At 36.3% G+C, this 54297-nt stretch overlaps 2 protein-coding genes and 2 pseudogenes across 3 annotated transcripts; 3 read left to right on the top strand and 1 right to left on the bottom strand.

The window, feature by feature from the left end:
- Positions 1-4756: 4756 nt before the first annotated feature.
- Positions 4757-28047, bottom strand: LOC138937348 (putative leucine-rich repeat-containing protein DDB_G0290503; annotated as a pseudogene).
- On the top strand, positions 10161-13033 carry LOC138938291 (uncharacterized). Of its 2 annotated transcripts, none has more exons than XM_070305163.1 (3): positions 10161-10209; positions 10711-10766; positions 10861-13033. In XM_070305163.1, exons 2-3 carry the CDS (start codon positions 10747-10749, stop codon positions 12986-12988), a joined length of 2148 nt encoding a protein of 715 aa, XP_070161264.1. In that variant the 5' UTR covers positions 10161-10209; positions 10711-10746; the 3' UTR covers positions 12989-13033. The 2 variants fall into 2 exon arrangements, with proteins under 2 accessions (XP_070161264.1, XP_070161256.1); XM_070305155.1 differs by having other exon boundaries at positions 10189-10209; positions 10675-10766.
- On the top strand, positions 12997-17129 carry LOC138938304 (uncharacterized). Its single transcript, XM_070305176.1, has 9 exons — positions 12997-13252; positions 13386-13634; positions 13711-13842; positions 14383-14466; positions 14674-14787; positions 15442-15564; positions 15766-16019; positions 16513-16672; positions 16936-17129. The coding sequence occupies exons 1-9, from the start codon at positions 13048-13050 to the stop codon at positions 17049-17051; spliced, it is 1437 nt and encodes a 478-aa protein (XP_070161277.1). The 5' UTR covers positions 12997-13047; the 3' UTR covers positions 17052-17129.
- Positions 28048-28773: 726 nt separating the features above from the next.
- Positions 28774-31613, top strand: LOC138938281 (uncharacterized; annotated as a pseudogene).
- The last annotated feature ends 22684 nt before the right edge of the window (positions 31614-54297 follow it).

Below are 54297 nucleotides of genomic sequence, written 5' to 3'. Positions count from 1 at the left end.
AAGTAAAGTTTCTCGGATACCTCGTGTCACAAGAAGGTACTAGGCCACTTCCTGAAAAAGTAGAAGCCATAAGAAACTTTCCAAAACCTAGCAGCATTAAACAAATGCGCCAGTTCTTGGGGATAATAAACTTTTATAGACGTTTTATCCCCGGGGCTGCTAAAGAACAGGCAACCCTCAACGACGTGCTGAAAGGTCCAAAGAAGAAAGGAAAAACACCTATCACATGGACGACAGAACTAGAAGAAGCATTCACCAGCTGTAAAAACAGCTTAGCTCGAGCAACACTACTAGCACATCCAGATCCAGCAGCAGAATTAGCGGTAACAACAGACGCCTCAGACACCGCAATCGGAGCTGTAGTCCAACAACGAGTAGACGGACAATGGCAGCCACTCGCGTTTCTAAGTAAAAAACTTAACAACGCACAAAAGCAGTATAGCCCGTATGATCGAGAGCTACTAGCGATCTACGTTGCTGTAAAACATTATAGACACTTGCTGGAAGGACGAACATTCACAGTATACACGGACCATAAACCGATTACGTTCGCCTTCAGACAAGATCCACTGCGCAGCTCACCACGACAAGCCAGACACCTCGAATTGATCGGACAATTTACAACCGACATTCGACACGTCTCCGGAAAAGAAAACGTCGTGGCAGATTCTCTTTCTCGCGTAGAAGCTGTAGAAAAGGCAGTAAACTACGAAGCACTCGCTCGAGCACAAGAGGAAGACCCAGAGTTACAAAAGATCCTGAAAGCAAAGAAAGGATTAAAACTAACAAAGATACCTCTTCCCGGAACAATAACCGGATTGTATTGTGACACGGAAACGCCAATCACACGACCATACGTACCAGAAGCACTACGGCGACAAATCTTCCTGTCACTACATAACCTGGCACACCCAGGAAGAAAGGCAACAGTAAAACTCATCACACAACGATACGTATGGCCACAAGCACAAAAAGACTGCACAAGATGGGCACAAGCATGCATACCATGCCAAAAAGCAAAAATCTCAAGGCATAATCAAACACCGTTGGGAAACTTCCTAAATCCCACACAGAGATTCCAACATATACATATGGACATTGTAGGACCTCTACCAATTTCGAAGGGATACCGATATTGCCTAACCATCATAGACCGATTTTCGAGATGGCCAGAAGCCATCCCAATACGAGACATAACCGCAGAAACAGTTGCACAACACTTATACACAGAATGGATCACACGCTACGGCACACCAGCAAAAATTACAACGGATCAGGGCCGACAATTTGAAGCAGATTTATTCAAACAACTAACACAGCTAACCGGTACGACGCACATAAGGACAACAGCATACCACCCGGCAGCCAACGGAATGGTCGAGCGCTTACACAGACAATTGAAGGGCGCAATCAAATGCTATCAAACCACCTCATGGACGGAGGTACTACCAACAATACTACTAGGCATTAGAGCCGCATGGAAGGAAGACCTGCAGGCAACCCCCGCCGAAATGGTTTACGGAGAAACAATCCGGCTCCCTGGACAATTCCTATGGGAACAACAGGGACAGGAGAGAGAGCAACAATCAGACACAGTAGTTGAGAAACTACGCAAAACTATGCAACAGTTAAGACCCGTAATAAAAAGGCACGGACAGAAAGCAGTATTCATATTCAAGGACATGGCAACGACACCACAAGTCTTCGTACGCCATGACGCCCCAACCGGAGCGCTACAACAGCCATACGACGGACCGTACGAAGTACTGCAAAGAAATGAGAAGACATACAAGATCAAGGTCAACGGAAAACCAGTCAACATATCAATAGACAGACTGAAACCAGCATACGTCCTAGAAGAAGAACCAACGCCAACATCGCCAACAACGCTAACATCGCCAACAACGCTAACATCGCCAACAACGCTAACATCGCCAACAACGCCAACATCGCCAGCAACGCCAACAACGCAAGAACAGAAACAGCCAATAAAAAAGGGATACACCCGATCCGGAAGACCAATACGACCACCGGTCAGATTCAACATTGACCAGTAAAGGGACTTCACCACAACCAAGGGGGTCCTGTGGCGGATAATCCACCACCAGGTAGAAACGCATGCCATATAAGGCGCGCGAAATACTCGCGGGAAATAAAGGTCCACGCGCTAATCACGTGCCACGCGCACAACAAGAACCGCGCGCTAAGCACGTGCCGCGCGCAGGACGAAGACCACGCGCTGAGCACGTGCCGCGCACAGGACGAAGAGCACGGGATAAGCACGTGCATAACAGAGCAGGTAGTCAAATACCTAACCGCGAGGCGGCGAATTGGGCAAACCAAAATCTCGCTATCAGAATACCATCAACAACAGTATATAAGGTAGCGAAGCGACAAGGCAAGACAGTCTGCTCACGCTTTCGAGAGCGCAAGCAACAGATACGTGAGCACGACTCTTTTGATATACGCTTAGAGCGTCAAAAAAGCTGTTAAACAGCGCCCTAACAGGTTCGCCTTCACGACCGCTGCCGCCCCGTTCACCAGGGGCCGACCTACGGCAGAGAGCGGACCAGGAGGGCACACAGCGAAATAGCGAACCACCAGCCAAGCGAGTACAGTGGTCATTACTACCCTGGAAGCTGGAGCCGCTGGAGATACCGGCCGTCAACTTCACACGTCCTCCAAGAAGCCTGCTCGCTACCTGGGACATCCGACTGAGGAGGTATACATCACCCTCCTATCCAGCAACGGTGCCAGCACTCCTGACACCACCGCCGCTGACACCTCCCAGGAGCGACGCAAAAAGAGGCGACAAGCAGGAGCGGGCCACCCAGACGGATCGTTGCAGCCTGGTACATCGCGGCACGCAACACCGACAACCGCACAAACAGGAGCGGGCCACGCAGTCCTCCGACTCCGACTGGGAGGCCACCACCAGGACGACGGCCACGCAAACAGAGGCAGCGTATCACAGGGCCTCCACAAGTATCCGGCGAGCGGTTTCCACACCGGCGAAGCCCAGGGGCACATCCGGGCAAGGACCCTTGAAGTGGACTCGAACCACACCACACATCTCGTGGCGAGAAAACCTCGCCACGCGTAGGAGTCGCTAAACGCGACGCAATCGGCCCTTTTCAGGGCCACACAAAATTTAACACTTGTACATATATAATCAGGAGAATATATTTATTGTCGATACATAGACCACGCATTCTACCTTTCGATCGACATCCTATCTTCGAACACATTCACACGCGACTGCCACACATTAAATGTTACTCCCATGTTACATAGCAGTTATATTCTGGTGTTATATTGCATAAATAAGAGACAGTTATATAATCCTAATATAAATTAGGCATAACAATTGTTACATTACATGTTATTCCCATGTTATATAGAAGTTATATTCTGTGTTTGTTGGGCATATTTCTTATACCTTCCTTTCAACTCTCCCTTAAACTCTCCTTTATTCCATTAATTTCCCCTTTTAACTATTTTTTTTTTATTTTCTTAACTCTAACTCTATATTATCTTCCTCTTTTTTCTCCCTAAACATAACCCTCCTTTTTGTATTACCTCTGGTAATGATTTCCCATTCCTATTCATTCCCTTCTTACCGACACTCTCCATGTTGCCCGTTTTCTTCGCCATCCTAACCACCAAACTTCGTCGTTACTCTTCACCTTTAGAGATCTTTCTTTCTATTGTACTGCTACAATTCCCTTCATTTGCTACCCTTCCTTTCTTTCCACTCTCTTATCCTACTTAACTTATACACTCCTACTTACTCCCTTTACACTTAAAATCTACTAAAATTATCTCACATACTTAGCACCCATTCACTCACTCATACGCCCTCCCAGCAAACACAGAATATAATTGCTATATAACATAGGAATAACATGTAATGTAAAATTTGTTATACCTAATTTATATTGGGATTATATAATTGTCCTTTATTTATGCAATATAACACTGGAATATAACTGCTATTTAACATGGAAGTAATATGTAATGTAACAGCCCAAGTAACAGAGTAACATCAAAAGACGACATAATAATGTCTATTTTTAGTTTATAATGTCGGCGACTAATAATTGACAATTAAAAGACCTCATTTCTTAAATTAGCCAAAGAGGTAATTTTGAAGACATCCTATGATCGTCCAAATAAAGTCCTTTTGTAACTAATATTGGGATTACAGTTCGTTTGCTCACCGCTATGCGGCGTGCTATTCACTATCTATACCCGTATTTAAATTTTTGTTATGAGCATATATAAAGCCTGCAAATTGCAGCTAATAACATTGTAATTATTTTTATCAGTTCAATCTCCGTGATACGATTTCCGTACCAGGAAATTCAGATATTGAACTGATTTTTGAAAAATCGGATAGATAATATTCGATTTTAATTTATTCGGACAATTTCTATCCGAATAAGTGAAAATTGTTTGTTACTATCTACTTAAAATATAAAACAGAAATGAACTTCCATATAAACAAAATCTTTAATTTTATAAATTAAATTATTTAAATTTCTCTATAATATATTGTATATTACATTCATATGCAATTATTATTACTGTAATTAGTCTTAGTTTTGCCATCAAACAAACGTTAGAAAATGACGTCCCGTGTAACATATCACTTCATTTTCAGGTTTTATGAGACCTAACTTTTAGGATGTCTAATTGGTCATTTCGTGACCAAAATTTATTCATTGTGACGTCAGTTTGCTACTTGAATGGACTATTACATGACTGTAACAATCATATAACATTTTAGTAACATATTATATTCATGTTATATAACTGGAATTTTGTATGAGTGGGAAATTACAACTAACGTGAATGTTATATGTAACAAATACGTTATATTACTTGTTACATTCCGTTTCATTATGGCAATGTTACAGTTATGTATCTGTGTTTGCTGGGCTCTAACCAAGTCCCTTCGTGTTCGGTTACTCGCGTGGAGCGGTAACTCGCAAGCGAGCCCGGAAGCCCGTCGCTATTAAGCTCTTACTTCTCGCGCCGCCGGTCTTTATTAGCCGGTCGGCGACACATCATCGTTATACTGTAAGTCAAAACATTGTACAATAAAATAGCGTAAATGTCGGCACAACCAAAAAGAGTTACGTTCTACCGACCGCGATTTTTGAGCGTACCAGCGCGACTAGCGAATAGATTCGGTTTTGTGACACCCGTACAAGTAATCGAGGAGGCGGCCCGCGACATTCGCGATAATGTACGGAAAAATTTAAATAAAGATTATTCAGGCGCGAATTCACCCGAATTAAGATCTCGCGAATTAGAAATAAATCAAGTAGTGGAAAACACATTCCCTCCTAATAATAATAATAACATAGTAGAAGTAGACGGACTTGACATAAATCGTACATCCGTCGAACGAGTTGCCATTGAGAGAAATTATTCTCCCATATCATAGGACAGTAGCATCTTCGAAGCAAATAACGAAGAAAACATGCAATTGTAATTCATTACCGTCAACTGTTCTCCCCGAAGATTAATAGGGAAATAGAACGCTTATGAGCACAACCCTGCCGAAAATGGTCGATTAAAACGGATTAAAAAAAAAGTAATCCGTATCGATCGGGATTTCTGCATCGAAAATACGGTATTAAAACCGATTGAAAATAGTCAAATCGAATTTAATACGCTTCAGGCGGATTAATGTTGGGTGATATACATCCACCTAAATCCGAAATTATACGATTTCATAAGTTACAATTAAATCGGTTTTAAGACGATGTGAATCTGTCGGAGGACGACAAAAGTAATCCGTTGCTATTCAAAATTTCACCATTTTCCACGATTTCAAAACATTGATTTCACAATCAAGCTATTTAAAATAAAATCTTAATTTCTTTCTCAACTGCATAACACTTACAAAAAAATACTCCTAATTTGGATGTATTGTTTGGTTTTTAATCGACAAAAATAAAAATCTTATAACAAACTCATATAAACAAAACGTAATTAAACTTATGATAAATGTAAAACCTTATAATAAACTCATATAAACAAAAAGTAATTAAATTTATAATAAATGATTAACAGTTAAAAGAACAAACTTTTCTGACCACTACGATGAATGAATTTCGGGCGAGTAATCGTAAAAACGACTATCTTCGTCATTCTCAACAACATTTACGTCTTCCTCGTTTCGTTCGTCAGTCTTTTCGCTGCTTTTACTTTTCTTGCTTTTGTTTTTATCGCTGTTTTGTCGTCGCTTTTTCGCATTTTTGTCGGTGACATTTTCACGCAAACTTTTCTTGAAATCAGCAAGTTTTTTTTCCCACGTAATAATAAAATTTCAATAATTCTCTCGTAGTATTGTCTTTGTAAGGAGCGTTAGCAAATTTCTTTTTGTACGTGTTATTTATCCAATGCTTGTATATATCTGAACAAAAATAAAAATGACCATATACTGTAGTTAAACGTTACATTCTTACATATATTTGTATTGATATTATACGTTGTACAATTAAACACGTTTTACCTTCACAAGCCCCCAGTTTCTTTTCGTCCAGTTTATTGCATGGTCTTTTTTCACCGTGTCGTGCATTAGTGTATCCTGTAACGGTGCTAGTCATGAGCAATTTATCGTCGAAAACAGGGAAAATAATGTTACTTGCAAATTGGCGAGGAGTTTTTGACGAGTTGCACACTCTGTTATAGTGAATTTCATTAATCCACTCGTTTCGCCCAATGTGGATCATATGTAGTGCATACATTAATTTTTATTACCATGACGAACAATTTTTATAAATAATATAATACATAGAAAAGCCTGTACTCATTACCATCCCATTAGACTGTCTTGTCCCAATTGGTGGAAAATTATTTTCATACTGCATGTTGATATTGGCAGTCAATATGGTTTTCAGCGTTGCTGTAAAAATTAAAATGTTTTAGTTATTTTTATCTACAGTCATAACGATTTAAAAAAGTACAAGACTCTACTCAGACAGCACACATGTCTAAAAGATAACTAAAAAGATGACTTAAAGACGTCTTATTGTCTTTTATATATCTTTAAGATATCTTTTGGCCTTTCTGTGCTATCTGGGTAGCCATACAGAATGTAATATTACTTGTTAGTGCATTTATTATACTTCAAGAATTTCAGATACTTTTATAAACTGACAAGAAAGAGGCATAATGTATATACAACTTCTTACCTTCGCATTCGTTAGTTTTATCGATCAACACCGTTTGCAGTCGTTTGTTTAGTTTTCTTACATTTGTCAACTCGGACATTGCTTCCTCCAGCTTTTGTTTTATTTCTTTACGTTCATTTCATAATTTGTCATTGCGTTCCTGTAATTCTTCAATCCTTGATTGTAATTTCGAGATTTTTTCAGGAAGCAACGATTTTTTTTCTTTAAACTGCAAAAAACGAGTACAAAAATTTAAGTTAAAAATGTATATTGTACTGCTATTATAGTAGTACTATGTATGCAGAGAGGAAAATGTATCCAAACGTATGAGAGTTAAAATAATTTTCATCAATACATGAGATTAAAACAGCGACAAATATTACTGAATCAAAAACGGCATCATAAATACATTTATATACACTATTGTAACAATCCCTCCCATATATTTTGAAAATTATTTGAAGGGGGCATGTAGACCTAAAAATTTTGAAAACATGTCTTTTCGTTTTTTTTTACACATTACAAAAAGTATAAGGTTTCAAGAAAAAGTTTCTTCGAAAATTTAAAGACGGTTATTTTTAAATTACCAGAGAGAGATACAAAATTTGAAACAAGAACTTGATGTATATTTTAATCACGTTTATCTCTCGAAACTTTTTTTTTGAAATTGGTGCCAGTAATATCTTGGCAACGGCTATACCGAATTATTTAAAATGTCTACTAGTTATTCTGTTATATATTATGTTATATATTTAGTCTTAATCATAATGAATTTTATGGAGCTGTATGTTTGCCACGATGAATTTTTTTTTGCAAATCGCTACTTTCATTTTTAACTGATTATTGTTTGATTTTTTTAGTTTATTTAAATATCCTGTTGGAAGCTGCGATTAGCAGCGTAAAATCTTTTTTCAAAAACATACCGTGCAGTTATTTGCAACAATTTCAATAATTTTTTCCTTTTTTTAGAACATCTTTTTCACCAAAGTACTCGCAAACAAAATACAAACATTGTATTTTGTTTGCGAGTACTTTGGTGAAAAAGATACCTTGAACTCCGATTGAATGTATTTATGCATTAAACGAAAAAAGAATGATGAAATTTGTTGCGTTAAAGATGTAAATGCCTCCTTCATTCGTATTTGAATTAGAAACATTTTTCTCTCGGTATAAGGGATCATATTTTTTTTCAAATAAATATTTTACACGATACCTTTGTATCATTACACGCTTTACTACACATAGTTGCAGTGGTTTTGATTAAATGACGCCGAGATTTCGATTCATTTTCACGTTCATATACCAATGGACTCTTCAAAGTATAAAAATTGGTTAATATAAGTTAATTTTTGGTTAATTAGATTAATTTTTCAAAAACTAAATATACAGAACAATTATACAAATTATAAACTCTTAACAGATTGATATCAACCGTGGAACTTACTTCTCCGTATTCGGAAATTTAGAAATACCACGCGGGGTGAATTTCGACTAAACATTTACTATAAGCTTATTATGAAAATTAATTATAATAAAAAATAACTTTTTGGCTTTAAAATCTTGAAAGACGTTAGTTATCTTCACACAAAAATGTCGCAATGTATAAATGTTTAAAAACGACTTTTGGGATCTTTTGGGATACACTGATTACAGTATAAAATGAGTACTTAAAAAACAATGCATGATGAAAGCATTGATGAAATTATAATACCCTAACAGCACATGATATCATTCGAATATTCTATACTTGTACTGTGAACATACGTTACAGATATAATATACTGAGAATATTCTATAACATCACTTATAGTATATTATTTCTCGTATATTCTCAGAATATATTTTTAATATCTCTTATAGTATATTATTTCTCGTATATTCTCAGAATAAACTTTTAATATCTCTTATAGTACATTATTTCTCGTATATTCTCAGAATATACCTTTACTATCTCTTACAGTATATTATTTTTCATATATTCTCAGAATATACTTTTGAATTACGCGAATTTATTTATTAGCGGATATATGTGTAGCATGTCATTTTAGATACGTAATTTCCGGTGTTGCCGGCATTTATCTCTTCTTGTACATCTGGTGACGACGTGCGATTATACACATTGTGATTAATCACAGGTAATCCTTTTCTTTTTAAACTACACTACTAAACATAAAAGATACTTCCGCATGAAAGATATTTTTCATATTTTTTATTCATACTTAATCATTTTCGATAAAATACTTTGCTACTGCAAAATAACCTCAAAATCGGATATTTTAAAATTTGTTTATTTATCGTAAGTTTATATTTCATAGATAAAAAATATTTTTATTATTATCTAACACTCTCGTTATATTTCAACATTGCCACAAAAAAAGCGCAATCTATTTCTATACAAAACTCTACGTATATGTATAGAAAGCACACATATACAGCTGTGATACAAAACAAGAAATAAGTACAATAATCTTTAAAAAATTTACATTTTTATTTCCTTTACATCTTATGTCTTTCTACTTTTTTCTTACTTATTTATGTACACTGCTCATCAATGATTTGTTCCGTTGTTATAGTACACTGCATGAAGCAACAAGCAACAGAATAGAACGAGTCATTGATGGACGTGTATACCTTCCATATGTGTCTCTTATAATTTTTGAAATAACATTAGATCTAAATGTTTACAATCACATTTTTGAATTGATTTACATCATAAATATGTATAGAAATACTATTGTACAATGTTTTTAAATCAGTTTAAAAATATGATGGTAAACATTTAAGTTTAATATGTTATCACATTGATATCAAAGACATATATTTATATATGTATTTTTATGTGAAATTCTCATTATATTCCAGCATTTCCACAAAAAGAAAATCGTATCTCTACTTCATAATCTGCTTTCTGGGATAAGAAAAATTGATCTTTATCTACGTAGAGATACAAAGAATACGTAGATATACACAAGTTGTACAATAAAGCAAGGAAATTAATAAACTGGATTCAACAATAAATCAAGTGAGTTTTCTAATGATATTTAATATAATACATTAATAATTTTGAACTCTCTCTGCTCTTCTATTGATAAATATATCCTACATACAATTTTTATTATTTTTCGTGGAACAAAGTTATACATATATAAATGCATGTATTACTATATTATACATAATTACCCATAATTTCTTTATTCATATGCAATAATACTTTAAAGAGCATATGTACTAATAATTTATTTATTAAATTAGATTAATAATTTTGAACTATTTATATTAGTACACATTCTGTTTAATCGCTAGTGTGTATACAAGATAACTTGTATAATATAATAATACATGCATTTAATTTGGCTTGTTGAAAAATAATAATGAAAAAACAATTACCTGGGAGTCACAAATAATTTTTATAAATAAAAATAGGTTATCAAGAGATATTATATATTCATATAATTTCATATTGTTATTTTATTTTGAAAATTGTCAGGTTTTCATGACTCATGACTTAGAGTTTTCGTCTTAGAATGTTCCACAGAATCTGTCAGCAAAATGGTGTGCGATGATTTTGGGACACCCTGTGTATGTGTGCATTATACTTTCTCTCTCTCTCTCTCTCTAAGAATAATATTCATAAATATTATAACAAAACTTATTTATATTTTTATTTGAATAGAAATATAACAATGAATCGAAAGCGATTCAGAAAAGACATTTCACATATATCAAAAAGGCACTTAAATCGACTAGCCGCACAAGAATCAAAACTTATATGTGATAGTTTGTTAAATACGAGTATATTGTCACATAGTAATGATTATGAAAATGCAGAATATTTGAAAAATGATTCCACAATCAATTCACATAAGTGTTATGAGACACTTGCAATTGAAAATGACACTATTTCTGAACGAAATAATATATCTATAAAATGTGAAAATGATGAATATATAGAATTGATTGAATCGGATTCAGAACAATCTTCTGTGAGCATTTCCCAAGAATCAGTATCTTATATTGCAAATGCAAATACTGAAAATGCAAATACAACAGACGATTTTAAAAATAGTCTTGCTGTCTGGGCTACAGAGTATCAAATTTCACATACTGCTCTCAGAGCATTACTTCAAAGATTAAAACAACATTCTTGTTTTTCAAAATTGTTGTTAGATGCACGCTCACTTCTACAAACACCAAGAAGACAAGAGATACGTATAGTAATACCGGGAACATACTACCATTTTGGATTACTGAATTCTGTATTAGATATATTGACATCCATAAAGGATAATATTGATTGTGTGAAAATAGCTATCAATATTGATGGATTACCACTGTCGAAATCATCCTCACAACAATTCTGGCCCATACTAGGTTCAGTTCTTTCATATGATAATGTTTTTCTAATTGGACTTTATCATGGAAATGAAAAACCGGCAAATGTCAATGATTTTTTAAAAGATTTTGTTGACGAGGTTAAAGATATATGTGAAAATGGCATTAACGTAAATGGTTGTAACATACCATGCAGACTTGCGGCTTTAATTTGTGATACACCAGCGAAAGCATTTGTTCTGTGTGTAAATGGACATTCTGGATATTTCAGTTGTACCAAATGTCGAACAGAAGGAGAATATGTAGGAAATCGAATATGTTTCCCACAGGTCAATGCACCACTTCGAACAGATGACGATTTCAAACGAAAGATAGATGAAAATTATCACAAACCAGATATCACTTGTAGTTTATTACAAATACCTCATTTTAAGCCTGTTAATGATGTTCCATTAGATTATATGCATTTGATATGTCTGGGAATTATGCGTAAATTAATATACTTATGGCTTGATGGAGAGTTACATTATCGATTACAGTCTAGAGCTGTCCAAGAAATTTCTACACGTTTAGTAATACAATTGAAGCCTTCAATACCTGCAGAATTTGCAAGAAAGCCACGATCAATGAATTGTGTAAAATTATGGAAAGCTACGGAATATAGATTGATATTGTTATACACTGGTCCATTGGCTTTTAAATCTATATTAAAAAAGAATGTGTATATACACTTTCTAATATTACATGTGATTATTAGAATTTTATCTTCATCAGATTTAAACGAATATGTAACTTATGCACAAGATTTGGTACTTCTCTTTATTAAAAGATTTATGAAACTTTATGGAGTTTATAATATGTCACATAATATTCACAATTTAATACATCTTATTGATGACGTCAAGAAATTTGGACCGCTTGATAATTTCAGTGCATTCAAATTTGAAAACTATATGCAAATATTAAAGAAATACATAAGAAAAGCGGACAGACCTTTACAACAAGTTATACGAAGATATATTGAAAAAGAAATTAACTCAGATTCATCAACTATTTTATCACATTCTGTTGTGGGACATCCAAATTTAATATTATTGCATCATGATGGTCCACTTATATCCAATTGCAAGAATCCACAATATAAAATTGTAAAATACAACGGAATTATATTGAAGAGTAATACACTTGCGGATAGTTGTTGTGGCTTAAATTGTGGTAGCATTGTATCTATAAAAAATATAGCATACTGCACAAAACGAAATATTCCTGTCATTATAGGCCGCGAATTTTTGGAAAAAAAGGATTTATTTAATATGCCTTGTCCATCTTCATTTCTTGGAATTTATATTGTACATTCGTACTCAGATTTGAAATCGTGGCCATTAAAAAATGTTATTAGAAAATATGTGAAGTTACCATATGGAGACGACAAATATGCAGTGTTTCCATTGATACATAGTAAAATGTAATAAAAAACGGCTAAAACGGAAAAAAATATAAATAATTTTATATTTATCTAAATAACAGAATGACTGACACGAAGTTTTATGCAATCGTTGAGTTTGAAGATGGACTTCAAATTGTTCCATACAATTGGCTGAATGAGGATTCCAAGAAAGCCGTTTGGCCTAATTTCACGAATAATAAAAGGTACGACAAGGCGGTGAAATTAATGGAGGAACCGGAACCCACATGGTTGACACATAATATTCGAAAAGTATATGGAACATATTGTAAGTAACATTCTTTTCTTGAATATATATTATTATTATATTAGTTTTCCGTATAATATTAATATATGTTGATGTTTTTTAATAATTATAGGAAAATGATACATTTTTATTATGATTAATTGTTTTGTTGCAGCAAATTATGGAGTGGCAAGGCAAAAATTGAAACAGGCCGAAGAAGAATCAGATCTTACTTCTACTACTGAAAAAGAAGAATATCTGAAAAAGTCTAGAAAAATCAGAGCTGCTAAAGTCGTAGACACATCAACGAGCAGCAGCGATGAACTTTCGGATGAATTTATAAGGGAATTTTCAAAAATCCCGAAGATTGATAACGTGGCTACATGTAGGAATAAATCAAAAACTCAAAAAAATCCACAAAAAGGTAAAAGCACTATAAAGCATTAATCAATTAAAAAAGACTAAAATGTTTCAATAATATATTATTGCATGAATTTTAGATATTAATTACAGAAACATCAATAGAAAATGTGCCAAAAAAATTGAGAATAAAGTGGACAATAATAGAACTATTAATAGAACATTAATAAACAATCAGTGCATTGTAGAAATAGGGGAAAAAGATGATTTTCGTAAGTATGATTTTTGGCGAAATAAATTAAGATTTGTACAAGAGATTTATAAATTTGAATATTGTAAAATATATATTATATATGCTTCTGATATCACACACACACACACACACACACACACACACACACACACACACACACACACACACACACATTTGCACGCATTTATGTATACAGAGCTTCCCGGTATTATTGCACGAATAATTAATTTTTGGTATATATTCTTGATACATTCTTTGGATTCCATCTTTTTTACAGAATAAATAATTTTAGTGTTATTAACAGTAAAAAATAAGCTGTTTTATCAAGTAAGCTTTACTATAGTATAAATACATAATAAAATCATATTCTTTAATTTCTATTATCTTCATAATTTCAGAAAATTAGAATGTACCTAAAGCAAAATAATAAAGATATAATATTACAGAAAGATAAAAAAATAACACACCTACAAGGAAAAATATTGGAACAAAGCATCAAAAATTCATGAATGCGGAGTAAATATATAAAGTATAAAAATATTGAACTTTTTTGTTTCAGAATTACAAGAGGATGAAAATATCGAACTTTGTGATGGAGAATTAAATGTAATGACTGTGTATGACTGTAACTATAATGTACAAGGTATATATAAATAAATATAAATAAATATATATATATATATATATGCAGAACAATCAGTAATAAATATTTGATTCTAGTATATTTTATTTTTTATAATCTTGTGTTTATGACAAATGAGATAGATATTGTATATTTTGGATTTAATAAATCTATGTAAAAATTGTAAAAATAATATATATAATAATAACATTATTTTATTACTTTTAGAATCACAATATACTGAAAATGTGTCTAACCCTAAAGAATGCTATGATAAAGATGATGTTAACTCAACTTTATTAGCAATCAACACATCAGGTTCGAAGTTGAATTATAAAAAAAGTTAGTATAAAAATAATTCCTAGTTTACTTATAATTATATATGATATAGTTTGTGTCATAATGTTATTGAGTATGAAACAATTTATCGTCATATACTCTTACACTTTTTCTCATATTTTTAACTTCCCAAATTTTTAAAAAATTTTGTATTTTTTTTATACACCTAAATGTTTTTTATAATAGAAGATTTTCAGCAAAAGACGTGTTATATTGTTCTCTATGTCTTTTGTTGGAAAACACTCGACCTTGACGCTCTTATAATTATTAGAAAAACAAATTGATATGATTTAATAGGAGTATAAGTAATTTTAAAATAACATATATAACGAATGTCTAATGTAGATCGGAAAAATAAAATATATTATATATTAACTTAGTTTACATCAATACTTAAATATGCGTACTAAGTATATTATGGCCAATAACAATCATTCCTCGGAAGAATGGGATGACTGTGATTGATCATTATAATATAATTTAGTACGCATATTAAAGTATCGGTGTAAACTAAATCTTTGTAATGTTATTGGCTGATATTATATGTAATAATAAAGCCATTACATATTATATCTGATATAAAAAATTAGATCAATAACTAAATCAATGTTTAAATTGTATTGAAATAGTATGGTAATTTTATTTTATTACTTTTAGAGCCACAATGTACTGAAAATTTGCCCAACCCAGAAGAATGCTATAATGATGAGGATAATATTAATGATGATGTTAACTCAATGTTATCAACAAACAATATGCCAAATGTGAATTATGAACAAAGTTAGTATGCAAATAGTTTCTATTTTATTTATGATTATGATATTTTCATAAGTCCTATATTTAATTATTTATTCGGAAACATTTTTGCATTATATTTCGTTTTTATTTTTATTTTTTTTTTTTATATTTTCAATCTAGAATTTTTCAAAAATTTCATCTTTTTCACACATACATGAATTAACTTTTTTTAATGTTTTATAGGAATGGAAAATTTTCAACGATTTGTCGTTAGAAAATTAATAAATTTGGAATTAAAAGTTAATAATATGAGCCAAAAAATGAAATTAATGAACACAAATCAAAAGCTTATATTAGACAAACTTTCACTTACTTCAATTTTCGAAATGGAACAAAGAGAAATTGATATTTTTGAAGATTTACCACTCAAAGATGAGAATAGTCTTCAACTCATGGAAACAAAATTAAAAAATGATTTATCTTATCGGAATCAAATGGTAAATCGAATATCTATATTTCAATCTTAAAAATATTTCAGTATTATAAAATTTCTTTGAGAAAAGGAAGGATAATAGTTTAGGATCTGATGGACAATTTTGAAGAGAATATCAGTAGAAAAATTTTAAACAAATTTTATGTATTGAATATTATTTCTTGCATGATAAAATCATATCTATTTTCTAGATTATGTAATGTATTTGATCCGTGCAACATATGTAAATTTCTCAAAGATAGCAGATGCATATGTATATAAATTATATATTTAGATGAAACAAGTTTTTTTATAGAAATTTTATAAAAAAGCATTTACAAACATATATTTTGTGGAATATTTTTATTCAGAATTGCAGATCCTAAGTTATTTATATTCTTTTTCTCGTTTCGAGATGTTTTATGCAAAGAATAGTTAATAAAATATAATACTATATCATTTTGCTTATACATATTTCGAAAATAACTATTCATAATACTACTTTAAAATAATTTCAGATTAAACAATTGGTACGTTTAACTTGTGACAATATGAAAACCTCATGTTTACGAGTAATAAAATCTATATTATCTAATAATTTGGCGGAGAAATACAGTTGGTACGGAGCAAAAAAAAAACAAAATTTTTCAAAACTGGATATATGCAAAATAATTATGAGTAAGTAAAATATTTAAAAGCAACCTATTTTTTTATTAATAAATTGTATAATTCCTTAATAAATTGAAAGACATTCGTAAATATTTGTAGCATTTATTAATTAATAAAACATATGTTAATATTAATATTTTTCAAGTATCTCTTATATATATTAGAAATAAAGCATACTCATTTCTTACTTGATTAAAATTATATCATAGACATATTTGTTCTTATATTTATTGATGAAATAAAATTAAGTAATGAAAATGTTTCTTTTCCAGATGTGATACGAAAATCACATACTAATGTGACGGACGAGCAGATTGCCGCGCCTATAAAAATATGGCTAGCCCATGCTAAAGAGCGCATGGAGCGTTCTCGAAATATACAAGAATGAATCTTATGGATTCCCGAGTGTGCGAAGCAGCAACAATAGTAAAGCCTATTGCACAGTGCAAAGGAACAGGCAATAGGAACAGGGAATAATATAGGCAATAGAAATAACCACATTTCAATTTACCAGAAACTGTGTATCAATGCACAATAGAATGTGGAATAGGCAATAGGAATAAAATTTCCGGCGCGTTGGATTTCCTATTACCTATTCCATATTCCATTGTGAGTTGATATACAGTTTCTGATAAGTTGAAATGTGATTATTTCTGTTGCCTGTGTTATTCCTTGTTCCTATTGCCTGTTCCTTTGCATTGTGTGATAGGCTTAACAGGAAGCAACCGTCCATGATAGCCGTCCATTTTTTATGACAATAAATCTCTGTGTCGCGTCTATTATATTTATATAATAAAATAATAATAAGATAATAATAAGATATTAATAATAAGTTAATAAGATATTTATATAAGATAAAATAAAATAATAATAAGATATTAATTATATAATAAGTTAAGAAGATATTTTAATATAAATTATAAGATATTACAAAATATAAGATATTATAAAATATTAATAGAAAAGGACATTGCGGCGTTTATCAAAGTTCGATAATTAAAAGAAGGTATTGCAACGTGGCATTGTAAATGTATAATAATTCAATACACAATGTATGACATGAAAAAAAAATTTTAATTTATATAAATATATATATTTATCAAATATAAATAGAGTAAAAATTAATATAACATCACCTAACCTAATCCTAATCAATGCATGATATACCAATAACATACTTGGACAATGTTCTATAGATATACCAGTAATATACTAGGCAACGTTCTATAAATATACCAATAACATGTACTGGATAACATTCTATAGATATACTAAAGATATACTAAAGATATATTAAAAGATATTCACAGAATATTCTACGAACTATAATAAGTGAGACATAGGAACATTCTCAGTATGTACTCAGTATGTCATAGTACGTATATCGAATATTTTGAGAATGTACGCAATATACTTTTGCGATATCCTCCGAACATTCTCAGAATCTATATGTGCTGTTAGGGTATACCTCTGAAATATGGTTGTCTACATCAGTAGTGCTTTCTTCATATTTAGAAATCTAAAAAGACACAGTGATATGAATTCCAATTGAACAGTGTGTAAAAAAATAAATTGTTAATTGCAATAATAAAATTAAATACATTAATGTTTTCAAAACAATGTGTGGTCGAATTGCAGAAATTATTAATTATTAATTAAATATGTACCCTCGAATCATTCGCTTGTAATGCATCGTTTTCTTCAAATTCAATCGTCTAAAAAGTCACGTGATAGAATAAATTTGTTTTTAATATTTACCTCAATTGTTAGAAAATTAAATACCAATCAACGTACCTTTTCATTGTTGCATCCTCCCAACGATTGATTGCTCTACATGTATTTATTTAAATTGTAATAATACATTTATTAATTTATCAATTCTAAGATCTAATAGCAGAAATTAAATAATACTTTTGAATGACTGAGATCTAACGTAGAGTTTTCTTGACGTTGAGAAATCTAAAATGTCACGTGACATATACTTCAGTTAAACATGTTCAATAATAACTTTCGTAACAAATTATAAACATTCAAAACTACGTTTTTGCCTTCGCGTTCATTTCAAATATTATTATTTATCTAAACATGCAAAAAATATATTGTAGTTATAAAAATAAATAGTGTTATTAAGTTCTAATGATTTATTTGTAATATATTTAAAAATATTGTACAATACCTCCGAATCAATGCAGCCCCCTTCTAATGCTGGTTCTATACATTCCGACGACTGTCTCAGGAAATTCTGGATTCCAAAATTCTTTTAAGAAAAAAAAGATTACATTTTATATAATAACATTTTATACAATTATATATAATTGTATTTTATATAATGTATCACAAAAGTGATGAAAAATTATAATATAACATTATAAATATACCTTCTGGTGTTTTAGGTCTCTCGTACTTGTGCCGCGAGCATTGATTCTTTCGCTTCTGTAATTCGTCTTTTGACAGCGATAAATTTTTGTAATACTAAAAGATCACATACAGAATGAGAAAAATTAATATTTGTTTATGAAGAAAATATTTCCTTTATATGTACATATTTTGTATAATTATATTTTGATATTACTTTTTCACATTCCCAGCAATCCCAACCATTCAGCTTTGCTCTGTCAGCTTTGTGTCGCATATTAATCTGCTCTGCCTCCTTGTTATACTTAATTGGAATAAGCCGAGATTGCTTCAATCAAAGTTTTCGATTGAAATTGTAATATATTTACACAGTTGAAATATTGATAGCAAAATATTCTACATTTTTTATACCCGATTTCGTATGATTTTAATATAAATATGGGTCGCTGCGCGGTTATACGCGTAGTTTATATGCTAGTTCGCAGTTCTTAACCCAAAGTTGTAGGTAGAGATATGAATGTGTTGTTTAAAATATAATTTATTTATTTCTTCATTTACTTCTTACAATAACGATTCTCCTTATCGTAATTTCAATTGCACATTTGGTAGTTGTTATTTAATAGCACTTTGCGTGCCCTTCCTCCTCGTCTCTTCGTTTGTGTCGCTGCGTCGATGCCGGTTTTGTGAGGGCTCGTCTGCATGGCGATGCTCAATTTCACGGGTGTCCTGCGTAGGGGCGATATAAGCGGTGGAGGGAACCACGGGATCGGAGGCGTGGTACTCCGTGGTCGTCCAATATCTGGCGTGATCGGTCGGTCCCTCTTGATTCCCGAGCCCGAATGCCCGGTAATTGATTTCGGCGGACTAGCGCCGAATAGTGCCTGAAGCCGGGCCTTGGTTTTCTTCCGCTTCGGTAGTGGGTCTCCTGGAGCCGGTGGTTCGTTCCTGGCAGATGGTGGACTGGCGCCGTGGGTCAGATCTATCAGCGGCTGAGCACTTGGTGGATCTGGCGACCGAGCGCCGGATGCGACTGAGCGCCTGAAGCTAGAGGCGACCAAACGCCGGAGGCTGGTGGCGACTGAGCGCCGTCTCTTCTCCGTTTGGCCGAGGTGAAGTGCAACAGCGTTAGGCGAGTCTTGCGCCGGAGGGTGATCTCGGCCAATGTGGGCAGCGTGCTGGCGCTCTTAATTCGTGGCGTCTTGAATGGTGGTACGGCGACTGGCGCCGTATCGGTTACCAACGTTTTTAAAGCGACTTGCACGAAAGTAGGCGACTGGCGCCAAGAACTTTCTTCGTGTTTTTCACCGCAGGGGTCTGACCTATATTCTGGTCGGGCGGCTTTCCTCTTCCAGGTTGGCCCGGGCGCCCTGCGCCGCCTAGCGGTGCCGCTCGTAACTACGCGCGGACACGCTATATGAGCGCCGGACTGCTTTCGACTTCCATGTTGGCCCGAGCGCCTTGCGCCGACTAGCGGTGTCTCCCGCACTACGCGCGGATGGGCGAGCGCTTGCGAGAAATGCTAATATTTCGCGAATATCGCGCTACCGTAATTTTGTGGTTGCCGTAGGCCGCCACATAAAAGTTGTCATAAAGCTTTAGAAAACTGAGCAAGTTAAGGTCAATATATTAATTAGACTCGAAAACAGAATAATAAAAAAAAAGAAAAAGACGAGAGGAAAAAAACGAGAAACCAAAACAAGACAAAAAAGTAAAATAAAATTAATTTCTGAATATAAAAGCGTGTTCCTGTAAAAAAGAACTACAACAATTATATAACAAAAAGCAATAAAGAAAAACATTAAGTTTGCAGAAATACACTATCGTAATAAAAAATGAAACATCAAAAATAAAGTGCATTAATTTTTTCTTTCTTATAATAAATTTAAAAAATTCTATTTTATTGCTTAAAATGTAGATTAATAAATGTTTATTTAAATACTTATTTAGGTACATATAATTTTTATTTATATTTGTAACATTAATATGATTTTTGTCTTTATAATAAAAAAAAGAATATTACAAATTTAGAATAAAAAAATGTCACAAAAAGATCGTAATTGAGAGTTAATAATAAATAAGAACAAGCAGGGCTCAGTATTCGAAGCACAAATTGATACAGAATAAGTCAAATAATTTCATTTATCCAAAAGATCCTACTAATATAAAAAACATTAACTATAATTTAATTACTTATAAGAAGCATAAAAGAAATAATTCAGTAACACTATGTATTTTGATGAAAATACTTTGGAATATATGTACTTAAAATTTGTTGCAAATATTTTATGTTATACCTGTTCATTAGCATTTTCATCGACATCTTTTATTGTAGACGGCAGTTTCAATAACTTTTCCAGTTTCACTGATAATACTTTTTCCAAAATCTGAAACATGAATGTCAATATATAAGATATTTCTAACAATTCTGATTATTATTTATATAATATATCATATATTATACAATTTGAACATGAAAAGTATAAACTTACGGAATTACTTTCTTGTGTACTTTTCGAAGACGCCGTACTGTTAAGTGAATCAATGATTTCATCTGAGGATGACGTATTATTACTCGATGCCGTTATCATCAAGTGTTCCGGAATAGCAGGCAACCTTTTCAAAGTTTCTAGTCGCTTTTCGATATCATCTTTCGAGTCTGCAAAATAATAAATTACGCGTTTCATGTCTGTTTGGGGTATTTAAAAAAGACTGCTGCTGCAAGTTCTTGCGATATACTCATATTATAGGGTGGGTTTAATAAAAAGGTATATTATTTACATATTTTTGAAAAAAATAATTTTGTTAAAAAACTAAATGTGCATTACGTACCTCCTAATAACATAATTATTCCTGAGCACATTGTTTTGTTCACCTCCATGCGATACTTAAGAGGATGCCGGATTACCGACAGAACGCGAATATTCTTTATGTTGCAAAGTCTTTTTGTTGATTATAGATATCAACAAATCCTTTTCCACAATTAAAGTACACATAATAACGGAGTGCGGAGTTTAACATTTCATATGAAAAGTTAAAAAAAATGAGAAAATTACAGTTTTGTTATCGGCTTCTGCGTCAACATTTACTTAATATAACAAATTTGTAATCTACACGTGCCTAATCAGTAAACTCCGCACTCGGCATTTCATCAAAGAGTATAAGTGAACTTAGAGAAGTGAGTTTAGAAGCTTTATAAAAAAGATTTTGCAAAATAAAAATTTCGTGTATATGTGTGTGTGCGAGATGGAGGCTCAAGAGTAAAACAGAGCAGTAGATTAGTTGCGTGATGTCGCGATAGACGGAGCTGTAATCTTACACGACAAGGACAGACATAATCGTACTACCTTTGTCTCTTTCATGCGTGTAGAGTAATATACATGTACGCACTAACATTATTGCAGTATCTTTTTTCTCTCGATCATACGCTCTGTCTCTTTCTAATCGCTCGCTCGCTATGTACTACATATCGCTTAGCTTCATGCTCCTCGCATATTCACTTACGCCTACACTCGCGCCTCTCTCTCTCTCTCTCTCTCTCTCTCTCTCTCTCTCTCTCTCTCTCTCTCTCTCTCTCTCTCTCTCTCTCTCTCTCTCTCTCCCTTCCTCCCTCCCTCCCGCCCTCCCCCTCTCTCTCTTTCTCTCTCTCTTTCTCTCTCGCGCTCTCTCTCTCTCTCTCTCTCTCTCTCTCTCTCTCTCTCTCTCTCTCTCTCTCTCTCTCTCTCTCTCTCTCTTCTTTATGCTCGTTCATTATTGTATATTGTATTCTTTTATTGCCATTATTATATTCTTTTATTTGCTTAATTTTTATTCTTTCTATTCTCGTGTCCCTACATGAAAATAAATAAATTTATTTATTTATGTTTATTTGATACATCATAAATGAGATACACAAGTTATTTTCTTTTTCTATTTAATTATAGTTAAATACAACACATGTACATACAAAAATGCACATAATTAAATACTTTTTCTATTTATGACATACACAATATCTCATTTATGTTGTATAAAATAAAGACGAATAAATTAATGTATTATTATGTAGGAAAACGAGAATATAGAAAGAATAAAAGTCAAAGAAATAAAAGAATATAATAATGGGGATGAAAGAATACAATAAAGAACGAGGAGCAAGCGAGATGACAAACATCAAACAGTTCCGAAGTCTCGTTCGCGAGGCTCTCTTTATCTATAATATCTCGGGTTACATATCGTTCGTAAAATTTCTGTTTTTCGTATTTTATCGATATCAAAATAATTTTAATAGATTAATGAGATTCTTGCGATTAAAATAATACTAAACATGACATAAATCGGATAATTTTTAATCAGTTATGTTATTAAAATTATGATTACTTATTTCATTTAAAATAATCGGATTTATATCGTATTTGGTGTCATTTTAATCGCAAAAATGTAATTAATCCATTACAATTATTTTCAGATATATAAAATGCGAAATACAAAAGTTTTATTTTCTATAGTAAGATGACATATATACGTGAAAGATTACAGATAAAAGGAGTCACGCGAGCGAGGCTTCGGAACTCTTTCATGTTTGTCATCTCACTTACTCCTTCATTCTTACTCGCTCTCGCTTTTGTCGACTCTTCAGCGTCGGGGATCTTTCCTTATCTACAAAATATAAACATCTTCTATATAAAAAGTAAACTTGTATTTTCCTTTTCATCTGTATAAAAATAATTATAATGGATTAATGAGATTCTTGCGATTAAAATGACACGAAACATGACATAAATCGGATTATTTTTAATCAATTATGTTATTAAAATTATGATTACTTATTTCATTTAAAATTATCCGATTTATGTCATATTTGGTGTTATTTTAATCGCAAAAATCTCATTGTAGCCGCGCCTTCGATTTACACGTCCACATTAACAGAATTTATTTGTTTCGCCGATCGGAGAGATAGGACGTAATTGATTTGTCCGGGTTTAGTTTGTTGAACAGTATTTATTCCTTTCGACACCAACTCCCGGACCGTCTTAGGTAATCGCACGCGACAGCAAGATATGAGCGGACACACGAATTATCGTTTAATTATAACTTTATGAGCGTGAGGCGTTCGGTGTGCTCCCGGTGAAGGCTTGCGACGAAGTGTCTAAACGAAAAACCCTTCTTTCCGATCCACGCACAAGAATCCCGGTTGATACGGGTACTACAAAAAAGGAGGAATTTCGATCGTTCGATTCCGAGAGCCAATCGGCTATCGACAACGAGGTGTTTGTCAGAATCGAACGATACGAAGAAACCGCAAAAACGGAATGAAAACAAGGCTTCGCACGTAACGTCTCGCTTTAGAACGTTCGAGAAACAGAATTAATAATATAATTTATAAAACGCTTACTTTCTTGAACACTCATTAATCCATTATAATTATTTTTATACTAATAAAATACAATATGAAAGTTTCAGTTTTTATTTTATAAGATGTTTATATAAGGAAAGATCCCCGCGCGATGCTGAAGAGTCGACAAAAGCAATAGCGAGAAAGAATGAAGGAGCAAGCGAGACGACAAATATCGAAGAGTTCCGAAGTCTCGCTCGTGAGGCTCCCTTTATCTATAATCTTTCACGTTAGATTAATATATATAAATTATTATAAAATTTATATATATATACAGGGTGTCCGGCGTCAATCGCATCACCGGTCGTGTGCAGGTAGAGCAGATGAAATCGAGAAGAAAAGTCCTTTACCTTTTTTTTTTATAACACTTAATAAAAGAGTTATTATTGAGTAAAGTCTGGCCAATCAGCGCCGATCTTTAGCCGGGCGCACGTCAGTGAGCCGCGCGCTGTGAAGTATGCAGCGGCGTACACTATCAAGCGCGCGGTTCACCGACATGCGCCCGGCTAAAGATCGGCGCTGATTGGCCAGACTTTACTTAATAATAACTCTTTTATTAAGTATTATATAAAAAATTGGTACAGGACTTTTCTTCTCGGTTTCACCTGCTCTACCTGCACATGACTGGTGATGCGGTTGACGCCGGACACCCTGTATATATATGTCATGTTACTATAGAAAATCAAATGTCTGTATTTCGCATTTTATATATCCGAAAATAATTTAAATGCATTAATTACATTATTGTGATTAAAATGACACGTCGTAAAATATTAATAAATAATGTTTTTATGTATCGAATTAATTTTAATCAATATGAAAATAACTTTTTATTCGGTTACAGAATATTCGTTTATAAAGATGCGCATTTGTTTTTATTATTACGCGATATTTGTAGCATGCATGTATCTAAGTATGTATCGGGGAATAAGGCGACTGTACTATTCACACGCACACAGCCAGGCACATGCGATAATATCAGTGCGCGGCAGTACTCAGTCTCAGTTTCAGTCGCGCGTGTTGTGTACATACGCGTAACGAGAGATAACCGCAAAAGTGTGCTCAACCGTTATAACGCGTTATAACGCGTCGAATTTAAAAAACGAGTGTTGTGTTTGTGTAGTCATAGTGTGTTCATATAATAGGGCGAAAATGTAATGAGAAACGCTTGCCTCGCTTTGCCCGCAGCTTTCTTTAAAAAGAATAAGAGTCAAAAGGTTAGTATATTTATATACCATAATTCTAGAAGGAATTGTTTTAATGTATACTATATACTAATATGTCGCTAGATATAATTGAATTTTTTTTCCGTGCAGTTTACACAAAAATATAAGTATGATAATGTAATATTATATAAAAATGTAATATTTCAAGTTTTTTTTTAATTTTTTGATTATATCTTTAAAGCAATTCCTAAATAGAAAACAACATAAAGACCTTTGTATAAAAAAATTGTAACATAAAATTAATCTTTAAATAGAATTTAGAATTACTACAATACATGAACATACACATTATATTTATATGATGCACATAGTATTTAGTACTCATATAGTATTTTTGTTATAAAGAAATAGACAGACATGGGCAAAAAAAAGAAAGAGAGAGAGAGAGAGAGAGAGAATAGGAATGAGTAAGCGAGAGAATGGCTGTACAACGATATATCGATTAATAATTCACATCAGTCGCTAAATATTAGTGAGCATAAAGTATTGCTACGGAGAAAGATCCAACTATCTCCTTTTTTTTCTTACTTTTGGCACTTGTATAGACACTTGCTCACTTACACTCATATCCTCTTTCTCTTTGCCCATTCTTCTCTGTCCGTCTCTTTCTGATCCGAGCATACTATGTGTGTTATATATTATCTATATGCGATCTTTTCGTGAACTGGTTGTAAATATTTCATACCAGATGCGGTTTGCATGTGCGCTCTAAATATTGCCGAAATATTTGATCCCAGAAGCGATCTTTTCGTGAACTGGTTGTAAATATTTCATACCAGATGCGGTTTGCATGTGCGCTCTAAATATTGCCGAAATATTTGATCCCAGAAGCGATCTTTTCGTGAACTGGTTGTAAATATTTCATACTAAATGCGGTTTGCATGTGCGCTCTAAATATTGCCGAAATATTTGATCCCAGAAGCGATCTTTTCGTGAATTGGTTGTAAATATTTCATACCAGATGCGGTTTGCATGTGCGCTCTAAATATTGCCGAAATATTTGATCCCAGAAGCGATCTTTTCGTGAACTGGTTGTAAATATTTCATACCAGATGCGGTTTGCATGTGCGCTCTAAATATTGCCGAAATATTTGATCCCAGAAGCGATCTTTTCGTGAACTGGTTGTAAATATTTCATACTAAATGCGGTTTGCATGTGCGCTCTAAATATTGCCGAAATATTTGATCCCAGAAGCGATCTTTTCGTGAATTGGTTGTAAATATTTCATACCAGATGCGGTTTGCATGAGCGTTCTGGTTAAAAATATATCCCAGAGGCGATTTACGTGTGCTGGTTATTGTAAAAAATATCCCAGAGGCGATTTACGTGTGCTGGTTATTGTAAAAAATATCCCAGAGGCGATTTACGTGTGCTGGTTGCTTTACAATATTTTGAACCGGATGCGATTTAATAGTTATGTAAGATTAGCAATATAACCGTTATTATATATTATAATACATATATATGTATTGTGCTATTGTATGTATGTATCTATGTATGTATGTATGTATATATATATATATATATATATATATATACATATATATATATATACATATACATATATATATATATATATATATATATATATATATATATATATATTGTTGCGTCCGCGGATCGAAATCGATATAACTCGAATCCGCGTGACACAACCGACACTTGCGTACCGCAAGTAAATAATTAACACTCCTTTGAAAGAACGAAAGGAACTTTAATATAATAACACAGAACACTATTATACAAGGAACACAGAACAATAACGGTTATCGTAATCTCGAATACGTCCGCCCGGAATGGCATCCGTCGCGAGACTCTAAGATGGCCGATCTCTCTTCAGATGAACGCCGTTGTTTAACAACAACCCTTAGCAACGTTCTCCCGGAGACGGGTACAGCAGATTCAGGAATAACGGTCACAGACGACCCGCAGGGACGCAACAATATATATATATATATATATATATATATATATATATATATATATATAAGTCCATATAAGTAATGTGTGCAATTGTGTTCAAATATGCAATAAAGGCAGACACGTGTATATGTTATACTGTTATCTATACGCTTAGATACGCTTAGATATGCGTGCGAGGCAATAGAGCAGTAGAAATACACGATGTTGTCCGATTTCAACATATTGAACACAATTCTCTTTCAAATATGCATAAAACATGCAGAAATATTAATATTGGTAACAGCGGAACTAAAATTATTGATATTATCGATAATTTCGGTCGGTATTATCGATAATTTTAGTTACGCTTAGATGAGGGCGCTAACCCGTCGGAGTTCGGCCGTCGCTCCGGCATCCTCTTAACATTGTTTTTATGTGTGCTTATTGAAAAATTTCGGACTTCAGAGGTACGCACAATTATTTTTTTCCCTCTGTTAGGACCTTCAAGGAGTTTTACATACGCGTACATTTGTTCTTTTGTCATAAAAAAATGTTAACCTTACAAAGAAAACTGTGTGAAATGTGTGAATATTGTAACGATCGACCAGGTATCACGAGATTGAGCGGTTTCCAGATAAAATCTGCCCTGCACGCATGCCATAGAACGCTTTGCGCAGCACATGTACGCGCTTCCCGCTTCGCTGCACTGACTCGCAGAGTGAGAGTCCTGGTTCCCCTTCACGCGATGGAAGTGGCCAATAACCGAGTCTTGCGTTGGTTGGCACGAGGCTGCGCATGCTCGATTGGTTGTCGCAAACTCAAGCGCCAAATCAAAGCGAAGTAACCGCTGCGCACGCAGACTGCCTAACATAATCGTCATCCAAGAATAAAGCTTACGCGGGGTAAAGATTAGTGTTTCTTTACAATATATTATTATGAATGCCTATAATGACAGTACAACATCGGATTATTGTCACACGAGTGTTATTATTCCAAATACACACAACTTTTGCGATTTGCGCCTTTCTTCGCTTTTGATGAGCTTTTACTTTCCATTTTTGTCTTGCGGCGTTCTCAACAAAATTCAGATGCGGTGCGACAGGAACACGTGGTTGAATTTTGTTCATGATTGAGCTATATGTAGAAAATAAATAAATTCTACTGTTTGCTGATGCACAATTAATTCAGAATATGTCAAAAATAAGTTGTACATAATGTTTCACGCTGCATATACAATACTAGATTAAATATTTTATAACCGCACATCACAGACGAAAGTATATCGGACAGTAACGACGATACCCCAACATGGAAAATCGTAAAAAGATAAAACAACGATATAAAATGGGTTTATACAAGAACTACGAAAAATCATACGAGTACAATGTATCTCCACGCACATCAACAATATGGGAAACTCTTGCTATAGCTCGACATTGTAATACTGAAGGTGAGTAAATGTCATAATCTGCACATGATGAATTATGCATTAATATGATTTTATTTATTTGTAAAACGCAGTTTCTTTGAAAATGAAAACAGTACAATAATAGCTTATCGGTTATGACCTAGTAAGCAAAATGTACGCAATATGCAAACAGATTGGCAACAAATTCTTTTACCAATAATCATAAACAAATTTCTGTCGCAAAAAAAATTTTTTTTCCCAGAGGAATGAATACTTTTTTCATACATTTTTAAAATACATTTTTTAATAAATAGTATAATTGTTTCATTGTTCAGTAATACTGTTATAGGATTGCACATATTGTAAGTCGAAACACGTGTTGTTCGTGTAGGAAATAATTTTTGCACCGGAATAATGTCTCATTCATCAGTTCTTAAAAAAAGAGCAAATTCAGTCAATCTAGCAGAAGAAAGAAGTCAAACAGAAAATATATCTATAATAATACAAGTTTTTAAAATTAGAAATATTTGATAACAATATAAACATTATCACATAGAATGTATTAGATATTACGATAAGAATAACAGATATTAACAGTAATTTAAAAAATTAAAACATTAAAACTAAAATATTTTTGGCTCTGAATAATAAATAAATTAAAGAAGGAAAGAAATTGCCATAAGAGCCACACGCGAATGTTATTGCGGAATATAGTTTATTACAAAAATTGACCGCTATATCACATCGTCATGCTAGTGATGTATTGCAGCATCTCACGATTAACATCAAAAACGCATACGTTTCAACACTCACAGTAATTTGTTACATTGTTCGAATATTTGACTTGTTTGATTTCCAAATAAATATTATTTATAAATGATATTTTGTCCCTTTGTCAAATTGCAAACATGCTGTTTTCATTGAAAAATATTTTAACGTCTGAAGATATTATTCACGTTGTTACTTTATTTCAATAAATATGTAATTAATTGGTAATTTCGCACTTTTTCTGTACATAATATATAATACGTTGTAAATTATATGAATGCCATTTAACTACTTATGAATTTGAATTATAATAGAAGTAAATAATACATAAACATATATTACACATCCCCACAATCCCACACAACCCCCCATAAAAACCCCATAAACCCCCCAATAACCCCCCACAATACCCCAATCCATTCCACAACACATCATCCAAAATAAATAAAAATAAAACACATTCTCGCGACGATCGAGATTTGTGGTGCACTCTTAGACCCCTTCCAAGACCGGAAGGGGAGCCCCTCCACCACGGCAAGGTGGTGCACCATCGGAGGGGTGTGTTGTTGTACCTTGTCACGCGTAATTTATTCTACTTTTTCTTTGTTTATATAGCGCACGTTTCCAATAAAATGTAGAAAAAATGTGTACATTATTAAACTTCGACAATTATAAAAACATTATTTTTGTTATAAATAAATAAAGTATACTTAAGAAATTAATAAAATATTTGGATACTTCTAATATATCAAAAAATTAAGAAAATATTACATATGAACTTCCGCAATATTTTCCTCATTTCTGAAATGCACTTCATCTATTTACAACAATCGCTTAATTTTTATAACTGGGTTTACTCTACATTACAATTCAAAATTATATAATTCTTATACAGATAATACTGGAGTCTATGAAGGCATCAGAAATACTGCTTGTACTAAAGACAATTGCCGAAAAACTTGGTGATTGCAGCGGGAGATCTGATAATGTTGCGAATAACATTACCATGCAATATTCCCCATGTATGGCAAAGACAACAAGAAATGAAGAAGATAATGACGACACAATTAACAGTAATAATAAATTTAACAGTAGTGACATGGGTTGCATCAACGATGAAAATGAAATAAATAACGAAGAAAGTATGGATAATAGAATAACGGACGACTGTGACGACAACAAAAGTGAAACGAGGAAAAAAGCAGAAGATGACGAAGATAGTTATACTACCGGAAGCGATGTGGATGACAACTATGAAGTATTGAGGAGCAAAGTGAAGAAGACAATATCACATTCGACGATATTGTATTATTTTCAAAGTCCAATTTGACAATACAAGACATAATGACATTAGTCGCTGCATTTTCGCTCCGATTTAAGCTGTCAGATGTTGAAAAATCTGCGCTTATAAACATGATAAAATTATTGGCCGGGCCAAAATCCGAAAAAATTAATATTTTCAAATACATTTTAGGTAAAGCATTCGATCCACCAGACGACAAAGTAGTTCATCATTATTTCTGCGACAAGTGTCATACCAAAATTATGTATTCGACATCGAAAAATAACTTTATAAAACAATCAGTAACGTGTGACTCTTATCAAGAAAAACATGTAATTTCATTGACATCCAATAATTACTTCATGTCAATTGATGTAAGATATCAATTAGAAATGCTTTTTTCTCACGAAGCAACCAAAGCTGAGATATTCGATTTTATTTCATCAAAAAGTAATTGTCATGCTAATAACTTTAATATTATAAGAGATATTTACGACAGTGAAATTTATAGAAATATTTCGAAAGATGTTAATTTGATAGTAACATTCAATTACAGTACTGATGGCGCCCCTTTAACTAAAAGTGGGAAACGAGGGTTTTGGTCACTACAAATAATTTTAAATTGTTTACCACCTAAGAGTAGGTTTAAATACGTTCTTTTAGCTTGGCTACTAATGTGCACTTACGAACCGAACAGTAAATTACTGGACTTGTATTTTTTAAAATTCAATGATTAAGTTTCTTACCTTTATAATAACGGTATTATTGTTCGTGGTCCTGATAATAAAAAAATTGTTATGAAATTCTGCCCCTTAGCGTGTTTCATTGATTCCGTTTGCCGCCCAATCATGTAAAATAGAGTGCAGTTTAACGGAAGATATGGCTGCAGTTGGTGCTACTACCCCGGAGAATACATCGCAGAAATACATGGAATAAGATATACCATACGTGAACATGATCCACCTTTACGGACTGCTGACAGTCATCACAAGAATGTTCAACTTGTGCGTGATTTAAAGAAAAGCAGTGAAATGGGCGTACGAGACGATATCTCAGTATCTCAAATTCCACAAATTGACATGGTTTGGTCATTTGCTTATGAATACATGCATGGTATTCTCTGTGATGTAAGCAAATACATTTGGAATCAGTGGACTGCTTCGGATTCTAAGTCGTGTTTTAAATTGAATAAAGCCGAGCGAGATACTATTAACAAACGCTTGAGTTTAATAAAACCGACTCAAAATATTCATAGACTTCCGGAATCTTTGCATGATGGCAAAGTGGAAGGCATCAGCAGAAAAATCATGGCTATTGTATTATATTGTAGTTTGCCATGCCTTAACGGTGTTTTAAATCAGGATGCATTTACGCACTATTCCTTACTTGTAAATAGTTTGCACGTATTGTTAAAAACTGAAATAACTGCAAATGAACTAAAACAGTGTGAATACGATTTATTGAAGTTTGTAGGTTATTTTGAAGTGTACTATGGACGACAAAAGATGACTTTTAATATGCACACTTTATTGCATATAGTGCAGTCGGTAAAAAAAACGGGTCCTTTGTGGTCGACTTCTACATTTCCTTTTGAGAGTAATATATAAATAAAAACAATGTATGAATGGTCCAAACAGAATTGACCAGCAAATATCGAAAAAGTCCTTGGAGATATTGCACTTTCTAACGGATAATGTAGATTACTGTGATGTATCTGCCGTGCGTGACTACTGCACAAATTTATTTCAATATAAACATTTATCAAAATCCTACACACAGTAAGATGACAACAATGTCGTTTTCATTGGCAAATGCTATAGAATAAAATGCGATGATAAAATGTATAAAGCATATAAAAAATGCATCGTTAGAGGTGTTGTATTTCACAGCCAGAAGTATCGCAAAGCGAGAAGGACGAACGATACAATGATTCAGTTACATTCAGGCGAATATGGTCAGATAATACACATTATTCTATTAAATAATAAATACCACATGCAAATATCAAAAATTACAATTAGTTCCAACAAACCGTTCAATGTGTCGTACATGGATAGGATAAAATTAGAAGATTATGTACACAGTTCAATAATTCCCATAAGCGATGTCAAAAGCAAGGTTATTCACATAGATGTAGGATATTGTAGATATTTATGCAAACCTCCGAATATATTTGAAATTCAATAATAAATAAAATTTTGTAATAAATACAATTTTGTTTCTTTATTTATATACACACAGTCAAATATAATATTCATGAAAAATTCGATTTAATTCGATTTTATTGTGTTTATTTGGATTGACAACAATATGGATTAGAATGTAATGATTTCGGATTGGAAATAATCCGCGAAAGCGATATTAAAACCGATTATAATTAGTTCGAAATTAAAATCGATTACTTTTTAATCCGGGCGCGCATTGAACCGATTAAAACGGATTATGTTTTAATCGATTTTAATCGACCATTTTTGGCAGGGAAGCTAGACATAACGCCGCCGCGGACTATGAAGATGCCGGACGTCCACTTGAAGATCCGAGCAATGCATTGATAATCGAAATCGTGCAAACCGTCTGAGAAATGCGAGAAGAAATAAGAGAATTATACGAGCAAATGCACGAATTACACGCAAATAGGAAAGCTTTAAATAGAACGCGAACAATACCGAATGACACTAACCTTGATGTCACATACGGACGAATACTTAACGATGTTCGAAATTAATCAGCACCTTTAAACAGTCATTTACAATTAAAAGAAGCAAGAGATATGGTTCCGGAATTCGACGGAAATTCACAAGCTAAAGTTAAAGAATTTTTAAGCGCACATGTTTATAGGCGATAAAAAATATTAACTCCGCAGATGAAAGAACATTATTAGAAGCAATACTTTGCACGAAGCTAAAGGGAAAAGCTATCGTAGACTTTGAAACTCGGAATATAACAGTTTCGGACAGTTTAAAAGAGAAATCTACTATTTAAGTAAGAAGAGCATTACTCACTTGCAAATTGAGTTTAACTCCTTAAAACAAAAAGCCGGCAAGAGCGCTAGAGTATACGAGCTTCGCGCCGATAACCTGGCTATGGAATTATATGAATCCATGATCGAAGGTCAAAATTACAGCAGCGAACGAAAACGCGTTATACTTAATACTATATAACAACAAGCGCTGCAAAATTTTCAAATAGGTCTCCACGACAATATCAAATTAGTGGTGCGAGCACAGCGTTACTCAACGTTTCAAGAAGCAATCGCAGGAACCAATGCAGAAGAGAAGGTCAAGGATCCCTTAGAACATGCGTCGAGACATAAGTCCGATTATACAATTTCGCAAGCAGCGCGAAATAAAGTATTACAATGCAATAAATACGGAAAACTAGGGCATCACGGACGAGAATGCCGAATAAGCAGATATTCAAACCGATTCTCCTTGCCGAAGTCACAGGGACAATCAAGAATAAATACACTCGAAAAACATTATACCTACTGCAAAAAGTCAAGTCATAATCGAGATGAATGCTGAAGGCTACACGGACGCCCGGGGATAACACAATCTAACCAGACGAAATCAAGCGAAGATATAAAGCCACAAATTCGTAATAAAACGAATAGGCAGCAGAAGAAAAAATGCAACGCAAGATGAGGATGAAGAAGAAGACGAAGAGAATACAAGACAGTTGAGGCCAGCTCTCGAATATCAAATATCGCAAGTAACAAGAAAACAACAAACGAAAACTGGATTAGATCTAGTAATTCTCCCTATCTAGGAAATAAAAAAAGGAAATTAAATCTACTGTTTGACACAGGAACAACAGTTACATTAATAAAGATAAGAAATTTAAAAGGAGAAACCATGATGTACGAGGAGCAAATGGCACTCATTGGAGTTACAGGACACAAAATAAATACAACAGGAAAAATCAAGGCAACAATAATCCTGAAGAACCGAAAAATATGGCACTTAATTTATATCATGAAGGACGACTTCCCAATTGATTATGAAGAAATCCTACGAGTAGACTTTCTACAAAAACACAAGATAACGTGCGATTATAATAAAAAACAAATACAGCTAGCAGATACGATATTAAAATTATATCCGTATCGAGCATTAATGTTTGTTCAGAAAATATCGCGACTTTTGCGCAATCTCATCACCATCATCTTACTCACTCTAGTCCTTCTCTTTAGTGCTCTTTCTCTCTTCGTTTTCTCTCTCATACGCGACCTCAACCCAATCCCGATGCCGGTCTTATCAATCCAATCAGCATCGCATCACGCTATCAGCCAATCATAATCAAGCTCTCAGGAGCTTTTCCGCGCTCCTGCGTCGATATCGACCCTTCCGGTGATCCTCGATCATTCCTCGAGTAACGGTCTTTCATAGCGCACGCTGTCTTGGAAAAAATCTCTCGGAATTTGGTTGCTATTCGGATCGGATCAAGAAATCAATCTCACGGTGTTCTCAAGAATCTCAGTGAACGAAAGGACATTATCAACCGGCAGACAATCATCGAATTGAGTGTAAGGGTGAATATTCGCGAGGTGAGGCTCGGACTAACATACGTGTGCGTGGACTCTAAGCGTTCTTCCCGACACCCCCCGAAACCAGAGACTCCTCTGGTACTTTATTCAACAATGTTAAAATCGCGCAGCGAAACAATTATTCAAGCTACTATCGGCTCAAATAAAGTAGGTATAATACGAGCTGAGGAAACATAACCTGGAGTTTTTATCAGCTATTGCTTAATAAAGCCAGAAGAATTTTCCTGCCCAATCAGTGTTATAAACACTACCGAAGAATATATTAAATTACCAACTCCATGCGTAACAGTCGAAGAAATAAATACAGCGGCTCAAAAAGGCATTTCTCAAGCACAACCGGAGCCTACAACATTTTCCCGTCGCGAACAAATAAAAAATTTACTTCGTAACACCTAAATCAAGAGGAGGTAAAAACACTGCTAGAAATTTGTAAGGATTTTAGCGACATACTTTATATCGAAGGAGATGCACTCATTTATACTCCTACTATCACACATAAAATTACGGTTCAAGCCAACAATGCAAATACACGCCCGTATCCCTTACCAGAAAAACATAAACAAGAAGTAAATCAGCAAGTAAAGAGCATGTTGAAAAACAAAATTATTAGAACAAGTACCAACCAATGGAACGCTCCATTGCTAGTAGTCCCTAAGAAGACCAATGCGTCAGGTAAACAAAAACTACGAATAGTTGTAGATTTTCGAAAGTTAAACGATTTAACTATAGGTGATTTCTTTCCATTACCTAACATAACGGACATATTAGACCAACTGGGAAACGCAAAATACTTTACCACCTTGAATCTAGCGTCAAGTTATCACCAGATACCCGTGACCGAGAACGATAAATGCAAGACAGCGTTTTCTACACCGTACGGACATTACGAATTTAATAGGATGCCGTTCGGATTAAAGAACGCGCCAGCCACATTCCAGCGGTTAATGAACTCTGTGCTGACTGGATTACAAGGAATCAAATGTCTAGTATATGGTATTTGGACGACATTGGCATATACGGAGCAAGTTTAAAGGAACATAATACACGACTTATCGAAATATTAAACAAATTACAAAAACATAATTTAAAGCTTCAACCTGATAAGTGGGAGTTCCTCAGAAAGGAAGTAATATATTTAGGGCACATAGTAACCGAAAACGGAATCATGCCTGATCCTTCCAAACTAAAAGCAGTGCGAGAATTCCCAACACCGACCAAGATGAAAGAAATACAATCTTTTATATGTTTAGCGGGATATTATCGAAAATTTATAGAAAATTTCTCTAAATCCAAACCTTTTTGCCAAACCTCTTACAAAATTAACGAAAAAAGGAGAAAAATTTGAATGGATCGGAGAACAACAAAATGCATTAGAGACTTTAAAAAATAAAGTAATTACTGCCCCGGTGCTAAAATAGCCTGATTTCAGTCAAGAATTCCTTTTTAACGACGGACGCATCAGATTACGCCATTGGAGCAATATTATATCAAGGCACAGCAAGCCAAGACCGGCCGATTGTTTGCGCCAGCAGAATTTTCATCGCGAGCAGAACATAATTATAATACTACTAAAAAGAAGTTATATACCCGATATCAGACAGTTTTGCAATATTTATAAGTATCATAATAATAATATTATGGCAAAGTAGTGTATCTAGGCCGGTTCTAACTCAGGTCCTTTGAGGGGGGGGGGTGTATGACGTCACGCGGGGGGGGACCGCGTCCTAACCGGGTGGTGAGGGGGCTGCGGAGAAGAGGGGGGCCGCGTCCTAACCGATAAGCGAGGGACCCGCTAATCTAACCTAACCGGTAAGCGAGGGGTCCGCGGAGGGGGGGAGGGGGACCGCGCGAATCTGATAGGCGAGGGGTCCGCGGGGAAGAGGGAACGCGAAGGTACGATGCCGCGAGTAAGTGTGAGAGAGATAGCGCGAGGCGTCCGTAATATGTAAGAGGAGGATAGCACTAATGATATTCTATGAGCGTGGGAGAAGGATAGCGCTAGGCGTCCATATGAGCCTAAGACAAGGATAGCGTTTGCATGCACGTGGGAAAAGGATGGCGCGAGGCGTTCGCAATGTGTGGGAGAGGGATAGCATCCGCATGCACTTGGGAGAGAGATAGCATCCGCATACATTTGGGAAAAGGATGACGTTCGCGAGAGAAAGAGATAAAGAGAGAGATAGCACGAAGCATGCACGTGGATGATACGGCGTTCGCAAGGCGGTGTGAGAGAGATAGCGCGGGGCGTCCGCAATGTGTAGGAGAAGGATAGAGTCCGCAAGTTAAATTCTGCAGACTGTGCATATCTATTACACCGTTTTTATTCATACATACATACATAAAAGATGGGATAAATAATTAAATTCACAGATAATTAGTAAAATAATTTATTTATTACAAGCCTCGTGAAGAATATCATTTACAGCACATGTCAATAACTCGTAATCTATGAGCGATTTGCTGTTAAACTTATCACTTTCATCGTTTTTGCAGCGTCGCATACATTAGCGATATTATTCTGTTGTAAAACAGTTACAAATTGTTTGAATTTTTCATTTACAATATGCATATTTTCACATAACCAGTAATACATATGATCTATGCATTTTTCAAAATCGAATGAATAAAATAGAGTTGGCGGTTTCATATATAAAGAATTATTGGATAATCCTATTTTTATAATATTCGAATCAGATATTTTAACCACTTCGAATGTCAAATCTCGAATCCGCAATGGAATTTCAGTCGATTGTAGAAGCCGTTCAATGTCCGCACGTTTCTGCATTAGCGATTTCCACGTTTCAAAAGGCAATATTATTTGATTGCCCCGATTATCGCCGAGAACCAATTCCACGCAAGATACAGCTCCAACGTTTATTCCAATGTCTAAATATTTGTATGACGTCGGGGTTAAGGCGTATCGTCTTCGGAGTATACGAACCGCGCGACGAGGCTCGAATGAAATGCTAGGGAGTAAAAACAATATTATTTATATAAATATTTAAAAGGTGTAAAAAAATATTTAAAAAGTATAAAAATTCTTTAAGTTAATTAAAATTTACTTGTTACATTTCTTCTTCTTACACGGTGAAGTTTCATCAGCATCTCAAATCGGAACGTAATAATTCATGCGGCTTTCTTCAGTGGGATACATTTTTATATGAACCTTTCACACAAGTGGCCGATGCAATACTGAACGTATTTGTTCAAAATTGAAACATTTAATGCCTAAATTTCAATCGGCGAACGTCGCCGTTAAATTAACACGATTGCCTCGAAAAATAAAAACACGAGCGAGAATAAGCATCGTCGCGATCAGCCGATCGGCGCGTGATCGCTTGATCATAACAAAGAAAAAGGCGCGTGATCGCATTCCTTTTAGAATGAAAAACTGTGACAAACAGCTAGTTCTCGAAGGTTCGAAATCGGAAAAACTTGTTATTCACATCGGCAGATCGCGAGTTTCAGCGGTCGGTCGATTTAGTCTTACGCTGACACCGATACGAGCTGGTCGATAGCAATCGATCATAGTTTCGAATATCATCATTTCTCGTATGATATTCTTTCGCATATTCGAGCTCGTGTCGCTTACTCAGTGGAAGTACTCGTATCAAAAACGGTCCGAAAAGTCTTACGCTGACACCGATACGAGCTGGTCGATAGCAATCGATCATAGTTTCGAATATCATCATTTTTCGTATGATATTCTTTCGCACATTCGAGCTCGTGTCGCTTACTCAGTGGAAGTACTCGTCTCAAAATCGGTCCGAAGAGTTTGCCGCTTACGACGATTCGAGCTGGTCGATAGCAATCGATCATAATTTCTCGTTTCATACACTCTCGTATGATATTCTCTCGTGTCATATTCTCGCTCGTGTCGTTTCGCGCTACTTATTGTGAACTTCGCGCTGTTTTGTTTAATCTCGCTCGTGTCATATGCGATTTAGTCATTCTCGCTGAAAATTCTCAACCGACATTCTAGCAGACTATCGAGAATCGAACTTAGTGCGAAAGACGCCTCAGTGTCTGTATTCCTACTTGTTATGTACTCGAGTTTGTGAGTGTTAAGCGTGTGGAGTCCGAGAATCGACGCGCGTTCACCGTTCCGCGAATGTCCTCTGCCTCGCGCCAAGCAACATCCGGCGGCCGCGTGCAAGATATCCGTTCTCGCGAGAGCTTCTAGCAAGAAGCTCTACAAGATTTCCGATACGCGTTGAAGGCAGTCATTAACAGGACATTTTGAAGATATCCGTCGGAGTTGCGGAATACGTGCCGTCGCTCGCTCCGATTATTCTAAATAAACGAATAATCAAAACAATCCGCATTCAAATCGTTTCTCATTCTCCTTATCTTCCAGCGGATCTACGGATTCGCGTAACACACTGCTTCTCGCTCATCTCTGAGCGTTTCTAAAGATTCGGGCGACTTCGTCGAGGTCGACTCCCGAACAGTATTAAACATATTTAAAATATGTATTAGCATTGCAAAATTGCAATGTGGTGAGGATTATTGCCGACGCGATATTTTTTTCAATTTTTATATTCAAGCGCCGATGTACGGCTGTTTCGTGATGACATCACCCCCAGGTGTGAGATTTAGCCGAATGCACAAAAAATGCAACATAATATAAAATTTTCAGGCGCTAATGTGCGGCTGCTTCGCGATGACATTATCCTAGATATCAGAATTCAAACGCGCGTGTCAAAACATGACAAAATCGTGAAATATAAGAATAATTATCAAGGTTAATTTGTGCTAATATACAAGTAATTTAAAACTTTTTCGATGCATCTGAGCTGAGATGACATCATCATCACCAGGTGTGAGATTTAGCCGAATGCACAAAAAATGCAACGTAATATAAAATTTTCAAGCGCTAATGTGCGGCTGCTTCGCGATGACATCATCCTCAAATATCCAAACGTGCGTGTCAAAACATGACAAAATCGTGAAATATAAGGATAATCCTCATGATTGAATTGCACTAACATACTTGGACAGCAGCATGTAATTTGAAACTTTTGCGATGCACCTGGGATTTGACATCATCTCTAGACGACAAAAAAATGCAATAATCGACATTAGTCAAAATGTACGTGACAAATCGCGAAATAAAGATTTAGTTGATACACATGAGACATCAAGATAGAATATAAAATCATGGTAAAGAGGCACACCCTGTCAGTATTTTCGCCAAGAGTTCCGAGACAAGAGCTATTAATAAACGCATCTTATCAAAAATTTTTGGTATAAATTTAGAAATATGGCGGAAAACAATGCCGAACGAAATCTGCGCGAGCAATCTGCAAGGGTGAATTCAATAGAGGAGTACGTTGCGTGGGAGCAACGATGCGACGAATATATCGAATCGGTGGAAGAGCAAAGCCGAATCAAACGTCCACGATTATCGATCAGGATTCGACAATCGATGATTTCCCGAATCGCACGACTCGAGGGATTGAAGAACTCGTTACGCAGGCGTTTTGTACATGCGGGTGCAGAATGCAGTACGCGCCAACACGGATTGATTTGGCGAGAGATCGATACGGCGTTCGAGAGCCGCATATTGACTGGTGCGGTTATAAATCATAATCACATCGAGCCTCGTCAATTTTTCGAGGGTGCCAAGACATTGTGCTCGAACACGTGCAAAATGTGATGAAAAAACACTTTAATGTGAAAATTAATACATTGTTCAATGGTGAATTTGTGACGGGTGATAAGCGCGCAAATAAAAGTATTAATACGAGAAACTATAAACTCTTTCGCACATCCGATTTACGCGAATGGTACGAGCGGCGCGTTGTCGAGCCCACTCTAGCATCGCTCGAAGAATTTCAGGAACGCGATAGCGGGTGGGCATTGTCGCGAATACTCGATTTAACTGTAAATATAAATAAATATAATCCTTTGCGCGCGGGATGTCATATAAAATTACCTCGGGCGATAATGATGAAGAAAGCGGTGATCAACGTGCAATCTAATGACAATGCGTGTTTTGCGTGGTCTGTGGTCGCCGCTCTACATCCAGCTGAAAGTTATGTTTATCGAGCATCTTCGTATCCTCATTATACGACAGTGCTGAATCTCCAGGATATTGAGTTTCCAGTGACTGTGAATCAAATTAAAAAATTCGAACTTGCCAACGATATCTCAATCAATGTATATAGTATCGAGGAAAAGAACATTGTCCCGATACGTCTGAGTGAGCTGAAAAAAGACAAACACGTCAACCTGTTGTACGTGGAAGACAACAACGTTGGACATTTCGCGTGGATCAAGAATCTATCCCGCCTCGTGAGCTCGCAATTGAGCAAAAAAGAACACAAGAAATATATCTGCGATCGGTACGTATATATTTAATAAATTATGCAATATTACAGAAATCTTTGAACAAAAATTAAAAATTATTTCTTTTACAGATGTTTGCACTACTTTGGCTCGAACGACAAGTTACAATCACATACGGTGGACTGTCGAGAGATGAACGAGTGCGCTATCCGATTACCGTGCGATAAAGACAAGTGGCTCACGTTCAACAACTATAATCGGAAAGAGCGGCTTTCTTTCGTCGTGTACGCCGACTTGGAGTGTGTTTCAGAGAAGACGGAGGAAGAGAGAAACTACCAACATCATAAAGTATTTAGCATAGCATATTATGTACATAGTTCGTACGATGATTTGTTATCCGCGTATCATTCCCGTCGCGATATCGATTGCATATCATGGTTCGTCGAAGAACTAAAAGATTTAGCGCAACGTGTAAATATTATTTTATCAGCTAATGTCCCCATGGTAAATTTAACATCTGTTGAATGGGAAAATTTTCATAGCGCGACACAATGTCACATTTGCGAGAAACCATTCGTACAAGACGATACACGCGTACGCAATTATTGCCATCTGACCGGGCGATACAGAGGTCTCGCGCATTCAAATTGCAATTTAAATTATAAAGATTCTTTTTGCATTCCAATAGTTTTTCATAATATATCTGGTTACGATGCACATTTTATTATAAAGGAAATAGCTACAGCGTTCGAAGGGGGAAACACTCTTCCCGGATACACGTGGAACGCCATGTTGAAGCATACGAATATTACATTCGAATTGCTTACGGATATCGACATGGTTATGTTTATCGAACGCGGAATACGCGGTGGTTTGAGTCAATGTTCCAACAGATACGCACATGTTAATAACAAGTATATGCAATCGTACGATCCATCGAAACCTTTAACGTATCTCATGTACTTTGATGTAAATAATTTGTACGGATGGGCAATGTGTCAACCCTTGCCCTATGCAGATTTTCGATGGGTCGACGACGTATCCGATTTTGATACATCATTGATGGCGCTCCATTTGCCTATAGGCTACATCCTTGAAGTCGATCTCGAGTATCCGCAACGTGTTCACGATGCGCACACTGACCTACCGTTCTGTCCGACGCGCGACAAACCACCTGGTAAGCGGCAGGATAAGCTGCTCGCAACCTTATACGATAAGAAGCGTTATGTAATACATTACCGCAACCTGCAGCAATGCACGCGACACGGAATTCGAGTTACAAAAATACATCGAATATTACAGTTTTCGCAATCTCCATGGCTTCGCAGTTATATCGAACTCAATACACAATTCCGAACACTCGTAAAAAATGATTTTGAAAAAAATTTATATAAATTAATGAATAATGAGGTATTTGGCAAAACGATGGAAAATGTATGCAATCATGTTAATATTAAGCTCATGACACATTGGGATGGAAGATATGGCGCAGAGGCGATGATCGCAAAACCAAATTTTCATAGTAGAAGCGTGTTTTCGGAGAATCTGGTCGCCGTTGAATTGCGCAATCTCGAAGTTAAATATAATAAACCAATCTACGTGGGTATGTGTATACTCGACATATCCAAGACATATTTGTACGAGTTTCACCACGATTACATGGTACCTATGTATCGAGAGAAATGTAAAGTCATGTACACCGACAGCGACAATCTCATATATCACATCGAGTGTGAAGATGTGTATGAGAATATAAAGCGCAACGTCGACAGATTCGATACCAGCGATTATGCTGGACAATGTGTACGGTATACCGCTCGCGAATAAAAAGATACCGGGTTTAATGAAGGATGAAAATAATGGCGCCATCATGACCGAATTCGTCGCGTTTAGGGCAAAAATGTACGCGTTGCGAGTAGATGGTAAGAAAGACACGAAAAAAGTAAAAGGCGTCAAGAGTAACGTCGTCGCGAGAACGATAACATTCGACGATTACACACAGTGTTTGAACGAAGAGATTGAAATGACGCGTCAGCAGTCTTGTATAAGATCTAAATTACACGAAGTATACACTATTCGTGAGACAAAAATTGCTCTAAGTCCGTACGATGACAAGCGGTATATTGTATCCGAAACCACCGACACGCTACCGTGGGGACATTATAAAATACCGTTGTAAATAAAAAGCATGTAGGTATATTTATTGTAAATAAAAATTACGTATATTTATTGTAAATTATATGTATATTTTATAATGTATACAATTTTGTTTATATTTGTAAATATTATTATGTATTATTGTTAACATATTTATAATATATTATTTTTATGTATCCAAGAGTTGTGTGTAGCATCAAATCCCAGCCATTTCACATAAACCTCGTCGCCTTTTTTGTGTATCACCTTTTCCACGAAATGTACGTCGGGATTAGCAACGCGTTGTAACTCGTATTAGTAAAATCCGCCGGCGACGAGATTTCCGCGCGAATCTTTGAGTACATAGGTCACGGGATTAGTTTCCTGCACTTTAACGATCTTAAACACTTCGGTCGACCAATTTGGCGTGTAACCTTTGTCAAAGATGGTCTTGAATTTACTCACGCGTACCGGATCGCCTATTTTGAATCTTGCCGATGCCGCAATCTTTATGTTGCTGTATACTGTATTTCAAAGTTTATCGGCGATCGCGGGGGTAACATCGATAGGTCTCATGCCGATAGTGCGATGTTTTCGCGCATTGTACTCTCTAACAAGCCGGGACGACGCGTCGATCCACTTGTAATTTCCATTAAACGTAAACATTTTCCACAAATTGCTCTTTAACGTTCGGTTGAATCGTTCCATGACCGAGGCTTTCATGATAGAGTACGTCGAATAATGATTAATGCTGTGTTTCTTCACGAATTTCTGTACATTTGCGTTGTAAAATTCTTTTCTCTGTCGGTTTGAAAATTTTTCGGACATCTTCCATCGTCTCGAATTATCTTTGCGATAGCATCAGCCGTTTCGTTTCCACTCTTACTCTTGAGCGGTACAGCCCACGCATACTTGCTCAACACATCGATAACTGTGAGTATGTAGTTGTAGCTTTTGTTGAATCGTGCATATGGACGCATCTCGACCACGTCCGCCTGCCACAGATCGTCGTATCCGCGTACTATGACACGTCTATGTGGGAAATTTTTTCTCGCTGGAGCATGCAATTCTTCCACGAGCAGCTGTTTTTCAGAGGTCTTTGGCGACATATTTGATCGAGGCATAATTTGCAATAATGAGATAATTCCTCCACGTATATTCTTTATATATCTTTCTTCTTCTGCGCTGAATTAGATGTAGTCTGCGCGTGAGTTGCATATCAAAGCATTTTCTGCATCTCATCCATCATTATTTGCAGCGTTTGCACATTCGTCTCGAGCGTGATTATATTTTTCTCAAGTTCTTCCTGTCTGTCCACCAAAAGCTTGACACGTATTTCCACGTACTGTTTGTTTGCGGCATCGATATCATCTTCCGGTTGCGCTACGCGTCGTATCTTGCGCGACCTTGCGTCAAAGCCGGAGGCTGTCTGATACAGAGCGTTATCGCGCACGTAATTTCTTAGTAATCTATTTCATTGATAGTATGAATTGTTCGGCGTTCCCAACGATAATCCAAACTTATTAATCGACATTTCGATACAAACAATAATGACAGACTGACTCATTTCGCCGACGCATAGATTAATTTATAATAAGGCCAGCTTCGTAAAGTTCCTCAATAATTGATAATATTTCATTGTCGTGGGCATTGTTGCCGGCTTGACGCAAAGCTTCCAGCAATCGCAAGCGATCTACCAACTCGTTGGGATAATTCCAATGCACGTAATCGATCTTATTATCGTTTAACGTCATAGCGTGCGGTATGTTTATACCTCTTCCAGCTTTTTTATTAGAGATAAATGGTGCTATTATATTGTTATACTTGTATCCCTTGTTAACTTAACAAGGTATTGCTTACTGGATTACGCATATCATTGCCACGTCTATGCGCATTTGTCGCCAATAATATATTTTTGTATTTAATTTTATCATCCTCAGTGTATACGTCACCGTCGGGCATTCTCTTGAAAATCAACTCGAGACCTGGTGTTCCCATGTATCTTATTCCACCGATAATTATATTGTCATCTTTATCCACATCAAAAATTTTATCACCCATCATCATTCCTTCGTTGCAAAATTTGACACCGTAAACATAATCCATATTGTTATTTTTATCTTGACTCAAAATAGCTCCCACATATTTTTGTTTTAGTTTGACTCAGATGTGTGCGCAATGTATTTTGACCTTCGGACGTTTGTAGCAGATGTTGAACCGACGTCACAAGCGTTTCAGGCGTGGTTTCAAAAATTTCTTCCACAGTCGGAGACGATCTTTCGTGCAATATTTGACTCGATTGTACATCTTTTATCGGAGTAGAAGTAACCACATTCGATAATTGTTTCATTCGCTTACGTTTCGATTGATTTGAAGTAGAAGTTATTAGCGAATCGTTCAATGATATATTTGATCTTGTTCGCTTTGTTCCAGACTCTTTTTTCAGGTGCTTGTCTTCGAGCATACTCGATGGTTCGATTTTTGCTTTATTAGATTCCACATTGATTGTATTTTCAACAAGTTGTTTTAGAGGTTCGATAATTGGTTTAAAGTGCCTCTCCAATGCGACGTCTTCCTCCATTTGACCGGTTTTTAAAGAACGATATTTTTTGCGGATTAATTCGCTCGTTTTTACAATCTCTCTCGCAATCTTCTCACGATCGTCACTGTCAATCGTCGTCATCATGTTGCGCTCGGATGAAAATTTTTAGACGTTGCTCGATCGATGTATCGATAGCGACTAACCACTTTACGGTATTGCAAAATCGTTAAATCCTTCTCGATATCGTCCATTAGTCTGTAAACTGTCTTTATCAATCACTACAAATCCAAATTTGTGTTGCCAACATTTCTGACAGAATGCGCCAAAAACCGCCATAAGACATGTCAGTATTTACATGATCGTTGTATACATGTTTCAAGTTTGTATCATCTTGTTTAAATAAAATCAGTAAATTTGCATTGTCTTGTATAAGATGCTTGGGTATCTTGGCATACGTTTGACACAGATAAAAACAGTCGACGCTCGAGTGTCGACCCATTGCAAAGTACTCTCTTATCGTATCTTGCTTATCGCACGCCACGTCGTCAAAAATAAAAATGGAATTCGGAAGCGCCTCGCTCGATGGAATAACGTCACTATTATTAGAGAATGTAAAATAACCAATTTCGATCGATCGATAATAGCAAATTTTCCAAGTATCGATATTTCGGTTGTTGAAGTGATTTCGAGTATACGTATATATTCTCGAAATGTACACCATGTGGACTTTCTATCAAACTTATCAACACGTTAGTCTTACCGCAATTCGAAGGACCGCAAAAGATACCGCGTATAGTAGTCGGCAGCATGTTTCCATGCTTGCGTATTTCTTTCTCGGACATTATTCGTGTTTTATCGTCAAAATTTATCACTTTGATTATCGTCGCTTGTCACCCGAACCGCATGTTTGCTCTCGCGAATCTCAAATCAGATTTTGGAAAAATGAGTCATCGGGGCCCTATTTATAGAGGCGCACCGAATCGAAACCGCTCAGTCTCAAAAATGTTTCTTCTTTTATCGGTTGACAGCGATATTCTCGAGCTTACCACCGAGCAGTTACAAATTATCCCCAAGATTGTTTTACTGCGAGACTTTGGTAGCTACGTTGAACAATTGTGGGATAAGCTTCCCGAACATATAAAAGCTGACTCAGAGGTTCAACAGTATCGTCGATGCAAGCGACATTATAATTTGTCGTGGCAGCAAACACATTTCGACGGTCCAACACCGTTAATAAAAAATTGTGACAAATGCCAGCAAAAATTATAAGAGGTAGCGGTTTGTTAAATCGTGCGATAAACGCACTTCTTATCGAATTACATATTCCAGGCTATCAGTTTTGCGGACCGGGAACTCATTTAGAAACACGATTGGCTAAAAGCGATCGGGGTATCAATCCATTGGATGCCGCGTGTCGCGAGCACGACATAGCTTATTCCCGAAGCAACGATCTCGGTCAACGACACGTTGCGGATAATATACTCGCCACGAAAGCGCGAACGCGTATTACCGCGAGAGATTCGACTCTTGGCGAAAGAGCAGCCGCTACAGCTGTTTGGGCGGCTATGAAAACAAAGACAAAATTCGGTATGGGGCTAAAAACAAAAAAATCATCGATGAAGAAAAAGACTGAAAAAACGAACACTTCCTATAGCGAAGCGCGGTGGTATCTTACCAATTTTACTATTATTGGGAGTTCTCGGTTCGTTGGCTGGCGGAGTAGCGGGAATCGCGAAGGCGGTGAACGATAGGAAGGCGACGCAACGTCAGCTCGAAGAAATGCAACGTCATAATCGCGCCATGAAAGGTTACGGACTTTATCTCGCTCCATACAAGAGTGGACGAGGGTTCTCAACAGCATCCAAGAAAAAAAAAGTGTCAAAATACAAATGCCTGCCGGTGTAACAACCAATGTACAATTGGAACAACTTACAAGACGTATGCGTATACAATATTTTAGAGGCGTTTTCATACGCAATAATTTACCGATAAACGGTGTACGGTGAAATGAGAGCGGTATCGTCAATTTGGATGACGTCGATGGTTCCGGTACTCATTGGGTTGCATATGCAAAGAAAGGAGATCGTGTAGTATATTTCGATAGTTTTGGAAATCTGCGTCCGCCCAAAGAATTAGTGCGATATTTTGGACAGAATGTTGCAAATATAGAATACAATCACACGGCCTATCAAAATTATAATCAAAGTATTTGTGGACAATTGTGTCTTCGATTTCTTCAAACGATCGATGATCGATGTGAATTAAAAGCCTAACAATTCACCGTCGCGACTCAGTATTCGTTCGATAGTTTTCCAGCATGTCACTCACACTTACATTGACTGGCAAGAATAGCGCTCTTGCTGTAAGCTACTTTCCGGCTATAAATTTAAACGATGGCGATTATGAGCTTGGTTTAACGGACTTTGAAACGTATCATACGATATAAAAAGTGAAATCAAATGTGTCTACAGAATAAATTTTAGTAAACCGGGCAACGTTGGATCGTTGTTGGGATTCTCGTCGAATCGTATATTACAGCCTCGGAAATGGCACGAATTGGATGTACCGATAAATATTATTAGCGTAAATATTATTCGTATAGAATGCAGCGTAACCACTGGCGCGTACAACAATGACAAGCGCGTACACACGATACATGAATTTTCACCGAGCGTGCCGCCAGGATATAAGATATCGGAAACGCCAGCACAGATCATTTATCTACCGATCGTCGCACGGAGCATTACCGATTTAACGATACGCATTGTTGATCAAGAAAAACATTTGCTCGATTTTCGAGGAGAGGAAATTACTGTAAGATTGCATATACGACGGCAGCAAAAATAAAGCGTTTGACAAATGAAATGCTTGTGTTGAACGGAAGCACGGAGCACGCGAGAGACAATATCTTTGCGAGGGACAATATTTTTGCGAGAAGGCGAGTGACTGCGGTATCGGGTGACAATAATCAGATATCTGGTTACGCTAAAAAGAAGCTCAGCGCATTGAATCGCGAGTTTCAAAATCATTGGGATTCGTCGTACAAAATACTTGAACAATATGATTCAAGATGTCAAACAATATGATTGACATCTTGAATATTGGAGGTGAGCCGATCTTTGACGACTGTGTCGTTAAGATTGAGACTCATACGTACAATCCATACGCCAACACAACGCTTGGATATAGCGACGAGATACGGATAACGATACAACATCAAGATTTGTACACGTTACCATGTGAAAGTTTTCTATACGTCGAGGGAAAGTTGATGGTGCGTAAAGTAGCTGAAGGGGGAAGAGTGATATTGGGCAACAATTGTGTCGCGTTTATGTTTGATGAACTTCGATATGAACTCGATGGTGTGGAGATTGACCGCAACAGAAACGTTGGAATAACTTCTACGATCAAAAGCTATGTCTCTCTAACAACCGAGAAAGGTAAAATCTTGGGGAATGCTGCGTGGAATATGTCACATAATGCTGCTGAAACTTACTTCAATTTTTGCGTGCCGCTAAACATACTATTGGGTTTTTGCGAAGATTATAAGCGAATTGTGATCAACGCTCGTCACGAATTAATTTGGATACGTTCGCGCAACGATAACAATTGCATATTTGAAAATGCTTCGACTGAAGCTGATATCGAATTATTTAAGATACAATGGTGTATGCCGCATGTAATATTGAGCGAGGTCAATAAACTATCCTTGCCACGCGCGTTGGAAAGCGGGCGATACTTGAATATGAGTTTTCGTTCTTGAGATCTATACGAATTTCTTCTATTGCATATTACGACCAAGCATTCGTGGACCGTGAAAGCCGCCTCTTAGCTGGAGAAGCCGCGATACGTGATCTTTGCGTTGCAGACTGGCAGGAAAAATGCTGTGTCAAAAAATATTACTACATTCGACGACTGCAAATTGACCAACGCTAAACTCTATCTAAACTTGGAATTTTATCCCTACGATGATTTTGTTCGGATTCGACACATTTAACAAATTTCGAGCATGAAAATTAAATATTATTTCTAACCGCGCAAAGGAATGCGGTCGCGCAAAAACTCGCTCGCACCCGCTATCGCGCCCGTTTGCCCCCCCCTTTTTTTGTTGTTTACCTAGATCGCGATACGCCGAACCGATCGAACGATATTTTCGAGACCAATCCGATGCGCGACAAACAGCGTAGGTTCTCAGCGAAATTCCTCGTCATTAAATTTGATCATCGGTTCGGCAGTCTTGCGCCCGTTCTCGCATGCGAAGCACACAAATCTCGCAGTGTCTTACGCCCGTGTTGAACGGCCTTTGCTCGCTTCAGTTCCCTCAGAACAGTATCTTGTGCACGCGATCGCTCGCCAAAACATCAATATCGTGCCGATTATCGGTCGCGATTTCTCTTCAACTTATTTCGATCCACGCTCGAAATAAGACACTCCCGGACGTTAGGTATAATTTAGTATATTTTGCAAGATTTAATCCACTTTCACTTATTCGCGATTATAATAGTCGGCCGCGATACGTACGGTACTTCGATAATATTGAGCGTGCGAGTAGTCAGCGAGTCGTCTGCGAGTCGTCTCGCGAGGTGCATCTCGCGCTTATTATATCTCTTAATTAATTAGGTCGTTGATTGGGGAGGAGTGTGGTGTCCCTGACCGGAGCATGTCTCGTGCTCCGCTTGTCAGTCTGTCTCGTCAGCTGCTTACTCAGCTTCCGAGAACTTGACCGTGACTTCCTTCTCTTTAGTCACGTATCTTACTTTTATTATATTAATATCCTTTTATTACTTTACTCTTTCTTAATTATCTTTCCTTGATCTCTTTTCTAATTTTACTGCTTTGCTTTACTCAGCTCTTTCTTACACTTTTCTGTTTTACTTTATTGTTTTATTCTTTAATATATTAAGAAATTGGTTGGGTTACGACGTATCTTTTTAAAATTTATGTCAGATTTATAAAATTAAATTAGGGAAAGCGCATTATACTAACAAGATATGTATTTTTTCTGTTTCAGAAGGAGCCTGCAGCAAATATTTTTATATTTTTATATTATTATTATTATGTTTTATTATTTCTATTTTTTTTATACACACATACACACACGCACACACACATTGTATTATATACACAATTATTGAATAAAATTATTATTATATTAAAAAATATCGATTATTTCTGCGCCTTCTTCTTTCCTTTTCCCACATGCATGCCTCGCATTATCTCTCTTTCTCCCGCGAACGTCATCCTTTTCCCAAGTGCATGCGGACGCTATCTCTCTCCCAAGTGCATGCGGACGCTATCCCTCTCCCACACATTGCGAATACCTCGCGCCATCCTTTTCCCACGTGCATGCAAACGCTATCCTTGTCTTACGCTCATATGGACGCCTCGCGCTATCTCTCTCACATCTACTCGCGGCATCGTACCTTCGCGTTCCCTCTTCCCCGCGGACCCCTCGCCTATCAGTTTCGCGCGGTTCCCCTCCCCCCTCTCCGCGGACCCCTCGCTTACCGGTTAGGACGCGGTTCCCCTTTCCCCCTCTCCGCGGACCCCTCACACATCGGTTTCGCCGCGGTTCCCCCCCCCCCGCGTGACGTCATATCCCCTGCGCCGGTTTTCCCTTGCCCCTCACCCCCCCTCAGAGGACCAGAGTTAGAACCGGCCTAGATATACTACTTGGCGAGCTCAAAGAAATTGTAAACAAAGTACACCACGCATAGAATAAGAAAGAATTGTAAACGGAGTCTCACAGAAAATCTCAAATAGAAAACGTTACTACCCTTCCGTTTTCTTCTCCAAAGGGAGAGGGATGTCATAACTCAAAATTATATAATGTAATAACGACCTAAAAAAGTTAAAAAGAGCATAGCACAAATTCAGCACTTTATAAGCTATTGCGCGCGCTCCCAAAACCGCGATTTAATGCAAGATATGCAATTTGTTACAATATTCAATTAAGACATCGCGACCTAGTATCGAAAAATCACCTACTTTCGGACCATAAAAAGAGAGGTAACGAGTACCTCGGGGCCGTATTTCGAATCTAAGTGGTGACGCGTAGAAACTGACTTGAAAAAACTGTGAGATTCTGCGGGCACCGATATTGTTACGTCACCAAGCCGAACTCTACGATACGTAAGCTGTACAAATAAATCATTTTGCTTGGAATCTTTGTCTCGAAATCTGTTTCTCAACACTCGGAATCCCAACTCGTAAGAGCCGAATCCTTGGACCATCCCCAAATTCCCGTTGTACCCGAAGAGGCACAATACACTTGTCATAGCGAAGCGCGCTCGCAAAACACTCCTCCCACTCAGTGATGCAATTTTGCGTTTTGTGTCCGCTGCCAGTGCGTGTGGAGGGGATAAAGAGTTCTGCGCATTACATGTACACGGTTTACGCTTGTGTACGTACCCCCTCTACACACGCTGGCAGCGCGGCACAAAACGCAAAACTTGCATCTATGCTTCCACTGCTTCGCCGCGGGCCTAGTATCAAATGACAGTAGGAGGCCGCGAGCATCTCGCGGCACTTCGTTGGCTGACCTTTTACAATTAATATTTTCTTAAATATCGAGAAAATCGCAAAATGGTACAGAACTTTTCTATTCAGAATAACATCCTCTACCTTTCCTTAAATTGCGCGAAATTTCGGATAACTTGTATAACATTATACAAGATTATAGTAACTATGTGACGGGCCGCTTTCGCGAGATTGGATCAGGGCTCGAGAAAGTGATGAGACACTACGATTTGATTAAGGTTGTTAATAAGTCTCTTTATTCGCCTCTTTCGGCGATGGTCAAGTACAATGTAACGATACCGTTACTGACGGCGTAGCGGGCCGACCAGCCGCCCGCATTTCCTGAGGCTCGGCGCCTATGGCGTCCCTAAGCTTCCACATCCGTGTCGCGGCGCCACCGTGGAGCCACCTCACCACGCGCCGATTCACGTGAGTGGGAGGCCGGCTGCCGGTATATAAGGCGGTCCGGCAAGCGTAGCGTTACCAATTCCCGATCCTGAGTCCTCTCATTGACTCCAAATCCAAAACTACCTCTCGTGTTACACCAGGTCACGAGCTACCCGTGGTTATGCCGGGCTACCCGATTGATGGGACGGAACACTCCGATATCCCGCGTTAAACCAGGTCACGGGCTACCCGTGGTTATGCCGAGCTACCCGGTTGCTGGAACGGCGCATCTTGACATTCCGCGTTAATCCAGGTCACGGGCTACCCGTGGTTATGCCGGGCTACCCGGTTACTGGGACGGCGCATCCTTAGATAGTAAGACCGCTTCGCGTACACCGCGTCCAGATAAGACCGTCCCGCATATATCACGACCAGACCAGACTAGACCGTAAGACTGTTCTGTAAATACCGCGTCCAGATTAGACAGTAAGACCGTTCCGCGCATATCGCGTTCAGACTAGATTATAAGACCGCTCTGTATGCATACCGCGACCTGATAGCTCGTGAGACCGTTTTGTACATATACCGCGATAGAAGCCTGTACTAGTAGAATTAATTAGCCATCTTAGTATAACCACCCGCGTCGCGCTAACTCCATTTTTATACGTGGCCTTTAGACTACACCAGCGTGCTAGTTTTTCTAAGGATAAGTCGCAGAAAGTGCCGACGCTCCGTCTTTCTAAGGATAAGGCGATCAAGCGGTTGGAACCACACGACACTTCGTAGTATTTCAGATCTCCTTATTGTAATAGCTGCTACCTATCTTATTGTAATAATAATAATAATAATAATTGCTTGCATGTAAACACCGCGACTCAGAACACCTCAGCATCGTCTGCA

This window comes from Polyergus mexicanus, unplaced genomic scaffold (genome assembly GCF_030449975.1).
Source record: "Polyergus mexicanus isolate NDT 795.1 unplaced genomic scaffold, iyPolMexi1.0 SCAF_1, whole genome shotgun sequence".
Taxonomy (NCBI): Eukaryota; Metazoa; Arthropoda; class Insecta; order Hymenoptera; family Formicidae; genus Polyergus; species Polyergus mexicanus.
Note: the sequence above shows the minus strand (reverse complement) of the source record. Positions and strands in the feature narration are given on the sequence as shown.

Bases quoted from the DNA above. Each gene is read 5' to 3' on its own strand.
- LOC138938304 (XM_070305176.1), top strand. From the start codon at position 13,048: ATGACTGACACGAAGTTTTATGCAATCGTTGAGTTTGAAGATGGACTT. The intron at 13,253-13,385 runs GTAAGTAACATT...GTTTTGTTGCAG, and splicing joins AAAAGTATATGGAACATATT to CAAATTATGGAGTGGCAAGG. The intron at 13,843-14,382 runs GTAAGTATGATT...TTTTTGTTTCAG, and splicing joins AGGGGAAAAAGATGATTTTC to AATTACAAGAGGATGAAAAT.
- LOC138938291 (XM_070305163.1), top strand. From the start codon at position 10,747: ATGATTTTGGGACACCCTGT. The intron at 10,767-10,860 runs GTATGTGTGCAT...TTATTTGAATAG, and splicing joins ATGATTTTGGGACACCCTGT to AAATATAACAATGAATCGAA.